A 70426-nucleotide genomic window follows, 5' to 3' on the forward strand; every position below is an offset into this window, starting at 1 on the left:
TGAAGGCTGCCTTTAAGACGTTATACTCAGTGCTCACTGACATGTTGGGGCTTGTGCCGGAGATACTGGTCCTACAGGGTGGAGGACTGGTTACAGGTCCATCAGGAGTTTCCACACATTATGCTGGACACCTATGAGGGCAGAAAACCGTCCTGCAACAGCAAAAACAAAAAGCTCTAGAGGGCAGCAGAGAAGGAGGAAAAAGAGCCCTCCCCAGATAGTTTCAGCTCAGATCTACACTCAGTGGCCACTTTCTTAGGTCCACCTTACTAGTACCGGGTTGGACCCCTTTTACCTTCAGAACCACCTTAATCCTTGGTGGCAAAGATCCAATAAGGAAACATTCCTCAGACTTTGGTCCATGTTGACATGACAGCATCATAGTTGCTGCACATTTGTCTGCTGAACATCCATGATGCTGATCTCCCGTTCCACCACATCCCAAAGGTTCTCTATTGGGTTCTGGTGACTGTGGAGCCGTTTGAGTCCAGAGAACTCATGTTCATGTTCTAGAAACCAGTCTGAGATGATAAGGAATCATCTTATCCTGCTGGAAGTAGCATCAGAAGATGCTCCACTGTGGTCAGAAAGGGATGGACATGGTCAGCAGCAATACTCAGGTAGGCTGTGGGGTTGTGTTGGAAAATATAATCTGTCGCTTTGAGATTACTTTCCTTGTTGCATGTTCAATAAAGTCGAGAAGGAGAAAACCACGGGATTCGGCCGGATTAAGTTTAACACATTTATTTCCCTAACAATATTTCTAAAAACAGAGTAAAACAAAATATAACATATCCGGATTCCCAAAGTTTCAGAGCTTGCACAGCGCCAAATTACAAACGTCTTAACGTGTCAGCCTGTTGGGAACAAAGGAAAGTTCCTCCGTCCAGCTGTTTTAACATCTCGGTTTCAGCCCCCTCATCGTAATACAGCATGGCGTCCAGACTCCTTCTCTGGACGCTCGGATTGGCTGGCAGGGAGCCTGCCTACCTCCGTTAGTCCATATTTGGAATTACAGCATTTGGTCCTGGCTTCCTGCTTCAAACGTCCAGGGGGGTTATTTCAAAGACGGACCACTGTCCGACCACCAACGGTGTCCCCATGGGGGTCCAGCACAGCCGCCGGATCCTTCTCCGCAGGCAGTCAGTCCCAACCGTTTGTCCTTCTCATGCGAGTTGGCACCTCCAGGATTTCCCATGATTAGAATTGAATCCTGGAGATAATTTAATTCTGGTCCATGTCAGATCTACAGTTAAGGCTTCCAGATGGTCTTAGAAGATCAAAGACTGTTTTCTCCTGGAGGGGGATGAGTCTGCAGCTGTAGCATCAAAACCTCTTTACATATGCAATTATCAGGAAGTCCCTTTCAATTGAAATGACTGAAACACATACACAAAGTAAACCTGAAAGAAAACCTTCAAAGAAATAAAGATAAGATAAAAACCTAGGAGAAATAAGAACCACAAAAAATAAATTCCTTCAGTTGGAACCATGCTCAACTGGTACTAAGATAAAATCCCCCACACCATGACACCATCATGTCGTTGATGTTAAATTCTGCCCCTTCTATACGACTGTGGCAGCAGAAATGGAGACTCATCAGACCAGACAAAGTTTGTCCATCTTCTAGGGTCCAGTTTTGGTGAGTCTGTGTGAATTGTAAACCCTAGAGATGGTTGTGGGTGAAAATCCCAGCCCGTCTGGAACCAACAACCACGTTCAAAGTCACTTCAATCACCTTTCTTCCTCATTCTGATGCTGGTTTGACCTGCAGCAGATCCATGGACCATGTCAACATAAATGTCATGTGATTGGCTGGTAAGAAATTTGCATTAAAGAGCAGTTGGACAGGTGTGCCTAATAAAGTGGCCAGTGAGCGTAGAACACACTAAACTATCTAATGTCCACATAATCAGCTAACACACGGTTGTACAAAATAATACATATTATAATATAGATTTCTGCAAATGTTTACACCCAAATGTTATTGTCTTTATCATCAAGTATAATGTGAGCACATGAATGCACAGAAATGTCTTAGGTGAGTTCAAACTACAACAAATGTAACTTTCAACCAGTCCCAGTATGTGTTTTAAATGTGGGACGTCTTGACTTAAAGTAGAATTCCTACAGTTTATGCTCTCATTTCAAAACTTTCAGTGCTAAAAGAAATGCATCATCAAGCTTTCAGCTACATTAACTGAGTATTATATTTTATTTTATTCTATGTTCATATGTTTGCTGTTATGTGTGTACATGCATGTGCTGGTACTACAACTGAGTTTCCCCACAGGAATTTATAAAGTAGATCTTGTTCTTTTTTTCTTTCTCTTTTTTTTAACTTGTTCTGTCCAACAACTGAGCAAACAGGTGAGCGCTGAAGGCCTTTTGTGTTGGACAGGTTTTACTATTGCAAAAAGAGGTTATGAATCTTCGGATAGCCAGGGTGTACATTTGTATGAACCCCTTTCTGGTTTTCTTTTGTTTGCTTATTATTTTTTATTTATTTGTTTCTCATTCAAAGAGTTTTCTTTATTTTCATGACTATGAAAATTGTAGATTCACACCGAAGGCATCAAAACTATGAATTAACACATGTGGAATTATATACATAACCAAAAAATGTGAAACAACTGAAAATATGTCATATTGTAGATTCTTCATAGTAGCCACCTTTTGCTTTGATTCCTGCTTTGCACACTCTTGGTATTCTCTGGATGAGCTTCCAGAGGTGGTCACCTGAAATGTTTTTCACTTCACAGGTGTGTCCTGTCAGAGAAGGTGTGTCCAAACTCTTGGTCTGTACTGTATATGCACATTCTTTTTATTAAAGGGGAGGGAGAGGGGGAAAGTGTGTTTGTGTATGTGTGTGTGTGGGGGGGTAGAAGAAAAAGAAATATAGAGGGAGGGGGAGAAAGGGAGGGGATACAAGTGCCGAGTTGCTAATTTGAATAGTTTCTTATTTTAAGCTGTGAAACATTTATGCTAGATGTGCATAAACGGCAAATATTACATCCAAACGTGAAATTCTGACACTAAGATGAGCGGAAGACATCTGTCCATTAATTCACTGTTAGGAGGAGGGATGAATCACACAGGGAGCAGTGTGCCAGTGTGCACGTGAGGGTGGAGCTACATGCACGCTGCCAAAGTGAACCATGTGATTATAAAAGGAAACCAGATCCTCCCCAGCCAGACCAGGAGAGAGGGGGAGACCTCCAGACCAGGAGAGAGGGGGAGACCTCCAGACCAGGAGAGAGGGGGAGACCTCCAGACCAGGAGAGAGGGGGAGACCTCCAGACCGGGAGAGAGGGGGAGACCTCCAGACCGGGAGAGAGGGGGAGACCTCCAGACCAGGAGAGAGGGGGAGACCTCCAGACCAGGAGAGAGGGGGAGACCTCCAGACCGGGAGAGAGGGGGAGACCTCCAGACCAGGAGAGAGGGGGAGACCTCCAGACCAGGAGAGAGGGGGAGACCTCCAGACCAGGAGAGAGGGGGAGACCTCCAGACCAGGAGCGCCCCCAGCGACAGGATCCACGCAGCCTGATCGGGGGGGGGGTCTCAAAGACTCATTTTCCAAAGTGAAGTATAAGACCAAACAGCAACACTGAACTGAGCTGCAAACGCTGCTGGACTGAATCCTGCTTGGATTTTTCACTGATCCGGATGTGGAGCTATTCACAGGAGTGGGTTAAGTGCTGCTTCCTGACTGTGCCATGACAGCTGAGGCTACAGAAAAACAAAGTACTCCAGTATCAGACACTGTTTCTGGCACTTTTAGTTACTCAGTTACTACATCTGAAGTTATATTGATTTACATTGTGGCTTGGGTTCTGAATTCAATTGCTGTCATTTTGTAAGCATGAAAAAGGCAAAAACACAACGAAGGCTTTAGTTTTTTGTTCCTTTTTTTTCTTTGTCTTTTTTATTCAAAATATATTGAATAGCATCTAAGACAACACTCGTTTTTATCCTTTTCTCTTAAGATTCTCATTTTCTAAATGACCATTTAAATGTCAACACTTGCCTTCTTCAGTCTTGTCATGCTTTTCCCTCGTCTTACTCTGTAAATTCTAGTTGACGTCTCTTCACATTTCTTCAGTCAGATACAACCTTCAAAAACGACATTCTTAGCTTTAACATGAAAAAGAAGAAAATAGAAGCAAACTTGGAAGCATGTCAGAGCATCTCAGCTAAAAGAACTGGTTCGACCGTCGTTGTTTGACATTTCAGAGGATTGAACCGGGTCCAAAAAAATCTAATAAGGTGGAATGAGGAGCTTCCAAGACTCATTCCAGCCGGAGAGTGACTTGAAGGACACCTGCTTTTTCAGAGTGTCAGGCTGGACCAGGAACCTCCAGGATTCAACCCAATCTTTAAAGAACGTGTCCTCCGTTACGGCCCCTGGCTTCTTGGCCGAAGCAAGTCCCTTCTTGGGACGTGGCTGAGTTTTGCCCAACAAGTGGCATCCTGCCCATTTCCTGTCTGACTGTTTCTGCTTTTCAAAGTCAGAATACAGACTCTTCTTTGTTTTGATCTTTTTTTGGAAAATCACTTTCGGGTCCGTGGACTCTCTAGACTTACTTTTCAAACCCTTGCGGTGTGCGTTCTGCAGGAAACTGTGGGAGTTTGCCCAGCTGTGAACATTGGCAGTGCTGCTGCTTGAGTTGGATTTGGTGTCGGTGAGATTCTTCTTTTCTCTTAACCACATGACTGAGTAGTGGGCAGGATTAGAACAGGAGTCCAGCCAGGGCCTTTCCAGGCTTGGCATAGGGTTGGCAACCCTGAACGAATGTCCCCACCTAGATCCATCCAACAGATCTCGTTGCTGCTGACCACCACTACTGGATCCATTAAAACTTGGTTGACTATTGAGAAGTGGCCTCGCGCTCCATGAGGAGCTCCAATCTGTCTCAGGGTAACGTTGCCTAAACATCTTGTCATCAAAAGAGTGGCTCATTTTAACTTGGGCATTCTCTGAGGACATCAGGTTCTTCAGGGGCTGGATTTCCCCGGATCCATTCACCCACTTGTCTTTGGACTCCTGTTCAGCCATGTGTTGGGTATGGAAGATGGAGCACTTCCAGGCCTCCCTCCACTGTGTCAGTGATGGTTTGTCGTGATGGTACTGACTTTCTGACACCCTCCAGGCGTCCTGCCAGTCACACGTGGAAACCGGACGTCTTTCATGGTCACATGACCTCTCTAGATTGTTGGAAGAAACATGTTGTGTCCCTTTGGGGACTTTTTCCTTGGTTTGTCCAGCTTCCGATCGATACTGATGTCTGGAAAACTTCCAAGATTCTTTCCAAATCTGTTCCGTTGCTGGTCCATTCTTTGGGAAATCCTCAGGTGCAAACTCATTTGGGGGCCTCTGCATATTTCTACGGATTGGTGGAGCAGTGGACCATCCCTCCTGCCACAGGTCTGGCTGTTGATTCAGCTGCTGACAAGTATACTTCCATGATGATTTCCACTCAGAGGCATTAGGCTTTGTGGCCCCTTGCTTCTCAGACTCTGTAAGAGGCTTCAGAGGATCTGATCTCAGCCTTCTCCTCTCCTCTCTCATTCTATGTTTTATTGTTTTCCAACAGTCTTTCCAGTCTGAGGAAGGCAGAGTCTTTTGGAGCTGAGCCAGAAGAAGCAGTTTGGACTTTATCGTTTCCCTTTTTGTCTGATATATCACTTCATGTTGTAGTTGCTGTGGTTCAATGTTTTCCACTGAACTAAGCCCCATTTGGTTCTTCTCCACAATTAGTTTAGCAGAAACAGCGTCTTTCTCTGGTTGCACGGCCTTCAGGATTTTATCTATGTCTTCACAAGGTTTGGAGTTGTTTTTTATCACTTGCCAGGAGTTGTTCCACTGACTCTGCCCTTGAAATTCATTATGAAGAAGCGTCAGATCTTTGTAGTGATGTCTGGAAGTCCCATGGTTAGTTGTTAGCGCATGGGGCTCTCTCTGCTCACCATGATTATGTAAATCATCAGCATTAGCATTGCCAGATGGTCTGAAGACTGGCTGAGCTATTCTCCATGATTTGGTCCACTCTGGACTGTGAGGTGCTTTGAAACTGTTGCCTTCATGGTGGTTGACAAGCCTCCAACTTTCTTTCCATTCTGAGCTTATTTCTTTATCATTGTCCTGCCTGCCTGACTGTCTCAATGAATTCTCGCTTTGAGGAGTTGCATGATCCCGCTGATCTTCAGCTTTGATGGACTGCCATGAATCAATCCACTCTGATGAAGACAGAGCTTCATTCTGATGTTGGGTTTCTATCAACATGGTGAAGAATCCTTGTTTGGGGGAAGTCTTGTCATTTTTTGAAGATTCCCTCTTAATTTTGTCTGATAGATTCCAAGAACTTTGCCAGTCTTCTATGGGAAGACTCACATCTACATACTTTGAATCTGTATTTTTGTGGTCGGATTTTCTCCACATATGGAAGCCTTGTGGGTCAGCCAATTTTGGTTCATCTGACCAAGGCTTGTCTGCTTCAGAACAGGGCTGATGGGTAACAAACATCCATGACTGGCCCCAGTCTAACTCGGCAGTGGAACCACTTTCTGCTGATGACAAGGACTTGTTGTATTTCCATGCTTTCCCCCAGACCAGAGTAGAAGGCTGCGTATGGTCGATGCTCATGAGTAACTGTAACTTTGAGAAATTCTTGCTTTGCCCCTTCTTGTCCTTGTAACCTGGGGTTGAAGTGGAGGAGCCTCTGCCCTGCATCCCTGTTCTCCCAAGCATCCCTGAACCTGCAGCCCGGGGAGCAACACGAGGAGCCATGGACTGCTTGCTCTTCCACACATCCCCATCTGCCTGATCTTCAGATGGCTTAGCTTTCCTCTCAGCTCTTTTGTATCCTGTCTTTTTGGCTGTCATGCGATTAGCCCAGTCCTGGTTAATACTGTTGGAACAGAAAAAACGTGTTCATTTGACTTGAGAGCAAAATGCATGTTAATTCACATGTGTTCAGAACTATGATTGACACTGACTCCATAATTCCTTAGGAACTCCTTTCCTTCATCTGTTTTCAAAGGGTTCTCTTTCTTTTTTATTGGTGATCTAGACTAAACACGGTTTAAACATTTGAAAAACCTATCAAAGCATTCTCTATTTACTTTTGGTCAAATACATGAGATTCGTGACTATTCTTCTTCTTCAGATTTCCTCTCAGTGTTTAATGTGGGTAATAAAAACAGTTTGTCTGACTGTGTTTCACTACAGCTCCCCCTGAATCTGCTCAGCTGCTCATGCTGCCAAAGAGGTCAGGACATGAAATCCATTCTTTGCACATGTACTTCCAGTTTGAAATCTGGTGCTAGGCTTAACTTCTGACCTTTTAATGTACTGACAGATCCTATTTCAGGCACTGTACACCTTAATCTCTCCCTCATGGGTTTTGAATTTAACTCGGAAGACGTGTGGCTAGAAATATTCCAATTCAGCAGTAGAAATACCTGTAGCTAAATAAAATTAGCAGCCCAAGAGTGGCTGTCAGTCCTCTTTAGTTTCTGTTCATAGCTGGTAAAGTAACTGTATATCTGAAGACTTGTAACCATGAAGCAGAGGGTTAAACTGTTCTTGATCTTATGGTCTTCAGTGTCAAATGTGTTGATACACAATCATTTTTTGTTTAGAAAAATCCACATTCGCATTCATAGCAAGCATCCTGAAGTAGATTGTTCTACATTACACAGTGAATTGATCAGAAGAGCAAAGGTAGCAACAAGTTCAACAGTGATCAAACCAAGAACACAACAGTTTTAAAGAACTTGTTCAATTAAAATTCTGTTGACTTTGTTTTTTTTTTTTTTCGCTTTAAGCAAATGAGAATCGAAACCACTAAAAATGTTGAAAAAAATAATCATACTGGATTAGATTTATCTGCTTTTCCAGACACTCAAGGCGCTTCCAATGTGTCCATTATTCACTCATACTTGGCGATGGTAGCGGCGTGGTTGCCAGTTCGCGCCTACAGTCGCTCTGACCATCACTGGGACATTCATACGCATTTAGGCGTCAGTGGAGACACACTGGAGGCAGGGAGGCTGAAGTGTCTTGCCCAAGGACACAACGACAGTCGACTGGGTGGAGCGGAGATTGAACTGCCAACCCTTCGTTCACTGGACGGCCCGCTCATCCACCTGAGCCACTGCCGCCCTCAAAGTCCCAGCCCTGTCAGCTGTCACACACCTGGGTGTGACATGCTATCCTCCGTGTTTGATCCATCCCCTGGGGAAGCGGTGAGGGCGGAAAGTGTTCAACTTCATACACAGGTGTTTATTCGTGTCTTGAAATTCTTTTTGGGGAAATGAAGCAGCTCCACTTTAGTGAATTCATCTGGTTTGATATTTAAACTCCTAGTTTTTGAAAATCTATTTTACAAATGAAACTTCTTAGCGAAATGTTTTACGTTTGTCTTCAATTTTCATCACAACTCAGTCACTAAAACAATCAACTGGCATGTTACACTTGTGGAGAAAACATTATTAGCCTTTTTTCTTTTACAAGTACTGATTGGATTAAACGAGGCTCTGATTTGGACTCTTTAATATTGCATTTGATGTAGCCTGTCATTGCAGAGACAGATTTAATATCATGTTTGACCTCCCATGAAATTCAATCAGAAGATTAATTCAAGAATCTATCAAAGATCTCATAAACAGCCTTGTTTTACAGCGGTCCTCTTCTTTAAACGGGTTCTGCAGACAGGCAGCATTCAGGAAGACGTGAACGGCGTTGGTTCTTACGTGGCCAAAGCACTTTTGTTCAGTCGTTCCTGCTCCAAATCCAACTTCTGATTGTAGTCCCGCAGCCTGATCTCCCAGACGTTCTTCATGATGGAGGCCTCACAGCCGACCGCCTCGGGGTTCTTCTCACTGCTCATCTTTGAACGTCCTGCAGGCAGACAAAAACAGGTTTGAGGAGTTAACATCTGTTAGCAGACAATCAGGGTCATGCTCAGAATCCTGCAGACAGAGCCACGTACCTCGGTGATAATCTGAGGGATCTGCAGGAGCGCTCTGCTGACAGCTCTGCTAATATAGACTGTCATCCGGAGGGTCGTAAAACCCCGTTAGGGGGTTGATGGGACGTCCAACCTAAAAATACACTAACATACACACGGGATGTGGCTCCTCTCTTTCAAAATGACCATCAACTGTTGAAGCCGAAGAATGAAAGTGTGTTTTGATTGGATGATTACTGTCTTTGTGGTTAGCCTCACAGGTAAAAAAAAATCCTGTCTGTGCATTTGTGAGCTGTCATTGATCATCCTTCCATCACTGAAGGGTTGATTGGAGACTTTAACTCATCCCACATTGTCCCCCCAACTCCCTGCAGAGTCAGTACAACCCAGCGAGAACAAGGATTTTGATCCAATCATGGCAGCACAATAAAACAAAGCGATCAACTCAAAGAGAGGAGAATAATGTATTCATGACATGCTTGGATTTTGACATTTTTTCAATCTTATGGTCGTATTTTTCTTATTAGTACCAGTTTGGCTTCTGGCTTAGAACAAAAAACATTTGTTTTCCATCTATATTGGTGTTTGTAGCTTTGAAAAGAATTTTCTTACATACTTGCAAATATTCAAGTATAAAGTAAAAATGTGTAAAAACATATTTTCTATGTTTCTACTTTACTATAATGATATAATAATATCTGTCATATGTTGTTTGATAGTGCTGAACCTCAGTACTCCTTAGCAGACTCACCACCAGACTAACAAGTCCGTACCTGAACCAACTAGGAAATGTTTCGTGTTAAAATGTTGGACTGAAAATAACTTATTGTTACATTTAACTCCAGCAGGAGGAGAAAAAAACAGCAAAGAAGAGGCTTAAGTCATCCACCGCTCCACCTTTAAAGTTAGAGGAAGTTCTGAGGTTTCTTCAAAACAGTTGAACTCTGTAAATGTGTCCTTCATCTCACTTGAATAAAAACAAGTGCCATAAAAACTATCCATAAAAAAACCCTCTTTCCACGAAGGACCTCTGGCTCATCTCCTCCTTCACCAAGGGGGGGCAAGAGATCTATTTTCAGCAAAGCAATGGAAATTAAAACCCCACAACACCTTTGAAGGCATACAGACTTGTTCAATTCTCAGTTAGGCAGGAAAACCTTTTTGTTAAACATTTTTCTTTACAAGTGGGAGGGGCTTGTTTTAATGTCTGACTGCCAATCACGCACAGACTCTTGTTTGTCTTCATAAAGTCTATTGTGCAGCTGCAAAACCCCTAAATTGTCTATATTAATACGATGTTGAGATTTTAAGATTTAATTTTACATAAAACTGGGAAACTTTGACAAAATAAAGTTGAAATCAAGTCCCACTACACCTAGGTGTGCAAAATTTGTTCTCCACATTTGACCCCTCCCCTGGGGGAGCAGTGAGCTGCAGACATGGCCACACTTGGGAACCATTTGGTGGATTAACCCCCCAATCCAACCCCTTAATGCTGAGGGTGAAGCAGGGAGGCATCAGTCCCATTTTTAAAGTCTTAGATATGACTCAGCCTGGATTTGAACACGTGACCTTCCAGTCATGTGTTCATTTTTTTCAAGGCCACTGAGCTGTAAATAATACAGTTACAGACTCATTTGGCCAATAAAAGACTGTCAGTGTTGGACATCCTGCTGTTGGTGAATCAAATCAAATACATTTCAAATAACTTACTTTAGTAAACATGAAGGTGTTTGCATTTGACAAATGCAAACACCTTGCATGCTGAGCATCGGTGAGACACATCAGATGATTGTAGGATACATGTCATCAGTTTACCTGTGAACTGCAGACACTCACAGCAATGAAGCAGTTCTGCTACTTCCTCAGAGTTTCATAATTTGCAGAGGGATGTCAGAACCCCAAACTGAGGCTTCTTCAGTCAGAGACATGACCTCCATGACCTCTTTCCCACTAAAATGGAGAAGAGGCAGCAGCTTCTACACATCATCATGGATCTTGCACATAAGGTTTGATTGTGTGGCCGTTGCTCTTTTCTCTGTGCAACTCAACCACAGCACCCAAAAGATCTGAGTCACTACAAGCCATTGCCTCACCAATCGTGACACACACAACACACCCAAACAGCAGCACTTCCAAACTCGGAACCGTCTGCATTCATCCTGCAGCCTCACAAGGTTTTCTGCAGCCGTTCACACTGAACTCCAGTGGGGAAAAGTGCATCCATGAGGGGAAATGCCATTGATCCGACTGAGAGCTGAGGAAGTTCACTTCCCTTAAATCTAGGCTGAAAGACAAAAGACATCTAAAAAAATGTCCGATGACTGACGCAGACTGCAGTATTTAAACAAACACGATTTCCACAAAGGATTGGAAAATAAGAAATGAGAGAATTTCTCTCGAAGAAAGACTTCTCACAAAGTCACGCAGAGATGATAATGTGATCTGGTAATAAAACGTCTTACTGTTCCTTCAGAGTTTACATTCGCGTGTTTTGCTTGTGTGATGGAAAAAGAGTGATTTTTATTCAGATTAAGCAGAAATGGTAAACATGTGTCACATGTTTATGAAAAGTGGATATAGTTCTTCAACTGGAACCAAATCATGCTGGAAGAAACTGATGCTGCTTGGTCAAAGCCTTTCACACTTTGGTGGAATGTGAATGTTTTTCAGCTTGTTTGCCAGTCTGCCCTTGAAAACAGATGTTAACGATGCACTCCAAGGAAAACTGTGTTTCTGGTGTTTTCAACTGCTTTTTTCTTATGATGGAAGACATAAAGAAATTTCAGCTTAAATTTGTACTATTTCTTTATTTAAATTGTGGGAGTCAGGAGCAGAGAAAAAAATGCCGTTGGAAGAGGCTTGTAGCCGTGACGAAGTACCACCAATGGGAGGTTACAGGCTCCATGCTCCGCCCCTTTCTAGTGCATCTACGAATAGATCCATGTCCATCTTAGTTTTCCTGGTCTGAGCTGGTTTCTGGATCTTAACTGGACGGCTGGGGGCTATTCCAGAAAGCAGGTTATGCTAGTTATCACAGTAAGTTTGAGGCTAAGGAAGTGGATAACCTCAGCTTTCGGTTCCAGAAACAGAGGTATGTTTCAGGGTAGGTCAGGTTGCCATAGCAACTCATGCTCTGAACATAACCTGGTCTGGAGCAGGTTTAGTTGAAGGTTAGTTAGTTTACAGAGAGGTGAAGCAGCAAGGCGTGTCCATTTGAAGATGATTTAGTGGATGAAGAAGCTCAGATAATACATTTTCCACCATGAGAGGGTGATAAGACCACATATGGATGTTGGAAAGATAAACTTTATACTTTGATCTAACTTAATTATTTGCTTCAGTTAAGATAAATCTTTTTTTTAGTTAAGTTAGCTTAAAAATAACACGTAGTTATCAGACATTTATTTTACTTTCATTCAAATTAATTCAATGAAGTAGGTGTAACTTTGGTGCTGCTGTTAGATCGGCACCGCAAGGAATTGTGGGATACCATTCCCTTTGCCTGTCTGGATTTGGGTTTAAGTGTGGGTTTTTGACCAAATGTGTTTAGCCGTTTTACTGTGTTTTGTCAAGTTATTTGTCCTGTCATGTTTAATTCTTTCTGCACCATGAGTGAGAGGGAGGAAGAGGATGAAGAGTTTATATAGCACCACTAGTCCAATGTTTGTAATGTCTGAGAAATGGTAAATGAAATTAAATCAAATGATGGGAATTCATTTTGTTGATGAATGAGTACCGGTATATCTGCAGGCTCAAACTTAGACATAAGAGAGTTCAAGAAGTACAATAATATATATATATAAAAGAGATAGAAACTTTTGGGTTTACTTTGTCTGTTCTTTTTCTCCAAGCAGAAACTCTTTCTTTTGCTGATGATGCAGCCGTGTTACTTTTTTGATCTTCATACGCCGTCATTAAAATCTTAGACTCCGTCTCACTAAAGTATAGCACTCTCTTTTTTTCTCCACGCGTTTCCATGGTGACTCCGGAGATCGGCGATCCATTGAGAATGTCTTTATGTACCTGCTGTGCACGTGCATTAACCCAGGGTTACCAAGTGGAGCATAATTAGGCCAACTCATATCCGGTCTTTTGGAACCAACATACTCAGAGTAAGCAAGTTCAGGCGGATTTCAGCCAGAGTTCAGGGTTAAAGTCAGGCTAGTTTAAACATGCTTCCTGGAATACCCCCCTGGATAGATCGGATATTGCTGCTGTTTTTGTTGCACCACTAATGTGATGATGGAGGTGTGAGGGGCTGTAAGCTGGAGGGAGAGAGTGTAAATAAAGGGAAGATATGGGGCAAGATAACTGCCAAAAAGAAACATATGCTGGTAGACTGAGTTGAACACACTTTGAATAAAAAAAAAGAAAAACATTTGTCGTAAGGGGCTGTAAGCTTTCTGGAAAGAGTGTAAATGAAAGCATCATAGGAAAAAACTGGAGGCTTACTTCCTCATCAACAGTCCCGCCCACATCTCAGAGGTGAATTTCTAATGAACTCCTGCCGCTCTGCAGGAACCATGTCCTAGAAAACAACACAGGGTTTTTGATTTGGATTAAAAACTGCATCATCATGATTTAAAGAACACTGGGAATGCTTTGAGAGAAGATCCAAAGAGGATTGGAGTGAGTCTTTCAGTGATTGTTTCTCATCTCTTCATTTAGAGCCTGGACTGTGTGAAAAGTTCGGTGCTCCTCATCTGAAACCTCTTTACAAGTCAGGGTTTGATGTCTGGACCACTGACTATATATAAGAACTGGAATGAGTAAGTGTGACGTCACCCATAGAAGATAGCTAACTTCTGGCCCCAGTAAAAATGAAGTAAATTCAGTGACCGTGGTTGTGTCCAAATTCCTTCCCTACATAGCGCGTTTGCCATGCTGTAGAGCTGTCCAAATCTACAATTCCAAAATCCAGGGCCACAGAAGTTTCCCAGAAGTCTCTGCGAAAAATCAGTGTGCATCGATGCTCACTAGGTTGGCGAATATAGACCACAATGCATTGCGTCAGAACATTTTTTGCCAATACACTGTCTTTTTTCATAAACCATCAAAGTTTTTGTCTTCAGAAGACAGTGGATTCATGAATAATCACTGCAAAACGCTCGTATCAATTAGATTTTAACTTTGTGAAATTGATGACGTCATATCCGGCGTTTAAAAAGAAAGTAGTGAGCCCGGTGCTTTTAAAATCCAGGGCTCTACATAGTTTTTTAGTAGTTAGGGTGGGAATTTAGACATGGCCTAAGTGTGTGTTTTGGGGTGCTTAAAACTCCATCTTGAATTGGAGAGTATAGCAGGAAGTGGATCTCTCAGAACCATTTACTTCCCTTTTTACGTCTGCTATCCTGCTTTCTTCGTCCACCTGTCCGTCACTCCCTGTGCAGGTGGAGGCGTGAAGGTCACAAGCTCCACCCTCCTGGGATTTCCTGACATCCTCAGAATGGAAACATCTGCTCCCTGCTGTTAGTTTTGGCAGTCCAGTGTTCTGCTTGACGTCACAGCAAGTTGAACCTCTGAGCTTTTGCCTTTTTACGGAGGGTCAAGTTTATAATTCAGGTAAAGGAGAAGGAGAAAAACGTTGAAAACTGAAATGGAGCCAAATCTCACTCCAACCTTTCTGAACACACTTGGAGAGGAGCCATAAATCTGTCTGAACTTGGCTCATCAGCACAAACGTTCAGTTCTTTTTTCTGTGTTGGATTTCATTAATAAAGTTTGGATTTGTTTGAATTCTTTTGCAGGTTGGCACTTAAGTCACAGTGTGGTATCAACCCATGATTGTCCAATCGTCGTTTGTATGAAATGTGAAGACATGTTGTCAGTTCACATGCAGTGTTTGAATGAGAGACCTGCTGTAGGATCACAGGAATCCATTCTCAGGGATCTATTGCTTCCCAAACTCTTTCTGGGAACATGAATCAGACACGGCCTGGACGTTCAGCTTGAGGAACCAAAAACCCTCAAAGGGTTTGAACTGTGTGTGCAAATATCAGTTTTACTGAGCTGGGACTGATTTACAACTCAGACATTTAAGCGAGGAACAAGAGCGCAGTTTGAGGTGCTGCTGACAAAAATAGAATTGTACAAGCTGTCCCCCCCACACCCCCACACACTAGCTGTCGACGTCTAAATCAGGATTTTTCTAAAAAAAAAAAACATCAAAATGCTTTTGCAGAATAAGTTAAAGAACAAAATTAGGATTGAGCTCAGCAAAATAAACTTTAGGTTACCACCACCACCACCGATCACTGAGATTTCTGCCTGGACGATAGAAATGTTCTACCTCTCAGACATGGACCTGGACCTGGTCTTTCCAACGAGACCTTCCCGTGGCACAGCCTCACCCAACAGCTAAACTTTACAGAGAATATCTCCCCCGTTTGAGGAGAGTTTTCTCTGCCACATCCGATGGATCCGAAGATTTGCCCCTTGGCTGCTTTTACAGTGGGGAGTTTGTCATTTGTCAGGTATTGAATAAGCTGGACCCACAAGCAGACAGGGAATAGGTCAGAAAAAGTGCAGCTTATTGAATGTAGACGTGTGGATGGCTGATCCGGTGAAGAGGCAACTGGCAGATGGGCAGTAGATTCAGAGAGGTTTGTTGATGTGGCGATGAATCCAGAAGGATTTGATTGAAGAGTTGATTTGGTTTGTCAAGAGGTGACTTGGCTTCAGCAGCGATCGGTGAATTCTTCCATAGAGAAGCAGATGAGCCGACAAAGGCTGGAGGGCGTGATGGACTGACAAAGGCTGTCTGGTTAGATGCAGAACAGGTGCGTGAGACCCGATCCTCAGGCAGGTGTGCGAGGGCCACCCCGACACCTGACAGTCTTTATTTGATGACTGCAGTTGATTTCTTCCTGTCTGAACTCCCCGGTCCAGATCTGGATTTGCTGGCTGCACTGTGGAAACAAACAGCGATCTTTGCACCACACAGCCAAAGACCACAAGCTGGACCCTTGACCACTGCCATCCCACAGAGTGGACTTCAGCTCTGTACACACAACATCTGCATTTCCTGTTTTGAGATCTGCAGCTCTTCATGGGAAAAAATGAAGAAAAAACATTTCTTATTGTCCAAAAAATCTGTCTATGCCTCAACTTTTAATGGCCCTTAGCTTCACAAGTAAACATCTTGACTACTTTTTGCTTTGTACATAAATGTGAGTCATTTAAAAAGAAAATAAAAAGAAGTCATTTTCTTTACAAAGTACCAATTCACCTGGCTCAAGCTGCCACTCAAACATCACAACAAGCTAAGTAAATTACAGTTTATACAACCCAAATCACTCTAGATTGTGGTTTTCAATAAAACACTCTTTTTTTTTTTTTTAGATCAGGCATGTCCAAAGTCCGACCCGTGAGCCAGATACCTACTCAAATGCTGAGTTGGACCAGAATAGTTCTAGGTTCAGAGGAGCAGTTGAAAAGACTAAATTAAAAAAATAACCACAGACCACAATTATGATTTTTTAACTTTTAACTTATTTATAAATGGATGGGAATTAACAAAAACACTTTCAAATAATTCCAGAACATGAACATTTAAACCTGATAACCCAAATAAAATTTGTGTAGAAAGAAAATTGGTTAACCCCGGGGTTGGTCAAATTTTACCTTGCAAGGTTTTCAGAAAATTACTCTTTAGTTCAATTTTAAACCCAATATACCAGGTTGGTTCACAAAAAATAATGCAATAATTGGTTCACAAAAAAATAATGCAATAAAAATATATAAAATTCTCTTAATCAAAACAATATCTAAAAAAAAAGAAATACTAGTCTGTTCCGTCCTTGGGCAGTTCGTTCAGATCCAGGTGATTGGGCACCTGTGGAATTAAGGTAGTCACTCTCCTACCACGATTGAATGCAGTGTTCAATTTCTCCTTTGAGGCAATCAGAGTTCCAGGGCTCTTTTAAGGTTGCTTCTGTTCAGACTCCAGTTGGGTGGCTCGCCATCACCATACTTCCGTCATTTGCTGCGGTGTGTGGGAACTGGGCACTCGCGACGGTGGTGAATTCACAACATGAAAAAACCTGACCTGTCATAAGTGCAATACAAAATAAAATGTATATAAATAAATATAAACATAAAATTCAGTCACAGCACTTAAATGTAGGTCACGCCAACACTTCACATTGTGAAATGCGGCTAGTTCACACGAGGGTTAGCTTGCTAACGGCACCTCGTGGCTCATTAACACAGTTCAGTTTCTCAAGATAAAAAGAAAACTCAAAATAATGTCATTTTGACTACAATCATCTTACAAATAAAAAACGGTACCAAAATAAGTCACAATTTTATAATGAAGAAAATGAAAAGAAAATAATCGATTATATAATAATCATTTGACTCACCAAGTCCTTTGTAAATGTCCAACTACAGCGCCATCTACAGGATAAAAAAAAAAACATCTCAATAGTTCTACTAACCTGGGTTACAAACGTCCAAATTTCCTTTTTTTTTTTTTTCTTTTAACTTGTCCTGTCCAACAGCTAGGCAGACAGATGAGAGCTGAGGGCCTCTTGTGTTGGACATATTTTACTTTAACAAGAGGAGTTATTAATCTTCAGACAAACCAAAGGTATGACTGAATAAACCCCTTTTGTAATTGAGGCCAAACTTTATTAATTTCAATCATGTTTGAAAATCTTTGGTGTTGGACCGGACGGAAAAGGAAAGAAGGGAAGAAGAGAGAGGAATGTTAGAGAGGGGGGGTGATAGTGAGAGGGGGGGGTAAGACCATGAAGCAGCATAGAGCAGACAGGTTTACTGGTTGTTTATCATTACGGTAAGGTTCAAATGTAGTACAAAAAGGGCGGGGCCTGTCCACACACACACTCAAATGTTATCAACACACCTGCTAGCTGCAAAAATGTCCACATGTCAACATGTACACAAAACAGATAGTGTTCACAAACGCATACCTATGCCTTTAAACCAACTAGTATGAAATATTTCATTCATCCAATCATGCAAACTATTAGTGCAAAGGTGAGCTAACACCTGTGTTCAGGTGAGTGTTTATGTTCTTCTAAAATGGATGGTGGAATGTGAAAAGAAGGAGGAGCGCCCAGCCAGCCCCACACCCAGACCCCCGCCGCAGCAGCAGCGGCAGCCGGAATCCCCCCAACGCCACACGGGAACCGGCAGGGAACAACTGCCCCCCGGGCGACCAAGACCGCCACCCAGGCCAGGGCCAGCAGGACTGCCGCGAGGCCCCCAGAGCCAGAGAGCAGGGAGGCACGGAGGGAAAGAGAGCGCCGCCCCAGCCCAACCAGGAAAGCAGCCCCCCCGCCGCGCCGGAAGAGCCCAACGCAGGGCCCCACCGGAGAAGGACGCCCACAGCCCCAGACGAGCACCCCACCACCACCCAGGAGTTCCGGGCATCCCCCCGCCCCGACCCCAGGTACGAGCCAGGACCCCCCAAGGGAGACCCGCTCTGCACTCCAGGCAGCCACCCACCCGGCCCACGGTTGGTCCAGGGAGGAGCAAGGCAGGGGCCCGCCGCCCCCGCCCAGGAAGTCAAACAAACGTCCAAATTTCCACCGGCCTTCAAGCTCCATTCATCCATTTTCTTAACATGCCATTCCTTTTCAGGGTCGTGGGGTTGCTGGAGCCTGTCCTTGCTACTGTTGGATCCACCTTGGACAGGTCGCCAGTTCGTGTCAGAGCACACGCCCGCAGGCTCATTTCATAAAATCAATGCAATGCGGCGCCTAGCATTTTCTAAATTAAAACGTGTTGATTGTGGTTGGCTGAATCACAATTGAAGCCGTTGTAAACCTGTGGCAACACAGTCGGCTGACCCTTCTGTGACGCTTTCTAGCTCATTTCTAAATTGTAGATGGAGAAAGAAAAGTTGACAGTGAAGCCCACCTCTTCCAGGACAAGTGGAAATTGGCATATTTATTCAGTGAAATACGAAACAGCTGTCTGCCTGAAATGCCAAGAAAATGTGGCTGTTTTCATGAAGTTCAGTATCAAGAGGAACGTCCACACAAGACAAGCTAACCTGGGCTGAACACGGCAAAAATGACACTCATTTTGATACAAATGTATTTAAAGTCATGTTTTCTATGAGAAGGAAATAAATGTTTGCCATTGCAATAAAGTACTCATTAAGTAGTTCATTTGCATTTGATGTTATTGAAATAGTTCCAAGTATATCAGGCTGAAGGGTTGGCCCTCAAACTTTTTCACCTCACCAACAGAAAGTTGATTTAGATGGATATCTGAGGATCTTCTTCTTACACTTTTGGTGTAACCCATCAGGGGTTGCCACAGTGAAACAACCCCTCTTTTGAGGGTTAACTTGGCAATGTTTTATGCCGGATGCCCTTCTTTATCTGGACTTGGGACCGGCACAGAAGCAGAGAAGGGAATATGGAGCAGCCCAGATTTGAACCCTGGTTTCACAGACAGAAGGTGCTGCAAACCAGCACGAGCTAAACCAGCTCCAGATGGATATCTGAGGATACTGTTGTTAAAAATCAATCACCCTGATGCTCTGTGAAGATACGAAAGGTTTGAACCACCGACTCAAAACTGGTGAGTGTGGATCAAAGCCGGTTTCAGACTCCTGAAGGCTCCTGAAGGTGAATCAGTGAATTGATAGTCTTTTTCCTTGTTTGGCCACATCTCACTGATAGTCTTGGTACCATTTTGTACCTAACTTTGATAGCATGTGTAGAAAACATGAAGACATGCAGAACCGTCACTTTAGCTCTAAAAAAATATAAAATCATTGTAAAAAAAACAAGTTGTTAAAAAAAGAAATTATTCTAGATTTTTTTAAAACTCAGTTAGAAATCTGTATTTTTAATTCTCATAGATTCTATGAGAATCTTTTTATAATCCAAAGATTTTAAAAAGTACAAATGTTGATTTTGAGTGAACAGACTGACACGACATCCTTCCCTCCTACACTCAAAGATTGTGTATTCAGACAGAATGCTCACTAAACTCTGCATTATTATTAGCACGATTTTGCAAATAATATATTGTTCAACACTTGAAACACAATTAAATCAAGACAAATTAATTAGAGTAGAAATAATTAGAGCTGAAACAATAAAATGCTTGTTCCATGCTGGTGAATCCCAACAGTTAATTCTCAGGTTTTGTTGTTCGTTAACTTTCTCTAAACCAAATAATCTCAAATGTTGATTCTGTTTTTATCATTTTAGACAGAACAGAACAAAGATAAGTACTCAATAGATAAGCCAATATTTATAGACTGGATGGTGGGGTAGTGGTTAGCACTCTTGTCTTACAGTGAAAAGGTTCAAATCCCAGCTGGACCTTTCTGCATAGCGTGTTCTTCTTGTCCATGTGTGGGTTTTCTCCTGGGACTCCTCCCACAGACCCAAATCTAGACAGTTTTTGGGTCAACTGGTAGCTGTAAATTGCCCCTATAGGTGTGAGTGTGTCTGGCCCTGCAATGGACCACCAAACTCTTCAGGGTGTACCCTGCCTTTGCCCAGGAGTAGCTGGGATAGGCTCCAGCAACCCTGTGACCCAGAAAGAGATTGGAAATAGATGAATGGATGCAAATTTGCAATAAGAAAATGACCAAGAAAAGCAATTAAACCTTACTTCAAACCATTATTGGTATTTTAGTCACAGAAAAAAGTATCAGAGTAAGATATTAGTTTAACAGCCATCGTTAGACCCAGGCTGCCATGTTGAGTACCTCCATGGTATTTTGTTGTTAAAAATATTTAACAGTTCAACCTTTTCTTTTGAGCTTCTATGCTTGATGTGAAACATCTCAAATAAAGAGATTTATTGTGAAAAGAACAAACACATATTTTGGGGTATTGAGGCAAATTGAAGCACAACTGCAAGTATTGCCCAGCTTGAACAATTTGGGTTTGCTCCTCAATGAGGAACTGACCTGAAAGAACAGAACTTGCAGCCCCTGTGAGAAAGCTCACCTGCACTCCTCTTAGTATTTTGAAATGTGGCCCTGGTTGTGGTTGTCTATGAAAAAGGTCAAGTGTTTCCTGTAGGTCTTCAGCAGGTTTACACTGTAGCTGCTATTTTGGTCCTTTCTTCCCAAGAGCTGTGATGTTTTGGGGTAACAAGGACCTTCAACTTCCTTAACAGAGTTTCTGTTGGATTGAGGTCCAAAGACTGACTTGACCACCTCAGAACCTTCAAATTCTTTTTGCGTAACCACTCCCTTGTTGCTCAGGCAATGTGTCATGGAATCATTGTCCCGCTGGATTCAAAGATTCAAGATTCAAAGGGTTTATTATCATATGCACAGTAAAGAAACGGGTTTCCCTGCACAATGAAATTCTTTCTTTGCTGTCTGCTCCGAATGCCCAAAGTATAGAGGAAACAAAACAATTCACTCACATCATACACACAGAAACACAAGATGTCGAGTGGCAGTTGTAAAAGTGCAAATGTGCAAAAGTGACAATGACAGTAGCAGCAATTAGGATAAGCAAAGGTGCAGTTTGTTTTTTCCAGACTCCAGTCAGCTGTTAAGGAGTCTGATGGCAGAGGGAAAGAAAGAGTTTTTGAGTCTGGTGGTCCTGCACTTCACACTCCTGTACCTCCGTCCTGAGGGGAGGAGAGTGAACAGTCCTCGTTGCGGGTGGGTGGGGTCCTTGATGATGGAGGCAGCTCTCCTGCAGACCCTGCGTTTGTAGATGCTCTGCAGCGAGGGAAGAGGAGTCCTGGTGATCTTGGACGCAGTCTTCACCGCTCTCTGCAGGCGTTTGCGGTCCGCAGCGGTAGAGCTGCCGTACCACACTGTGATGCAGCTGGTCAGGATGGACTCAACCATGCAGCTGTAGAAGTTGCTGAGGATCTTCGGGGACATGCCGAACCTCCTCAGCCTCCTCAGAAAGTACAGCCGCTGATGAGCTTTCTTCACCAGCTGTGATGTGTTTAGTGTCCAGGTGACGTCCTGGCTGAGGTGGACCCCCAGATATCTGAAGCTGCTCACCCTCTCCACTTCCAGACCTCGGATAAGAAGCGGCTGATGAGGGTTCCTCCTCTCCTTCCTCATGTCCACTATCATCTCCTTTGTCTTGTCGGTGTTGAGGGTTAGGTTGTTGTCCCCACACCATGTTACCAGACTGGCCCCTCCCTACTGTAGGCTGCTTCGTCCCCGCCAGTGATGCGTCCTATCACAGCGGTGTCGTCGGCGAACTTCAGGATGATGTTGTCCTTGTGAGAGGCCCCACAGTCGTGGGTGAACAGGGTGTAGAGGATGGGGCTGAGAACACAGCCCTGGGGTGTGCCAATGTTAGAGATGATGCTGGCTGAAGTCCTGTTCACTATTCTGACAGACTGAGGCCTGCCAGTCAGAAAGTCCAGGAGCCAGTCACAGATGATGGGATGTATTCCAAGGGAGAACAGTTTGTGGGTGAGCTTGTGGGGAACAACTGTGTTGAATGCAGAACTGTAGTCAATAAAGAGCATCCTGATGTAGGAGTCTTTATTCTCCAGGTGTGAGAGGGAGGTGTGCAGTGCTGCAGCGATGGCGTCTGAGGTGGACCTGTTGGGCCGGTATGCGTACTGCAGGGGGGGGTCTAGTGTGTCTGGAATGCTGCTCTGGATGTGGGTCAGCATCACCCTCTCAAAGCACTTCATAATGATCGGAGTGAGTGCCACTGGCCTGTAGTCATTCAGGCAGGTGGGAGGGCTCTTCTTGGGGAGGGGAACAATGGTTGTGGTCTTGAAGCAGGAGGGGACCACTCTTTGGCTGAGGGACAGGTTGAATATGGAGGTGAGAATGTCTGTCAGCTCGTTAGCACATGCTCTGAGAGCTCGTCCAGGAATGTTGTCCGGACCGGTTGCCTTGCGGGTGTTGATCCTCCTCAGGGCTTTGTTTACCTGGGCTGATGAGACGACTGGTGGGGGTGAGGGGGGTGTAATGGTCCAAGAGTATAACGGTCCCTCCGTGTGGGGGGTGGACGTCTCAAAGCGCGTGTAGAATGCATTGAGCTCGTCGGGCAGGCTGTCTGCAGCACTGATGGTGCTGGTGCTGCTTCTGTAGTCCGTGATGTGCTGTAGGCCCCTCCACATGCGGCCAGAGTCAGCAGTAGAATAGAAGCCATCCAGCTTCTCTCTGTACTGCCTCTTTGCTGCTGTGATGGCCTTTCTCAGGCCGTACTTCGCAGCTTTGTACTCGGACTCATTGCCAGATGTAAATGCAGTGGAGCGAGCACGCAGCATGTGGAGGATCCTCTGCCTTCTATGCTCGATGCTGAGGAGACATTTTTGACAAGATTTGTGTCCAAAGCCTCACTAACCATGGCCCCAGTCATTCCTTTCTTAACCCTTGTGCTATCTTAGATGACCCCCCTTACATTGACGTGTTCCCCCTACCATGACAAAGGTGGATAGAGGTGGAAAGATTTCATGTAATCCATGGACACCAGTGAAGATCACAAATCATTGAAGAAAAAAGGTTCAGAGCACTGTCTAGTGGGTCTAGATGACCCGACTCCCAATGTTAAAGTTCCCTAGGATAGCACAAGGGTTACACAAAGATTAGTTGTCCTGTCCCCTCTGCAGAAAAACAACCCCAAAGATTAGATTAGATTAGATTAGATTTGTTTATTTATCCCACGAATGGGAAATTTCCTTGTCACAGTAGCATGGAGTTTGGCGCAAGTATGTACAGACAGTAATGACAAGTTAGACAGACACACATTTGAAAAAATATATACAAAAGTAAGAGTGTTCTGATAAATAAACAGGGAAAGAGATGTGCAGGTATATACAGGTCATCTGTATATACAGTTTTGTACAGTGAATAAAAAACAAAAACTATAAAACTATTTACTTAGGCTGGTGTTGAACAGCCTGATAGAGCTGGGATGAAGGACCTGCGATAGCGTTCCTTCTTGCATGGTGGGTGCAGCAGTCTGCCACTGAAGGAGCTGCTGAGGTCTGAAACAGTCTGGTGCAGTGGGTGAGAGGGGTTGTCCATGATTGATGTCAGCTTGGCTAACATCCTCCTCTCACCCACCTCCTCGATGGAGTCCAGGGAGCAGTCCAGGACAGAGCCGGCCCGTCTGACCAGCTTGTTCAGTCTCTTCCTGTCTCTCTCCGAGCTTCCGCTGCTCCAGCAGACCACTGCATAAAAGATGGCTGAAGCCACCACAGAGTCATAAAAAGTTCTTAGCAGTGTCCTGCACACCCCAAAGGACCTCAGTCGTCTGAGCAGGTGGAGACGACTTTGGCCCTTCTTGTACAGGGCATTTGTGTCGTGTGTCCAGACCAGTTTATTGTTTAGGTGAACACCCAGGTACTTGTAGTCCTCCACTACCTCGATGTCCAAGCCCTGGATGTTCACCGGTGCAGTCAGCTGTGGTTTCCTGCTGAAGTCGATCACCACCTCCTTCGTCTTGCTGGCGTTGATGTGCAGGTGCTTCAGAGCATACCAGTCCACGAAGTTGGTGATGACCTCCAGGTACTCCAGATCGTTTCCCTGAGATATCCACCCGACAATGGCTGTATCATCAGAGAACTTCTGGAGGTGGCAGCTGTCAGTGTTGTGTGTGAAGTCCGATGTATACAGGGTGAAGAGGAAAGGAGAGAGCACAGTACCCTGTGGTACCCCAGTGCTGCAGACTACCACATCAGACACACAGTCATGAAGCCTCACATACTGCGGCCTGTTGGAGAGGTAGTCGATGGTCCATGCAGCCAGGCTACTGTTGACTCCAGCTCCCTCCAGCTTCCCCCTGAGCAGTGATGGTTTGGATGGTGATGATGTTTCCACCCCCGTGGTTAACAGAGGGAATTGCGTTCATGGGATCCGGCATTCTTGGCAGTGTGGCCATGAAGTCCCACCAGGCTCTGAGGCCTACAGCCAGATCTTTGGGAAATGGTTCATTCATTTCCTGAGACCTCAAATGAACACTGGGGACCTCTGCTGGTCTGAATGTAGAACCAATGTGTGTTGGAATAAAGGCAAAGCTCTATTGTATTTACAAAATAAAAGCATGTTATAACAGCATGGACTCTGCTGCGCTGGGACAAGGTGCTGACATTTATATGTTATTTATCTAACAGTCGCTATTGAACTTAACAAATACAGAAACAACTGCTCTAAAACATCATACATGATCCTTTTAATTTTCATTTACTTATAAAAGTTATGTTGAGGAAATAAATACAAAAGACAGAAAAGGTACAAAGGAGATGACTGTTACTCCCAAGTAAACAAATAACCGCACATTTCACACGCTCTGTGTATTTTATAGTATTGATGGAATATTTTTGACACAATTATTTTGTGACCCTAATGAAGTTTGGAAATGTTTTCCTTAACTTTGCCTTAAAGACTGCTGTATTAATTTTCACATTCTTTGTTTTTGTTTTTCTTTAGAACACAGGTGACATACAGCAAAAAACAAAGAACAAGAAACTGTACATCAATTGTTCAAAGTAAATGCTGGGGGGGGGGGGTACAAACACAAAATAAAGTTATATTAAATTATAAAGCTGAGCAAAATGACACATTTTCATTGCTTTTTTGTTTGTACTGAGGGAAATGGAGTGTGAGTCAAATCTAATTTGGGCTGATAAATCAACATAATTAGGAGCTTTGTTTATAAATTTAGCTTTGTGAATATAACACTTGGTTCATAGAATCAGGAGATTTATTAAATAAAATTGAGACAAAAATGTATTATCATAATTAACGAAACCAAATAAGATGGTTTACCATGTTAAAGTAAAATCTGTATAAATTTTAGTTTTTATCAGGTTCATCATATTTGTTCAATGTACTTACAAGTCCAAAAAATATGCATCAAAACAGAAAGAACCGTTTTTAGTAATATCCTTTTTTAGCCTTTGCAAATGCTGATTTGTTGGATAAAACCTATAAATGATCTTGAATGAAATCTCTTTCACTTTGTTGTTTATAAGATGTTTGTTTGGCAGAAGACAAACTTTTTCCCAACAAATTTGACCATGAAGAGACATTCAGAAAGTTCTGGCAGGAGATTCCTGCTGAGATAGTCTTCGGACGGCTTTGTTATTTATTTTTATTTTTTTCTCAAAGTTCAGAAGCAGAGTAATTGTCACGTTCCAGAACAAACGATCTTTGTGTTTCGTCATCCTCCCGCGGCCCGCGCGCCTCGATGATGTCAGCAGCATGCCACAGTGATTGGCCGCTGCGCGCGCAGCCTAGCTCGGCACCGCAGTCGTCGCAGGCGGAGATGAATGCGGAGAGGAGCAGCGGCGGAGGCGGCGTGGGTCCGGGGGCGGCGGGCTCCCGGTGGCGCCTCGGGGCGCTCCTCCTCCTCGCCGTGTCCTCCCTGCCGGTGGCCACGGCGCTGGTGGAGGGTCTGTACTGCGGCACTGAGGTGTGCTATGACGTGCTCGGCGTCACCCGGGAGGCCTCCAAAGCGGAGATCGCCCGGGCTTACCGACAGCTGGCCCGCCGGTACCACCCGGACCGGTACAAGCCGGAGGAGTCCGGGCCGGAGGAGTCCCCTCATAAAAAGTTCCTGCTCATCGCGACGGCCTACGAGACGCTGAAGGTCTGTTCCTGCTGCCGCCAAAGCCGCGCGCGCGCTCAGTGTTGGTCAACTTTTGAGGCGGTAAAAGTTAAAGGCATGTTCGGAAGGAGCAGCGGGGTCTGGCCCCACTGAGTCTGCGCGGACTCGTGTCTGCCCTCCACTGAGTCTGCGCGGACTCGGGGTCTGTCCCGTCAGCTCCACGTTTGTCACTCCGGGGTCACACTTGAATTCGTGAAACTCCCGCGGTTTGTTTGAAACCACAGAAACTAAGTTGAGAGTTAAAGATTACTTTAAATCTCCTGGCGTCATATCTAGATTAACCCCGATAACGGTTGTCAGAGGAGAAGCTGCTTCCTTATCTTTACTTTCCTCCCGCTTCAGTGCAGTTATCTTTGCTCTAACTTAACGCGGTTCGCACAAAGCTGTGATTAAAGCTGACTCTGAAGCGGCACCGTGTGGCTCCACTGAAGGCAGCAGCTGGAAACGTAAACAGCTGTAGTTCAAACCAAAGTCAGGCCGAACCTGGTCCTGCTACTGATTCAGGCCGTCTTTTTTAAGGTCAGCCTTTAACAGACGGGCACATCTTTGGGCACCACAGAAGGAAGCTGGACAGAATTACACAGACATGTTCACAATAATGTAGGACGCCCTCTTCCACATGGAAGGGTCAGATAGAGGACGTGACCCTTGAATGAGAGTAAAAACAGCCGTTCATCAAAGACCACTGCCTAAAGTCCTGCAGAAACAGAGTTTTCTAAGGGAAATGTGACTCTGGGAGCAGAAATGAATAAATAAAAGTGAGCAGCGTAGTGAGGCCTCGCCGCCCTCACTGGCTGAGCGTCTGCTGTACGCCCGCCACTGTCCCCCTTCTGCCCCGCCGCCTTGGCAAGAGCTGCAGTGAAAAATTCAAGGGGGGAAAAAAACGTTTTTTAGAATGGCTGCTTTTCTGTTGGCTTTATCTCCATAGCAACCATTTTACGTTTTGGTTACCTGGGGATGACGAGCAGGCCGATATAATTTTTGAAAGATTTGGTAAAAGTAAACTTTTGGATTTCCATGGCAACAGAGGTTTTTTTTGTCAACGACTCCCACATTCTGAAGACGTTCATTGTGTATGTTGTATCATTTTGTTCAGCCCGAGCCAAACATTCATGTATTACATTTTCACAATATTCCAGTCAAAAGATATGTGAGAAAGAAAGGAACGCTACTTTTGCGAGCTTGCCGTGCTAACCCCGTTCAAAATCGACTTCTAATTCCAACATTTGTTTCCCAAGTAGCTTCCCAGTGAGTTAGGTGAAAATCTCTAGGAGGAGCTAACATTTCTAGGGGGGTCTAAAGGTTTTTTTTTGTTTGTATTTTAAATCTTCTTATTCAAGATGGCGACCTCTATCCAAAGTCAGAGGTCAAAAAACCTTTGGTTGAGGTTGTAGTTGAACCTGGTGGTGTGAAATGTTGTGATGATGGCTCAAACTAAAGTTCTTCCACTGTGATGTCGTCTTTTCTTTTTTTTCTTTTTTTGAGGTGAGAGCGGGTTTGTCGACCACCAATGTTAGCTTGGCGTTGTGAGCGGCTGTAAGCTAGCAGGAGAGAGTTTAAATAAAGGTTGTTGCTCACCTGTCGGCCTATTCTTTCAGGGATCGCCACAGCGAATTAGCTTTCAGTGACTCACAGGTGGTTCTGCCGACACTCGTACGCCGCATGCTCTAAACGACACAACCCTGTAACGTTATCTCTGCTGGACGTTGATGCCGTTCTGTAACAAAGTCAGGGTCACGTTGTTTTCCCTTTCCCTTATCTCCGTCTCCTCTGATTTAGGCTGAATGTCTGGTATCACTTCTTTGTCCTGTTTCAGTAGTTGTGACCACAAAGACAGAAGGTCAGGCTGGTTCAGACGTGCAGGTCATGGCGCCTCCTTGAGGGACCGTTTAAACAGAGGAACATTGTGTGTGTGTGTGTTTCTGCAGGATGAGGACTCCAGGCGGGACTACGATTATATGCTGGACCATCCTGAGGAGTACTACCAGCACTACTATGCCTACTACCGCAGACGCCTCACCCCCAAAGTGGACGTCAGGGTTGTGATTCTGGTCACAATCTGTGCCATCTCCATCTTCCAGGTACAACAGGAACCAGAACTCAACAGTTCCTCAGCGGCTGCCTGGCGCTGGGACGCATGGCTGTCAACCCGTCCTGCGTCTGTCGGCGCTCACAGAGTAACCTGCGTCTCTGTCTGCAGTATTACAGCTGGCACAGCAGCTACAATGAGGCCATCAACTACTTGATGACGGTCCCCAAGTACCGCATCCAGGCCACAGAGATCGCTAAGCAACAGGGCCTCTTCAACCGCCCCAAAGAGAAAGGCAAGAACCGCCGCTCCAAAGAGGAGATCCGGGAGCAGGAGGAGGAGGTGATCCGCGACATCATCAAAAACAAAATAGACATCAAAGGAGGCTACCAGAAGCCCAACCTGACGGACATCCTGCTGTGTCAGATTGTCCTGTTCCCCTACTACCTGACCAGCTACGTGGTCTGGTACGTCTCCTGGGTGTACCGCTTCACCATCTGCAGAGAGGAGTACGGAGAGCAGGAGAAGCTGTACATCATCAGGTGGGTTGTGGCGTGCAGACCGTCACGCCTGCGAGCCCGAATGCTGCTGCAGGTTTCTGAAGCTCCGCCCTGTTGTCTCTCAGGAGGAACATGAAGATGTCTCAGTCTCAGTTTGACAGTTTGGAGGAAAGCAGCAGACAGACGTTCCTGGAGAAACGGCTGTGGATCAAGGAGAGGTTCCAGGTGGGTCTGCTTACACCGCACCTGTTGTGCTGACCCGCACAAAGACCCCCACACACACGTGTGTGTGTGTGTGTGCGCGCGTGTGTGTGTGTGTGTGGGGGGGTGTTCAGCTGACAGGTTGTGTCTGGTAAGCAAAATATCAGATGAGCCTTCGGTTGCTCGGTTCGCAGTCTTCACTAAATGAGTTACTTTAAAAAGCACAGCACACATCAGCTCTTTCAAAAGCTTTTTTAACCAAAGCAATCATTGTGTCGGTGTAAAAACACTTTCATTAGCATTACGCCCTGACCACTCCCCCTCCTCCAGCTCCGTCCTGGGGCGTCAGCTCACAGCTCTGAGTGTCGGATCCTCACATAAAGAGCCCAGAGTAGAGAATGTAGGGCTGCATTCACAGAAAACGCCACTCAGAATCGCTGCTTGATGCTTGTCCACAAGTGTGTTCATAAACGAAAGGCTTCAGACGCATGTGGGAGGAGCCACCATGTGGGAGGAGCTACTGTCAAAGGTTTTTAGCCTCTTCGCTCCTTGGAACCAGGACTGTAGATCTCATTTACAGATCCTCATGACGTTTAGAGGTCAGGTTTCATTTTAAAGAGTTCTATACCGGCTGCCGTCCGCGCGTGTGTCTGGCCCCCCACCCAAGAGATCTGACCCCCCGTCCGCACGATCCAGAGAGACCCCCACTCAGGATAGACTGCTGGAAGGGTGAAAGATCGGCCGATTTATATACCTGTCACACAGTCCACCAATCGTTGCTGAACCGTGTGATCATGGCGCTCTTTAAATGCAATATGAGCGCCGCATACGTGATATAGAAGTTCTACATCAGTGGTTCATGTCTGTTAGACATACGTTAACGGTCGTGGAAAGACACAAATATGTGTATGCATCTGACAAAAATCACGCAAATTTGCAAAAGAGTTACGTAATAATTGTGTAAAATACGTGTAAACAGGGTAATTCTCAACCAACAGCTCCAAACTGAACATACGCAAACCGACGACGGTCGTCTGCAAACATCAACGATTGTAAGAAACACGTATGAATGATAAATATCACACATGGATCACAAAAGACAGAAATTACGTACTTGTAAAATGCATAAAATGTACGTAGTGGATGTCTGACACACTAAAGGGAAAATGGAGGTGTGGTCTTTTGATTGACAGCTAACTGAAACGTGGTTTTGATTGGCCGAGCCTGGTGGGTCATGTGACTGCACATTCCTAGTGTTTTCTTCCTTTGCATTCTTTGCTCTGGTTTGCAGAAACCATTTTTCCCATGAACTTCCTTCCTGATGTGTTTCAGGCGTACAAAAGAGATCAAGAAGAGGAGATGAAGGTGAAGATGGCCACCGATCCGAGGATGAAGAGATACCGGCGCTGGATGAAGAACGAGGGACCTGGCAGGCTGACGTTCATGGATGATTGACGTTTGTCGGTCTGTCTGTGCTTCAGCGTGAACCTCGTGATGAAGATCCACGTTTATATAGAGAGAGATATTTTCATAAGGACCAGACCTCAGAATTTCTAAATGCCGTTTTTTTTACTTTCCTTTTCCTTTCCAGTCTGTAACCTGAACCCTCTGTTTCCGCTGCCGATAAATGCCGGAGTTTTCATGCCTCTGTTCTTCTTGAATGTTCAGAGTCGGAGGCTGAAGTGTTTGGATGAGGCGGCAGTGGAGACAGCAGGAGTGTCTAGTTCATATGGACCTGTGTTTGAGCAGCAGTGGAGACACAAATCCATGGGAACTTGTTTGAGTTTCTCATTGCAAAGCGCCGCTGAAGAGGCGGAGTCTTCTCTGCAACACGAGGAGGAGTCACTCCTGATGTGGTTTAAACTCAAATCCAGCAGGTTTGTTCCTTCCTCCGTGTTCATTTGAAGATAAGCGTCCTGTTTCTGAAGGGAGCCTCGGTCAGAACGTCTCGTCTGATAAATGAAAGCCAAAGTCGCAGCTGACGTTCTCTGGAAGCTGCACAACCTCAGGACAAAGTTCAGGGAGGGGGCGCCGCTTTTTAAGATCCTGGTTTTACTTCCTGGTATTTATTGTTTCCTTTTCCTGGTTTGGGTTAGCAGCCATGCTGTCATTAAAGATGGTGCAGCCTTCTGCGTCGGCACAGTCCGGCCTTTTTCTGGCTTTTTCTTCTGAAAGGCAGTTGAGCATCAGTGGATGCAAAGAAAGGCCAAAGGTCGCCCTGAGAGGCTTTTCTGTTTCCAGTGTCTGCAGAACCCGGCAGTGGAATCCTCTCTATTTTAGATGGTCATTTGAGACCAGGGGAACGTGGAGCAAAAGGTGAAACTGGATCAGAACCGCATCCATATTGCTTTGATCCACCCAGAGACTGCAGCTCAAATGTGAGGCCTTCATCACACCTGAATGAGCACACCGGCTTTTTGTTCCTTGATGGGTAAAGATCATCATGACGGTGAACGTATAGGAAATGTGTGCTTACAGCTGGAAATGCTGGAACAGCATTTGCTGCTTCATGAGGTTTCATTTCTTATCTAATCAATGTTTGCATAAATTATATATATTTTTTAAAGCTGTGTGTATTTACCCCATGCTACAATGAAACGAGACGGACTAATCTCTGCTGCACAAACGCGTTTTCTGCCGCTTGCTACAAAGGAGCAGCAGCATATTTCAGTGCAGCTGTGGATCCAGATGATCAAGACGCTTTCATGATGTCACTGAAAGACAGGAACAAAGCCTGAAGCTCTGTGAACCACATGAAGCTTGTCCTTTTTCTGGGTTCTTGTTGACATGGTTTTCTTCAGACAAAAATCAAGTAAATTCAGTTTTATCCCTTGTGCTATCTTAGATGACCCCCCCCCCCCCCTTCCATAGACGTGTTCTCCCTACCATGACAAAGGTGGATAAAGGTGGAAAGATTTCATGTAATCCATGGACACCAGTGAAGATCACAAATCATTGAACAAAAAAGGTTCAGAGCACTGTCTAGTGGGTCTAGATGACCCAACTACCAATGGTAAAGTGCCTAGGATAGAACAAGGGTTAAACAAATCCATCCATCTTCTGAACCCGTTTTGTCCCTTTCGGGGTCGTGGGGCTGCCGTAGCCTATCCCAGCCCACAAGTGGGGATAGTTTCCCCAGTCTGTCCCAGCTTTAAAAACTTACTCTGAAATTCAAGGATTTCATTTTTTCCTCATCGATAAGGCTGTTAATTAGGCCAAGAACTTGGTCTCCATTTTCCATCTGGGAGGTCTTATTAAATGTAACTTAAGAAAACGTGTTGAAACCCGGTAAGACATATTTAGAGAAAGGGGTCCATGTTGACTTCATGTCAAACTCCAGATGAGCCAGAAAATGAGAGAAAAAGCAAAGTTCCCCAAACAAAAGACCATCCATCAGTTTGGAAAGAGTTTGGGCTTCTCGAGGCTAACTAAAGTGTAATATTTGGGATGCATGTTTCGATCCCGCTGGAGTCAGAGTCGACTCCCCTGTTGGAGGTGGGAACGGGAAGCCACGCGGTCCAAAGGTCTTCTCTGCACGTGTGCAGTCATCAGCTGCTGCCACTGACTGATTAAACTGAGGTTAGAAAACTGCCGAACGGAACTGCAGATAGATGTTCCTGACTCACTGTGCGACAGGAACAGAGGAAGTGATGCAAGACCGTCTCTTTCTATGTGATCGTTCCATCCAAACGGGCTGCTCTGCTGCTTCCTCTGACTCAAAGATGAATCACGTAGTTTCTTCGTAGTTTCTTACTTTGGGTTAAGCAGCTGGCAGATTGCTGTTACTTTAAAGTGAGGTAAAGGAGCATTTCTATGTTTCAATGGATCTACATTGAAGAGTTTGTGACTGGTCAGTTTGATTTACTTTGTGTGAAGCATCAAAAAGTAATAAATGAGCACAAAGTTAGTCAAACTAACAGATTTCCTCATTTCCCTGAACCTCCTGTTGAGGGTTAATGTCAATGTGTTGGCCAGCATGTGTGCACCATGTGTGCACGTCTCATGGACCCACTCAGCCTGAAGCATCTTCGTGTCCTCCGTTGGACAGTGAACAATCAAAGCGGTCTTGATTCTAAGTGGGAAATGGCGGATTCTAGTCCAGCTCTTTTCTAACGTCCTTGAAGGCCCAAAGCGTCACAATCCCGTTCACACACACCGATGGCGGCTCCGCTGCCGAACACGGGCGCCAACCTAAGGTGGTGGTTGCGGTGTCTTGTCCAGGGGCACTTAGACACACAGGGCAAGCAACAAAATTGCAATTTTCTGATCAGGGGTTGACCGCCCTACCACTGCACCACAGCCCCCCTCCATCCTCCAGCAGATCTGTCTTTATGAGCATCCCCAGTCCAGAGGTCAAAGTCAAAGTGTGGCTGCTTAGAAGAAGTGCCGTCCACGTGCAAACTGGATGTTGAGCATTTCTGGTAAGCACAGGTCAGAGGTCACGTCCACTATTTTGGATCCAGCCGGGTAATAAATGGACTTTGTTCAGGTTGGAAGAAGCAGATGATCGATCGTCTCCATTGACTCAAACTTTGCACTTGTAACTCTAACAGCTGGCACAGTGGAGAAGTTGAGGGGTTTTAGGGGGTCTGGACGTGTTCAAGGTACTTGGAACAGCTCGATTAGGAGAACCACAAGAAATATGAAAGCAGTTAGAAAATGGTTCTGGACAAATTCTGAGGACTTGGCCAGAAGAAGCACCATCGTGCCATTGTTTATGAGAGAGGAGGGGCTTCGGGTAAATTCTACACCTTTTCGTAGCAGGTAATGTTTTGACCCTTAGGGTCAGGAAACTCAGTCTAAGAGGTTTTCTTCCTGCTTGGGCCTGAAGGTAGACCCCATCTCTGTCTCCAGATGCTCCCTTTTAACCTGACCGGTGCAGACCGCTCTGAGTCCGTCCTCATCCTGCAGCTCTGTCACAGGTTACAGTAGCCTGTCTGTACGGCGTTTGAGTCTCAGCTGATCCGTCTTCACAGACAGAGCTGGAGGATCTGGTCATTAAAGACACTTTCATTCCAGTCTTCTGATAGCCTCAACAACTCATGAGGTCCAACGAAGCTTACAGGGAACAACATATTCCAGGTTCTGCCAGAACTGAGGACAAACAACAAGACGGGAACCTTTAGAACAGTCTCCAGACGTGAACCTTGTTGATCTGGAAAGAACCAAACGCCAATGAGAACTTCAGCGGTAGACGTGCAGAGAACCTTCGGGAGAATCTTCCACGTCTGTGTTCAGATGGAGGAAACTCTGATGAAGGGAAAAACTGGGAATACTTTTCTACAAAAACGTACATCAATGCGTTCCGTGCAACAAAAACCGTTTGACACATTTGCTGAACTATCCTTGGTTGACGGAGGTAAAAAAAAAAAGACGAGACGCAGCAAAATGTGTAGTTTTCCATTAACAATAAAAATTATTAACATACATTTTTAAACATACAAAAACAAACAATACAAGGCAGAAGGATGATGAAAGGCCAGAGTTGTGACAGTAACCACAATAATGTGTGATCACTTTGATAGCAAAATGACTTCAATGATCCCGGCTATGAGTGAAGCCTTAGTAGTAACACATTATTTTTTTCTAATAGAAAGAATTCCTGTTGAAATGACCACAATTGTACTCTGTTAACCAAAAAGATACACAACTTTGGAGAACCTCAGGGTCCCCCTTTTTTTTTAAGAACAATATCAACAAGAATCTGCCTCAGCAACTAACTACATCACAGGACGTACACACGCTGAAGGTTTGGATACACAACTCTTGCTGTGTGCAGACCAAGGCGCCGGGTCCGTGACGTGACTTTTGTTTGGAGGAATTCTAACCCAATTCAACCAGAACCTGTCAGCCGGAGTAGGAGTTTGGGTTTTTAGAGGAAAAGGGAAAATCCACCAGGAACCATAGCTGGACACAGAACAGGAGTTTGTGAAACCTTCAGTCTAGAATAAGTCCAGATAAAAACGAAAAACACATTTGTGAGAAAGGCGATTTGAACCGTTGCTGGCTGTTAATCTCTTATACACTTATATTAAACACAACCAAGTCCTCTCTTACTGCATACATGCTGTGGAACAGAAAGAATCATCTGCAAATACCGGACACTGTGTTTCCAAGCAGAAACGGAGTTTACCTCTCAAGGAGACCCGCGCTTTTGGTTCGAGCGTAAACACAAAGAGGGAAACCTTCGCTGCAGGGATAAGAAATGGAACCGAATCCTGTCCTGCAGCGCCGGCCGTCTCCATGAAGCCTTTGAGAGTCAAGAGTCCCGACTGCCCCAGTGTCCATCATCCACAGTCCGACGTGCTCCCAGATCTTTGCCGTCCGCCTCTCGTTCCTTTAAAAATCCAGAGCGGGTGTGTGCGGCTCCACACCACATCACAGCTTTGTTCTCGGGTTTGAAACTGAAATCCGCTTCAGTCAAGTCCGTCTTTCTCTCCCCCTGTTACTTCACCAACGACTTACAAAAGACAGCACGAGCAAATTCAAAGGCTTTAGTGAAATAACATAAAAAACCAGTCCCGCCATCGTCAACATCTAACAGTTTCACCACAGAAAGGAGTTTGGCAACAACAAAAACTCTGGAGTCACAGCTTTTAACCGGAGGAGTCGGAGGACTTCCGCCAACGCCGTGGAACCGTCTGTGGGTTTGGTCAGCACCAACGTTTCATCCGTCCCACCGGCACGGGGCCTGCATGCAGCTCTGAGCACGTCTGCGGACTCCACGCGCAATCCCAGAGTCCAACCCGTGCTGAACAGCTTAGTTCTTCATCATGATGAAGAAACCTATGTTTAAGCCAAAAAGATGACGCACTGTTTGTTTTGAACCTGCTCTCTAATGGCAGAGACGTGGAATTATTCTAGATTTGTTCAAAGAAATGATGGTTTTTTTACACCCAGCTGACATTTTCATGGGCTTACTAATACTGTCGTCACAGAAGTGTGTGTTTTTTTTTTACCAGTTTCTCAGCCTGTGCTGTGGATCGGTTCCTGTCAGTGGTAGAAAAGGGCGTCGGGACGGCTCCTTCATGACTGAAACCACCAACCATCCTTCATGTTCTTCCTACCCAACAATACCACTTTGTCTAAAAGCGCCTTCCTTCTGTCGTCACGCTCTCCGTCTGCATGTCGTCCCTGCAGAGCTGCTCGCATGAGGAGGTTCGAGACAAAATGGCAAAACGTGAAGAGAACTGCAGAAATGGGACAGAGGAACCACACTTCCTCTGCTCAGGTGTAGTGTTTGGAACGGACATGCCGACTCTGTAGTTTAATTTAACAACGCTTTAAGATCCTCTATTTCTGTTAGAACATCGGATTCTAAATCCTCCTAAATAAAAGTTTTGTTTTCAAATTCAGCCTTTTGCTTTACGTGGAAACGTTTACAACTTGCTGCAATCAATTTAGCCGAATTTAGCATTTGTTCTCGGTGAATTGAAGCTCATTACTTGGATTCTTAGGAACGGCCAATCACGTTTCCATCGTCTTGGTTAAAAGCGTTCCGATGGGCTGCATTTAGCGTCTGGCGAGTGGGAGGGCATCGGGACGTCTGCAGAGTCTTTAGGAAGTTTTGACCAGGTCGTACACGTAAATGAGGAAGTCGTCGTCGAACTTGATGAAGTAGACGGACGGCTTGGCCTCCACCTGGTGGATGACCATGCCTGTTCTTTTGCCGCCGTCCTCTTTGGCATACTCCACCTGCTTACCCACCAGGCTGTCCACCACCTCGCCGGGCTCCCGCTCAGCCGAAACACTGTCATCTGCAAAGAGCAGCGGACACCGGGTTGGAGGACGGACAGAGGAACCAGGCCAGCTGACGGCGGGCGGACACTCACTGGAGTCGGGCATAATCCGGAGATCTCCTTCTTTGTAGTCGTCCAGCAGCTGGTACATGTACAGGACGGGGTCTTTCTCATACGTTATGTAGAACCAGGTGGTCATGATGGGAGCGCGGGCCAGCACCATCCCCCTCCACTCCTCCTTGGGACCCTCCTCCGTCTCAAACATGTGCTCCACCGCTTTACCGATCATGGCGTCTGCCAGGTTCACGTCCGTCAGGCGAGATTTAGCTGCAAGCAGAAGATTTCAGCTGATCACAGCAGGTCACCAGACAAAAGACGGCGAGATGACCAGCGATTCACAGGTCAGACGTACCCAATCTGTCGGGGAGCACTTCCAGGCCCTGAACCCTCTCGTCTTTATGAAGCTCCAGACCATAAACACAGTCAAACCCATCGTACTTGATCAGGTAGAGGGACGGGTTTACTGGCACCTGGGGGACACAGACCCACATGTGAGGACACGTTTCCAGAGCTCGCCCACCGGCAGAAGCTCCAACCTCTGGTTACCTGGTCAAGGACAGTTCCTTTCCACACCACATGTCCTGCTCCTTCCTTCCAGATGTGCTGGATCCTGCAGCCGACGATGTCGCGCCGAGGCTGAGACAGAACTTTGGTGGCCGGGCCTAGACTGCTCTTATGCTTTCTTCATACAGAAACGACTGTCAGCCAGGCGTTTCTTTTCAAAACCATGAATATCGGTGAGTGTGTCTACTCACTTGTGTGGATTCTTTTTCTTCATCATATTTGCAGAAACCCCTGCATGCCCTAAGGACAAAAGCAAAGTACGCTGCGTTTAGTGAGCCAGGAGGCAAAGACGTCCTGACAGGCTGGGTTAACACAGGTCCACTCTGTCACATTCAAGAAATGAATGAAGGAACAGGAAACCCAGAAATCTACCCGTCTGCTACAGGAAGACACTGCAGCAGAAGAAACCAGCATACGTTCAAAATCCCCTTTGACCTCTGAAGGCGTCTCTGCTCTGACTCTATTCCTGTAGGGTTTTTATTCATCGATTTCTATTCCTGCCATCCAATCAGATCGATGTGTGTGAAGCAAGTCCTTAATGGAATAAAACCGACCAATCACAGCAACAACACACACGTGATGTCATCAACACGGATCAGTCCATCATTCCAGTCCAATGTGTGGACAGACTGTGAATAAAGTCATGTGACCATCCAGTGTCTAGAATGTTCTAAGAATGTTCCCTTTGGATTCTTTGGATGTGGAAAAACAACAGTGGAGAACTTTAGGAAACTAACATGTGAATGGATTTGACATTCATTCTAGTTTACTGGTTGATTTGGACACAGATTTCATTTCCATTCATTTATCATTTCACACTGAAACGGAGCATTTCTGTGAAGAAGCTTCAACATTTAAGTCAAAATAGTACAAATAGTTAACTATTACCTAGTAAAGATGGGTGATAAGTTTGGTGAATGTAGCTTAAGTATCTTCAGATCAATTGAACATTTTTGATCAGATGTGATTCAAATCTCTATTGAATTGTTAAAAAATCATCATGACTTTCTTTCAAAATTGTTGTAGCAAAGAGAATTCATGACTCGCTCGTATCAATGGAACCATTTTTTCTTTTGATGGTTATTGAGAGATTTCTTTTTTAAATCACTTTTCCCTGGAGTTTGCACTTTGTAGACGGTCCCTTAGCAGCACGGTTCTTAATAAGAAACTCAATCTTGTTTCTTTTAAAATGCCTTCGTAGGTCGTTTTTGGGTTAATAGAAACCAATAGAAATAGTTGCTGTCAGTTGAAAACAATTCAAAAAGAGATTGTGAGAATCTGTGTTTGTCTCTCTAACCTCAAACTGCTGCTTTACGGCAGTGAAATGTGGAGATCCGTTCATCATATGCAGACTTCTAGTAGAGTATTTATCAGGAATAATAAGCGTATAATATGAAGCGCCGATCATAATACTAAGCATAAATAAATATCTGATCCCTGATTGAAGCCTGAAGCTTCGCCATCAGGTCCAGACGTCCCCTTAGGCGCAGGAAACATTCAGAGGAACATCTTGGTTTGAACTGCAGGCGTGTGGTTGACCTGTATCAGCTGAGTCTCTGTGTCCCGGAGTGCTCTTCATTCATCTGGAGGCGGGGGGGCAGCCAGGCCGCCCGGCCACTCACCTGCAGCTCACACCTGTCTGCAGCTGAAAGAGCAGCACAAACCCAGCGTGAGTCCCACAGATCACTCCTGCAGGTCTTCAGCCAATCCTGGGCGCTTCAGGCTGATTTACCGGCGAGCGTGCAAAGAAAATCTACAGAGAAACATGCGTTTGGGCTAAGAACAGGAAATGAGCGTCCACCTTTCTACAGATTCAGAAAAAACAAGGCTCCTCAGCATTGCTCTGTACCTTTGCCCGGCCGCGGGCCGCTTTCATGTCAGACTTTACTTTCACGGACCGATCTGAACGAGGCTGAAGTTTACCTTCAAGATTTTAAAGCTTCTGGTTTTGGAAAAAACTATTTTTCAAGTTAAAATGCTCCTAAAAGAAGTTTAGTTTAAAAAGAATCGAGGATTTGTAGGTTTTGTGAATAATTCCATAAAAGCCTCTTTGCAGTTTTTTCCCATAGAATCCCATTATTACACTGAAAACTCAACTCAGATCATCGTTCAGGGAAAAACGATTTTTCATATTTTGCTTTTACATAAAGTTAAGTTAAAGTCCAACCATCTTCATTTGTTCCTAAATATCATTTTTACAAGTTTCAACTTGATTCGATTGAATCTGTTTGCTGCTTTAAACTCAGACTTTGTGATGAAGGTGAAGACGTCAGAGTGGATGCTAACAACCGGACGCCAACGTCACCTGCGTCTGACTTTAATGGCGTGACGGATAACCCTTGTTCTATCCTAGGCACTTTACCATTGGATTTGGGTCATCTAGACCCACTAGACAGTGCTCTGAACCTTTTTTCTTCAATGATTTGTGATCTTCACTGGTGTCCATGGATTACATGAAATCTTTCCACCTTTATCCACCTTTGTCATGGTAGGGGGGACACCTCAATGGAAGGGGGGGGGGTCATCTAAGATAGCACAAGGGTTAAATGAGGCAAAGTAAAGCGACACCACCGTCATAAAACTGGTATTTTCTAATTATAATAATAAACATGAATCCATCATGTCTGCATCTTCATGTGTGAAACATTCAAGAGTCGGTCATCAAGCAAAGCGGCTCCTGGTCTGCATAAATCTGTATGTGGAGGAAAACTCCTGTTTTTGTCTGGAAACAGCAGCTTTGTGTTTCATTAAAGTCAAAGAGTCTTATTCAGTTCTTCTGACTCTTTTCTCCCCAAAGAAACTTTCCAAATATGTTGTTTTGTTAGTTTTTTTCCCCCCCATTTGCTTTTTAGCTTTAGGCTGCAAACTCAGCGGTCCGAGCAGCTGCTTAACGTCACGTGACGCGTTAAGACAGAAGGATGAGGGGAACACAATCCAGTGGTTTACCAAAATAAAAGATCCTTCAGCATCAGAAAATAAACTAAACTGAGATCATTGAAGTCAGTGGATGTATGTTTTCTGTCTGCAGCCCGGTACCCTGCTGTACACCTCCAGGCCCTCAGGCCAACATCCTGCTTTTGTCTGGGTGTTGTTGCTCCACCCACTTCAGGTTACCTGAATGAGTCCAGCCAATCTTCTGATTGACAGGTCTGTGTTCCTGGAGGTGTGGCTTCCTTTGTGATGTCACCGTTTGGTTTCAATATAAAACTGTTTCAGCTCTTCCTGACTCACAGCATTAGCAGGTTCATGAAAACAACACTTCTGACCTGTTCTGGCTCTGCTGAGGCACACCAGCGGCTTTGTCGGACCAGAACCTCCGTCAGAACCAGAACCAGGACGAGCCTGTGAAAGAAACACACAGCATGACCGCAACGTTAAACACGACGGACTTAAACGGACTCTTTGCTACTTTTAACAGCAGGGGACGACACAACAGCTCCCTGAAACCAGGTCAGAATTAGATTCTGACCCGCTCAGAGCCAAACCCCGCCTTCATTCAAAAGTAGCTGGGATAGGCTCCAGCAACCCACGGACCCTGACAGGGATTCAGTGGGTTTATATGGATGGATGGATGGATGGATTCATGGACGGATGGATTCATGGATGGGTGGACGAAAGGACGGACGGGTAGATGGACAAATGGATGGACGTCAGCTTTTGGTTTGGGTCATGGGTCAGATGACCTTCATCTGAGGCTAAGGGGTCACTTCCTCTGCAAACTGAAGCCACGGAGGAGACGGACGCCGACATCACAAAGTGACACGTCTGAACCCTCCTGATGGTGACGGAGCGACAGAGCAGCAGAAGTTCCACTTCTGGAGACGTTCCTGAACACAACACTTCAACTGTTGATAAATGAGCGTGTGGGCGGAGCCTGTGCTGTATGGCTGTTGTATAACTTTGAACTGCTTAAGGCTTTAAAAGTCAAAGAGTGGATTTATTTGCTCAAATCCCACAGATGTCTATAGAGAAATAAGCAAAATAAAATTCTATTGGTCAGAAGATCCGTTCTGGATCTGATACCGTTATCAAACATCTTCTTGATAATCGATTATTTCTACTGTAGTTATAAACGGACCAATCAGATCCTCTACCGTCTGCACGCCAGGTAAACAAAAGCACAGGCCATGCGACACACACACACACACACACACACACACACACACCAGGTCACCTCTGTGCATCTACCTTTGTGTGGCGTTTACCTTTATACTATTTCTTTTTTATGTTGAGGAAACACATTTTCCTCTCGTCAGGGGGGTTCAGGTTTTTGTTAGCAGTGTTGTGCTGCTGTACTAAAGAAAACAAACTACATTTGTGTTCAGACAATGAAACACTTCCTGATGCTGTGAAACGCCACAAATAGAAAAGTAAGGATTCGGATGAGAATTCAATAAAAGAGTAACTTAAGAAAAGGTTTTCAGAAAAAAAAGCTAAAAACAGACCATAACGTCGTTTTCACCTGATGTTTTAATGATGTGACTTCTTCTGTTTGCACGAAACATATTCTTATTGCATAAAGAATAGCGTCTCTGTGTACCATAACGTCACACGCCGGTAGATTTATTTAATTCTGTCCAGTGACGCAAAAATGAAGATTCGGGCACTGGGTGAGAGTGGTTGCCATGGAAACGTTGACTTGAACCAATCACTGCTTACTGGTGACGCCCGACTCCAACATGGCGGCGTCCATATCTCAAAAAGATGGCGCCTGAACTGACTTTATTTGGTTGGAGCTGGAAAACCATTTTCTGTGATGACATCACTCTGACTCCGCCCAGTTATCATACACAGTCGATGCTCAACACCTTCTGTCCAGAGAGGCCAGCCTTCAGCGTTTGAAGGTTAGAAAACACATTTTTCTCCTGATGCAAACACACACACCTGCCACACCTGCCACACCTGCCACACCCACTTCATTCACTTCACCTGCTACACCTGCTACACCCATCAAACTCAGCTAATCAACTTGATTGATCAGCAGCAACAGAATGCCTCATCCAGTCCTGGCGTTGAAGGATTCAAGGCTTTTTCAATGAGTGAAACTAAACATCCACATCATTACAGTCGGAGCTTAGCTGGAGAACAGAGACCTCCCACTTTCTCCCCTAAAACATCTGGATTGACATCAACAGCTGTGTTTCCATCACACATCTGCCCAAAACTTTATGGGAATTCTAGAAATGTTGAAAAAACACAATTCTGCAATGACATCGTTTCTATTGAATCCTAATAAACACAAACCGACTAGCGCGATTAGTCATTCAGGAACACGGCAACGGATGTCATCAACACTTTGATTGACAGCAGATCCTTTCACATTTCTGTCACGGCGCTAGCGCTCATCATTATCTATCCAAGCAGACGTCTGCGTCTCCTTCAGGCCATGGGGCGGCGAGCTCCTTACATGTGGGAGGGGCTACGGATGAAGCCGTTTTGGGAAATGGTGGTTGGTGATTTTCCAGAGGAGCTGCTGATCCAACAATTCCTCATGACACGCTCTACTTTGGATGATCTGTGTGACGCTGTGGGACCTCTGGTGGCGCCGCTGTGCAGCGTCCAAGACCGCCACTTCCTACCAAGAAGCTCATCGCCACCCGGTTGTTGGTCACATGACTCATTTAGTTAGAAATAAGTGTTTCCATTGCAGTTTTACGTCATATGTTAATTTTGATACGGCTCAAAAACCACTTCCTCCAAGCGCAAACACTTTATTCTAAAGGCTCGTTTATCACAAACCCAATCTGTGCAACTTCATAGTGGATGGAAACGCAGCTCGTGTGAATCAAGGCCCAACAGCAGAACCTAGCATTTGTGCTGCAGAGGTCACAGAGGTCACAGTGAAGGTCAAGCTTTACATAAAGAGGAAGACTTTTTTTTCTGTGGCTCATTTCTAAAAACCAAACATCTGTTCCACTCTAGGACTGTATGTTTGTTGGTACAGTCCAAAATTACTACAATTGTTGTTTGTGTCTAAACAAAAGCCAACATGTTCCCAAAGCTCTAATTAAAACATGTTTATTTGAAACTAAAAGTTATTCAGACCCCAATCAAGTTAACCAACTCTTCTTTTTAAAATGTATTCTTTTTATGTCATAGTTACTTCACGTTTATCTAGAGATGAAACAAGAATCCAGACTCTCATCAGATCCCACTTTGACCACGACAGCAGCTTGTTTTCCGTCAAACAGACGCCAAGCCTCAGAGGAATCACAACGGAGGAAAGCGCCGTTCTAGAGACCTTCTACCAAAAACTCCCTCAGTCAGCGTCATGCATGTGCAGGAGAACACGCACACACGCCGCTGGCCTTACACAGCAAAGGTGGCGGCGGCAGCAGCGGCAGCATCCATCAGTGCTGAACCACACGGCTCTGCTGCAGATCCTGTCTTCAGAGGAGAAAGCAGCTCTTTCCTCAGCTTCCAGAAGCACAGGAACGGAAACGCGACAAAAATCTTCTTTTGGATTCATTTTAATCAGAGACGGCGTTACGAGAATAAACAACCTGCAGCATCATCCCTGCATCCCTTCCGTCCACCTTCCAGTGCTTTTCCTCTCTTCTGCTGAAGGCCAGATGCCGTTTTTTGGGGTTTTAAACATTTTCTCACGCTGGAGGACACAGACTTTGAACCTAAAACTACGTTTCCGGGAATCAAATCGCTGTCAGGAGATTAAAAAAAAACACACATTGTTTCTGTGATGGAGAAAAGATGCTGGGCGGGCCGCAAACAGAAAGCTCTCAGCAACGGGGAGGGGAACTCCTTCCGCTCTGCAGAAGCTTTGTCCTAAAAAAACAAAACCACACCGCCTTTCAGATTTTGGCTAAAAACGGCTCAATTAATGAAAAATGTGACCCAAACCCCTGGGGGAGCGGTTAGCCGCACTCAGGGATCATTTGGTGGATTATTCCCCCAACCCAGGGAGGCATCGAGTCCCATTTTTTGAAGTCTTTGGTACGACTCAGCCTGGATTTGAACTCATGAACCTTCCAGTCACAGAGCGGACGCTCTACCACGAGGCCACTGAGCTGGTAAAAGAGCACCGGGAACCCTTCAGCAACGGCCGATCAGAGGGGAACTTGATCCACGTGGAATCAGAGAAGCTCATTAACAGATGATCTCCACCTGCTCTCAGTCCAACGGAGGCGTCCGCTGAACGCCTGGTTCACCTACGGTCAGATCCGTAGACAAAACACCTGAAATTCCCAACAGTTCTGCTGTCAAGGTCAGCAGATGATCGTCCTAGAAACAGAAGTGTCTGATTCTGCGTCTGTGGGACACGTCCCGGTCCCATGGATCAGTGACCTTCCCATGTCGTGGGACACGTCCCGGTCCCATGGATCAGTGACCCTCCCACTCTTTAGCCCACGGGTGACTTTCAAACCGGTGGGGGGGTGTCAGACGTTTTTTCCTACACACATCAACACAGTTCAGCGGTCCAGGCGAGGAGCGTCTGTCCCCTGTTCTCCTCACACGGCTGATCATGGATGCTGCGCTCACCTGGACTGACCTACCTGCAGCGTCTGATGACGTCAACTGCTACTAAGGCATCACAGGAGGGGCAGCAGCTGTCAAGGACCCGAGGGGTTCGAATCCCCTCTAAAGTAGTTGCTTCTCTGCAGCATTTAAAGGACACAATGCAGCCGTGAGAGGCTGTGCGGCAGCGGACCGGACCGGAAACCCGCCGGGACCGAACGGATGCGCTGTTCTGACCACCACCCGAGCGCGTTCGGAACGACACCCAACAATCATCCCGCCCGCGGACACGAACAGGCGGGTTCTGCAGGGCCAGCGTCAGCCATGTTGCTGGCTCTGCCCCCCTTTTGAGGCTGTTATTTGCAGACTGGGGGGCAGAGGGGCGGAGACGGGCCCGAGAGCCGCGAACAACGGGGGGACTGTCTGACAGCCGTTCCGCGGAAACGCCAGGAACGTCCCGGACGCGGGGACAGCCGCGGACGGGGCTCGGTCTGCGGCTGGCTGCCTCCCCCCGCCCCTCCCCCTCGGCGGGAGAACGCAGCCAACAAAACGAACGCTCAGTGCCTGTTTTAGGTTGTTTACCTGCATGCTGGCCATCTACCTCGCAGGCAGGTGCGCACTCCGCTCTGTCTTACCGTTTTTAATGAAACAGTTAGTTTTTTTTTTAAGGAATGGAGGTCGAAGCAGACAACGAAGGGGGGGTTCTCGCCTCCTGCTGTCTGTCCACAGAGCCCGTTTCTACTTCACAGGAACCAGAGAGACTTCACGGCCATCTCACCGCCAAACGCTAAGCTGGAAGCGAGCACACGTCACACATCCGGTCAAGCCTTTCACAATAAACGGTCACAGTGGCTGGCTACTCAGACGAAGCAGCCCGAAGTCCACGAACCAAACACGAATGTGTGTCTGTAAGAATGAAACTATCCTCACTGCAGTGGAAATCATATGAAAAACCGGTGTAAAGTCAGTGTAGAACCTAGTCTCGCCATTTTCAACATCTTATGTCCTAACATTATTAAAATGCAACGAGAATCAAATTTCTGAAAATTGAGCTTAGCATAAATTTAACTTAACTGATTTTGAAAATAAATGAATGAGAAACAGTCTGTGATTGACAGCATTAGCTGGGATGGACTACGGGGACCGCCGGGACCCTGAGCGGGAGTAGGAGGTGGATAAAAAGGCTGAGAGGATAAAAACAGGACATTTATTTTTAAAGTCTCGCCACACTTCCGGCATTTTTCCCGAAAACCTGACGCTCCTCTCAGCAGCTCCCCGCCCCTGCCTCCGCTTGCCAAATACTGCAACCGAGGGGAAATACACGAGCGCTGACTGGCGCATTACGCTCTTTTCTTTGCCTAATAGTGATCCGTCCTTCTATTGAATGCGACAGCGGAGGAAAACAGAGATGGAGACACAAAAAGAGGACCGTTCAGTGTTTCATCTGGATCATGATATGAATGCTGGCATTTCAGATGTGTCACCATGTCCTTTCCACTTCTGCCAGGACCCCCCCCCCCCCCAAAAAAAAAAATCTATTGTTTCAATGTGTTCACGTGCTTTATTTTTTTTCTATTGTCTTTCATTAAAGGAAAAAGAACATAACAGGTCTCTCTTACTGTTTTATGTGGGGTTAAGTGTGTTGCTCAACAGCACAGAGGCAGGGAGCTGAACCCCCAATCAACTGATGAATCTACCAACTTTGTTCGCTGGATCCATCAGAAATCCATTTTCCCTGTTTCATTCTAGAGGGGAACTTTATTAATGTTCTCACAGTCCCTGAAGGTGAGACCCCTCCTCATTTGGGGGTTTGGTGCATTTTTTACACAGATGAAGCAAACATGGACCATTGAGTGGCAACACGGCGAGGGAAGGAAACATGCTTGTTGGTGTTTTCTCTTGGGATGTTTCCCTTCCAGAAGTCCACCTAAAACATTTGACACTAGTCCAGGGGGGTATTCCAGAAAGCAGGTTCTGCTAGTTACCACGGTAAGTTTGAGGCTAAGGAAGTGGATAACCTCAACTTTCAGTTCCAGAAATGGAGGTATGTTTCAGGGTATGTCAAGTTGCCATAGCAACTCATGCTCTGAACATAACCTGGTCTGGAGCAGGTTTAGTTGAAGGTTAGTTTGTTTTCAGAGAGGTGAAGCAGCATGGCGTGTCCATTTGAAGATGATTTAGTGGATGAAGAAGCTCAGATAATACTTTTTCCACCATGAGAGGGTGATAAGACCACATATGGATGTTGGAAATATAAACTTTTTTACTTTGATCTAACTTAATTATTTGCTTCAGTTAAGATGAATCATTTTTTTTAATTAGTTCAGCTTAACATTGTACTATCCCAGGCACGTTCACGTTGGGAGCTGGGTCATCTAAACCCATTAGACAGTGTGTTGAACATTTTTCTTCAATGATTTGTGATCTTCACTGGTGTCCATGGATTACATGAAATCTTTCCACCTTTATAATGGTAGGGAGAACACGTCAATGGTCATTTTGACCCCATAGGATAGCACAAGGGTTAAAAATAACACGTAGTTATCAGACAGTTATTTTACTTTCATTCAAATCAATTCAATTAAGTAGGTGTAACTTTGGTGCTGCTGTTAGATCGGCACCACAAGGAATTATGGGATACCATTCCCTTTGCCTGTCTGGATTTGGGTTTATGTGTGGGTTTTTGACCAAATGTGTTTAGTAGTTTAGCTGTTTTACTGTGTATTGTCTAGTTATTTTATCCTGTTATGTTTAATTTTTTCTGCACCATGAGTGAGAGGGAGGAAGAGGATGATGAGGTTATTTAGCACCACTAGTCCAACAAAATGGTGTTAGAGCTGAAGTGACAGTCAGTCATGATAATTAAAAGCGTGATATATATCGTAAATCCACGCTGAATCATTAATTTTAATTTTATAAAAATGAAAATATATGCAGGCTCAAACTTAGAGATATGAGAGTTTAAGAAGAATAAATTAAGATGGAAAAACATGTAATTGAATTGGAGTGAAATGACATTTAGTTAGATAAATATGTAAATTTGAGTTGTATAAACAACTATTGAGTTGGACAGACATAAGAAATTAGGTTGAATAAATTTAACCCAATTACTTGTTACCATTTGAATCAATGAATTAAATTTTTTATAAGTTGTATATATATATATATATATATATATATATATATATATATATATATATATATATATATATATACATATATATATACACACACACCACAATGAAAATAGAAATAAGATCAGAAACTTGTGCGTTTACTTTGTCTGTTCTTCAAGAAGAAACTGTTTTGCTGATGATGCAGCCGTGTTACTTTTTTTGATGGGCGTATAATCTGCTTTCTGGTGGGGCCGGTTTAGCTTGTGCTGGTTTGTGGGACCTTCCGTCTGTGAAACCTAGGTTCAAATCCAGGCTGCTACCTATTCCCTTCTCTGCTGCTGTGCCGGTCCCAAGCCCAGTTGGATTGAGAGGGTCAGGAACATACTGCATAATTGCCAAGTTAACCATGCGACTCATCCTCATGGGAGGGTTGTTTGTGGCAACCCCTGATGGGAGAAGCCAAAAGTGAAAGAAGTATAATCTGCTTTTTGCGGGGTATTCCAGGAAGCATGTTTAAACTCCTCTGACTTTAAGCCTGAACTCTGGCTGAAAACCACCTGAACTTGCTTACTCTGGGTATGCCGGTTCCTAAAGACCGGATATGAGTTAGCGTAATTACGCTCGACTTGGTAACCCTGGCTTGATGCGGGTGCACAGCAAGTACATAAAGAGATTCTCAATAGATCACCGATTTCTGGAGTCACCATGGAAACGTGTGGAGAAAAAAAGTGAGCGCTATACTTCACTGAGACGGAGTCTGAGATTTTAATGACGGCGTATGAAGATTATATCTCTCCAGTCTTTGTATGCAGTCTATAACCTTTTTCTTGTAGCCGCTGGTTGGGTCTCTTCTCAGTGCTTCATATGTGGTGGTATCGCTGAGTAGGTTGTTAACTTTGGCTTTATAGTCCACCGCATTCAGGATCACAGTACATCTCCCCTTATCCGCTGGTAAAATGTTGATACTGTGGTCCTTCTCCAGAGCTGTCAAGGCCTTTCTTTCATCTGAGGATAGATTGGAAGGTGGTGGTTTGGCACTGGAGAGTGCAGCCGCAATTTTGAGTCGTAATTCTTCAGCTTGAGATCCAGTCAAATTGTGGCCAATTTGTACATGGAAGAAGTCGAGAGAAGAGCCCTGGACTATTTCCCAGGTACTACTCCAAGCCACTGGTTCAGATATGTGGACAACACTTGGGTCAAGATCAAAATCCAGAAAGTGGGGACTTTCACAGATCATATCAACGCAGTCGACAAGAACATCAAGTTCACCAGGGAAGACACAAAGGACAACACCCTAGCCTTTCTAGACTGTGCTGTGATCATTGGAGAGGACAGACAGCTCCAGGTTGAAGTGTACAGGAAGCCTACTCACACAGATCAGTACCTGTTATTTGACTCAAAACACCCCTTACAGCACAAACTAGGCGTTATCAGGACACTACAACACAGAGCCCAGGAGGTGCCCACAAGCTCTGACAGAAAGAAGAAAGAAGAGCAACATATCCGCCAAGCCCTCCGAACCTGTGGATATCCCAACTGGGCTTTCACCAGATCCCAACATACAAGAAGACAAGACAAGAAGAAACAAGAGCCGAAACGGAACAGTATTTCAATTCCGTATATCTCAGGCCTGTCTGAAAAACTAAAAAGGACTTTCAAACAACATAACATCCCAGTTCATCTCAAACCAGTTAATACTCTCAGACAAAAACTGGTTCATCCAAAGAACAAAATTCCCAGCTACAAACAGAGTAATGTTGCGTACTCTATCCACTGCAAAGAGAACTGCAAGGAACAGTATATAGGAGAAACCAAACAACCTCTAAACAAGCGGCTTTACCAACATCGCAGAGCCAACCCAAGTGGACCTGAGTCTGCAGTGCATCTTCACCTGAAGGCCACAAACTACACGTTCGAGGACAGTGAAGTCCGAATTCTAGCCAGAGAGAAAGGATGGTTTGAGCGAGGAGTGAAAGAAGCCATCTTTGTCAAGAAGGATAAAACCTTCTCTTAATGAGAATGGTGGTCTCGGGTTTATTCTTCCAGCTATCTACGGCAGTGTTTTGAAACCTAAACAAACCAAACCAGTTTCACCTGAGTCGTTAACAACTGAAAGAGATGACCAGTTTGGGGAGGGAGTCACTGGCTCCCCAACCCCTAGCTGAGGATAAAGGACTCTTAACGACCCGAAACCATGTAGGCTAAGTTGACATTACCATGCAGTTTCAGGTCTGACTCCTCTCCCATGAGCGCATATGTACCAGCTCTTCGTCCAGCTTATTCAGAATTGACAAAGCCTCTTGGGTAAGAGGTGAAACGTCTTCTAACTTTAAAACCAAGTCCAGATGACATCCCCTAAACCTACTACAATAGAACCAACCTGGATGAATGAGAGTCTTCATAGACAAACTAACCTTCAACTAAACCTGCTCCAGACCAGGTTATGTTCAGAGCATGAGTTGCTATGGCAACTTGACATACCCTGAAACATACCTCCATTTCTGGAACCGAAAACTGAGGTTATCCACTTCCTTAGCCTCAAACTTACCGTGGGAGCTAGCATAACCTGCTTTCTGGAATACCCCCCAGCACCAGATGAAGGCATGTATACTGACTGACTGACGACACACAGGTGAAAACAATCAGGGGGGATTGGGACCAGGGAACCTATGACATGCAGGAAGAAACCTTCAAAATAAAACTGAAAGCTGAACTAAGGCATACAGAACCCCAATCACCACAGTAACAAAACAGGAAGCAAAAACCTAAGGCAAAAAAAAAAAAAATCACAACAAATTCAAAATAAACAATAAACAAACAAACAAACAAAATCCACTGTCATGATTTGAACTTGTTGTCTTGTTTTTGGTCCTTGTTCTGTCTTGTTTCTGTTTCCTGTTTTATTTTGAAAGTCTCCTGTCTTGTCTGTTTTCTTGAGTTTTACTTCCTTTGGTCCCCATCAGCCCTGATCGTGTCCACCTGTGTCTTGTCTGTATATAAGTCTTGTCTCTGCCTTCCTCCTGGGTTGGTCCATTATTCCTGTTCCGGTGTTCATGTCATGTCATGCCATGTTCCTCGTTCCTTGTTCCTTGTTCCTTGTCTCATGCCACGTCACAGTGAGTTTTTGTTTTTTGGTTTTGTCATCCTGCTCGGCAGCGCCCTTTGTTTGTAATTAAACCCCTTGCCCTTGAACCGTGTGCCTCCGCCTCTGCATTCTGGGTCCTACCGGCTCTCGAGCCACCTCACCGTGACATCCACCTTCCAAACTTATAAACCATATTCTGATTTGTCAAATAACATGTAGATATCCAATCAACTCACTATTTCAACTGCAGCTAAACATTTAAATCAAGTTCAGATTGTTTTATTAGTCAATGATCAAATAAGCAATCAGAGGTTTTAGAAATATTCACACCAGTAAAAAAGGTTTAGCCTGCAGTGATGATTTTGTATGTTTATTTCACTCTTTTAAGTCAGCTCCAACCATAAAGGATTCTGGTTTTCTCATTAACAAAATTATTTTTCCAGTTTTGTTTAGCCTTCAGCGACATTCTACCGCTGTTGGTGTTTGTGCTAAAAACTGAACTAAAGGTACAATAAATCTGACACGTGTAAACCTTTAGCTACATTTAAATCCAAAAAGTGTTGAAATGCACCCACCCATGGAAATAAAGGGAATTTTCTTCATCACCATTTTGAAGTCATGTTTGTCCTTGATGACTGGGGGTTTGGGGTCGTCGGGGGCAACGGATGCTGCGGTTCAGAGACGTCTTTTTCAGAGAAGCTCCTGAATGATTCAGGGAACATCAATGCTGTCACCAAATAAGAGTCTGTGGCTTTAAAAGTCGGATCACTAAAGCAGCTTGAAAGCTTCGCCACACAAGAATGAAAATGCATTTTAAAAATAAAAAAAAGAAACAGAGCTGACAAAATGTCTAACTTCAATTTTGAAAACAGGGAAAACCCAGAAATCCTTTGAACAGTGAACTCTTCGGTTGATCGGTTTGTAATCAGATCATTCACATTCCTCTGAACTGCTGCATGATGGACAGAAGGTGTTCGCTGCGCTTCTGGATGTTGATGTTCTCCTCCCTCAGCCTCTCCTGCTCCTGCTGCACCTCCTCCTGAGGAAAACACAGACCCATCAGCTCCCTTTGATTATGGACGCTCTGCATCCTGAGCAGCACAGGCTGTACACGCCGCTGGTCCGCTCCCACATTTTTCCTCAAATCCATAAAACATTTTCAAGTTTTACCCAAATAGCCACAAAAGAGCCAATTCTTAACCTCATTTTCTGATGCTGCTTAATCACATTTTATTTTAGAGGCCCACTCCAATGTAAATGGTGTTTTGGATGCTTTGACGTGTTTTTGTAGCATTTTTCTGATGATGGAGGACATTTCTAAAGAATATTAAGATTAAAACTGCGTTTCTGGGTTTTTCTTTATGCAGTGTTGTGAATAAGGAGCAGACGAGAAAATGCTGTCTGAAAAAGATCATATATGTGACATAAAAAATACGTCGCCTGCCACGACTCAGTCCAAATGGTTTTATCCATTTATGTCATTTTGAAATGATTTTCATTTTGCTTTGCTTCCAGCCAGCAAGAAAAACTCTATAAATCCAAAAATACACACAATGGTTTAGGTCGGTTTGATTAACAACTCTCCTCAGGCACATCGATCTGGTTGGATCAATGGAATACAAATTGATGTATTGATTATTCGTTTCATCCCTAATTCTCATACATAAATGGAAGGTATTAACACCACTGTGCAGATGGCCTCCACATTTTCATGTTGCTTAGCTTCCAGTCACCAAGTACACTCTATAAATGCAAAAATACATACATGGAAGCAGTAAAACATGCATATAAAAGCCTCAGGTTAGCAGTCTAATAATGTGAGCCTCAGCAACAACAATGTCACTGCAACCAAACCTGCTTTTTTTTTTCCCAGCAGACCATTGCAGAACAGTGAACACAAATTCTGACTAGAAAATCGGATCAGAGACATGACTGATGCAGTCGATTATATAACTGTGCCCGTTGGCTTTCTTAGGTTATTGTGTGAACACAGATATTACTGTTAGTGCTAGAAACTTGTTGGTGTTTTTTATATTTTTAGTGTCTTTTGTTTGCTTACACTTACCCTGAGTCTGCAGAGCTCCCTCCTCTCTCTGTCATTTTCTTCAGCTCTTGCTCGAAGCCATGCTTCATTTTGGGATCGATGCCTTTCCACCATCTCCTGCAGCTCCTGATGCCAAAACAAACACACAAATATTGAACCTGACAGAGTCTAACGTCTTAAAAAGATATCTGGTATGTTTATATATGAGCTATATATTGGTTAGATGGATGGATGGATGGATGGATGGTTGTCTGGATGGATGGTTGGATGGATGTTGGATGGTTGGTTGGATGGTTGGATGCATGAGTGGTTGGTTGGATGGAAGGCTAGATGTTGGATGGATGGATGGATGGATGTTGAATGGTTGGATGGATGGATGGATGGTTGGATGGATGGATGGATGGATGGATGGATGGTTGGATGGATGGATGGTTGGATGGAAGGATGGTTGGATGGATGGATGTTGGATGGTTGGATGCATGAATGGTTGGTTGGATGGATGGATGGATGGATGGTTGGATGGAAGGATGGTTGGATGTATGGATGTTGGATGGTTGGTTGGATGGGTCGGATGCATGAGTGGATGGATGGACGGCTGGATGTTGGATGGTTGGTTGGATGATTGGATGCATGAGTGGATGGATGGATGGATGTTGGATGGTTGGTTGGATGGATGGTTGGATGGATGGATGGCTAGATGTTGGATGGTTGGTTGGATGGATGGATGGCTAGATGTTGGATGGTTGGTTGGATGATTGGATGCATGAGTGGATGGATGGATGGATGGATGTTGGATGGTTGGTTGGATGGATGGTTGGATGGATGGACGGCTAGATGTTGGATGGTTGGATGGATGGATGGATGGCTAGATGTTGGATGGTTGGTTGGATGGTTGGATGGATGGATGGATGGATGGATGGATGGATGGATGGTTGGATGGATGGATGGTTGGATGGATGGATGGTTGGATTGATGTTGGATGGTTGGTTGGTTGGATGGTTGGATGCATGAGTGGTTGGTTGGATGGAAGGATAGTTGGATGGATGGATGGATGGATGGATGGATGTTGGATGGTTGGTTGGATGGTTGGATGGATGGATGGATGGCTAGATGTTGGATGGTTGGTTGGATGGTTGGATGGATGGCTAGATGTTGGATTGTTGGTTGGATGGTTGGATGGATGGATGGCTAGATGTTGGATGGATGGTTGGATGCATGAGTGGATGGATGGATGGATGTTGGATGGTTGGTTGGATGGATGGATGGCTAGATGTTGGATTGTTGGTTGGATGGTTGGATGGATGGATGGCTAGATGTTGGATGGATGGTTGGATGCATGAGTGGATGGATGGTTGGATGGATGTTGGATGGTTGTTTGGACGGATGGTTGGATGGATGGATGGCTAGATGTTGAGGGTTGGGTGGATGGATGGATAGTTGGATGGATGGATGGTTGGATGGAAGGATGGTTGGATGTTGGATGGTTGGTTGGATGGTTGGATGCATGAGTGGTTGGTTGGATGGAAGGATAGTTGGATGGATGGATGGCTAAATGTTGGATGGATGGATGGATGGATAGTTGGATGGATGGATGGTTGGATGGAAGGATGGTTGGATGGATGGATGTTGGATGGTTGGTTGGATGGTTGGATGCATGAGTGGTTGGTTGGATGGAAGGATAGTTGGATGGATGGATGGATGTTGGATGGTTGGTTGGATGGATGGTTGGATGGATGGATGGCTAGATGTTGGATGGTTGGGTGGATGGATGGATGGATGGATGGATGTATGGCTAGATGTTGGACGGTTGGTTGGATGGATGGATGGCTAGATGTTGGATTGTTGGTTGGATGGTTGGATGGATGGATGGCTAGATGTTGGATGGATGGTTGGATGCATGAGTGGATGGATGGTTGGATGGATGTTGGATGGTTGTTTGGACGGATGGCTGGATGGATGGATGGCTAGATGTTGGATGGTTGGATGGATGGATGGATAGTTGGATGGATGGATGGATGGAAGGATGGTTGGATGGATGGATGTTGGATGGTTGGTTGGATGGTTGGATGCATGAGTGGTTGGTTGGATGGAAGGATAGTTGGATGGATGGATGGCTAAATGTTGGATGGATGGATGGATGGATAGTTGGATGGATGGATGGTTGGATGGAAGGATGGTTGGATGGATGGATGTTGGATGGTTGGTTGGATGGTTGGATGCATGAGTGGTTGGTTGGATGGAAGGATAGTTGGATGGATGGATGGATGTTGGATGGTTGGTTGGATGGATGGTTGGATGGATGGATGGCTAGATGTTGGACGGTTGGTTGGATGGTTGGATGGATGGATGTTGGATGGTTGGTTGGGTGGCTGGATGGATGGCTAGATGTTGGATGGTTGTATGGACAGTCATGTGACTGTTGACCTGCTGATGTTGTTGCCTGCGAACGTCGTGAGCTTTCTTCTCGTCTCTCAGAGCAGCAGCAGCTGTGGACAGCTCCGATCTCTCTCTAGGAAAACATATTCATTCAGCTGTGAAACATAACTGGAAATCAAATTAAAGTTCTCATTGTGACTTTTCTAATTGGTCCTTTGATGAGGTCAAATTGGACGAAATAAAGAGGCAACTGTGACGGGAAGACTGACCTTTCTAGTTTCTGGAACTCCTGGTCTAACAGGGCGAAGGCCGTCTGAATCATCTTCCCAGCCTGATCTCGAGCTGCACTGAAGTCTCTGTGGAGACTCACCTGCAGTAAGAAAAATGCACCTGTGTTTGCTGGCAACACCCGTTTTGATCTCTCTTCAACAGAGATAACATTTCAGCAGCTTGAAGCTGAAGAGCTAGTTAGAAACCATACAGAGTTGATTAGCATGAGTGCTACCTGTGCACTGACTGCAGGGCTCCTGGACTGCACGGCTGGACTCACTGCCCCACCAAGCTCATAGCGGACGTTAGGAACTTTAGTGGGAGTGAAGCTGACAAAATGAAACCAGAGTTTGAAAACTGAGAGATGAGACTGAAACCGAGCGAGCCAACGAGCGGCAGACAGACTCAGAATGAAACAAACACGTGTGCTCAGAAGCTGCTGACCTGTAACTGATGCCCTGGAGACCAAACTCCGACAGAATCTCCTTCATCACTGGAGAGAAAACCAACATCTCACACAACTGCTGTTCCCAAACCTCTGTGGTTGTTTCATGAATCCGTCAATCATTTTCACAAGAGTTATCCACTTCCTCCACAAATTAAAAGTGCTGCAGGTTTTTCTAGAGCATCATATACCAGTAGTGTAAAACAAAACACCATCTGGGGTTTTTTTTGCTGAAGCACTTATGGCTGAAAGAAACATTTGAACATTTTCTGGTTTGCTGTGTGTGAGTGTAAAGCTACAGGAAAATACAGTTTCAACAGCAGATATTCTTCACAATCACAATTGGACAGTACAGTGTCTCTACTGCCAGGCTGAGATCTGAGCAAGAAGAACTCACTGCAGGGCCAGCATGAACGTCTCCAGCTGCTTAATTCACTAAATCGACAGAAGAACAGGGGGGGCGAGTGAGAGAGTACAGCTGCCCACATATGCTGTCAAATCTTTCTTTTTAACTGGTTTAAGACGATATCACAAAGCTGCTGTGTACAGTTTGCGCGTATTGCATGGTGAAAACTGGTCATATGTGCATATATGTGGAAAAAGTGAGAAAAGTTGTGGTCTTTACGTGAAATTTTCCCAGATTTATCACGAATAAACCAGGTTAAAACCACGGAAGAAGTACAAACAAACCACACAACATGATATGAGCGCCGTATACGTGATATAAAAGTTATACACCGGTGGTTCATGCGTGAAAAATCCGTTTGACATACATGGAACGGTGGTGCGTATTCGTCTCAGAAAAATCACACACAATTGTGTAAGATTTGCGTGATGATTGCATATAAATGATGTAAATTACGCGTAAACTGCATAAATCACAACCAGCCAAACATTTAGAACAGCTCAAGACTGACCCTTCTACCAAAACCCTTGATGGACATCTGCAGACATCGATGAATGACGACCGCATGAAACACGTATGAATGACGTAGATCACGCATGGATCACAAAAGACCAACATTTCATGCGTGGAAAATGCGCAAAATGTACGTAGTGGTTGTGTGACACAGCCTTTACATCCTGGTGCTCTGACCTGTTCAATTAAAAGATTCTAGGACCAAACTTTGACCTTTAACCTTTACCTTAGCTCCTGCTGTGGTACGTATATAAGGCGGCAGTGGCTCAGGCGGTTGAGCAGGTCGTCCAATGATCAAAGGGTCAGCGGTTTGATCCCCACTCCCCCCAGTCAACCGTCGTTGTGTCCCTGGGCAAGTCCACCCCACCCTCCAGCATTGCCCCACCGGTGTGTGAATGAATGCTTATGAATGTCCTGGGGCCTCATTTATAAAGCTTTGCGTAGGATTTGCGTCAGAAATGGCGTACGGATGAAACATAGGACGTGCGTACGCAAAGAAATATTCGGATTTATAAAACCGTGCGCACGCACATCCTACGCATCTTTCCCTTAATAAATCACAACCGATTCTAAATGCAGCGCAGCTTTTTGCGGCTTCATGACACGCCCATAGTTGCCCATAAATAGTCCGTGAAATGCCCACAAATGAATATTCATTGATTGCGGAACCATGGCAAACACAGAGAGGAAATCAAAAAAACGTAACTTCACTCAATGTGAAGTAGAAGTTATCGTTGGCGAGGTGGAAAAGAGGAGAAAAGTGTTGTTTGGAGGGCACAGTGTGGGCATTACTAATGCCATAAAGGCACTTGAGTGGCAAACGGTGGCAGACGCCGTAAATGCTGTAGCCTCACAACCATTCGAGGTTGTGAGGCTACAGCGCTCCATCGGGGGTGGCGGGGGGGGGGACACTGGAGCGCCAGATGCATGCGCCGGGGGGACCGGAGCGCCAGATGCACCGGGTGACACGCGTGGTTCCTCCGAGTGCTCCTCTGTAACGCCGGGCCCAAAAGCCCGCAGAGGTCCAACAGGACGGCTGGAGGAAGTCAGAACCGGCTCATAACCCACTCGTCTTCATTTGCCAGCACGTCTTCTTGCTGTCTAAAGATGCGTTCACTCCGAATTCTTCCATTTGCCACATCTTCTAAGAGCGTAAGATCAGCCATTGTGCGTCATTACGCATTGTGATGGGGCATTTTATTTCCCTCCATTTAATTACATCTGACAAGCTACAGATGTCGGTAATAATCCACGTGGAAATGGGAAATTGATCAGCAAATGTAATTTCTTGTTGCTTTCTGAATGGTTGAGACATACGCCATACATTGTTTTATCAAAAATAAAACAAACTAAAGGCATATGCATGAATAATTCCATAGCTTATGAAGAAATGTTTTAATATGAAAACAACTTTCCCCAGTGGATAATTAGTACGTCCGTCCGTCCGTCCGTCCGTCCGTCCGTCCGTCCGTCCGCACGCCCGCACCTATATTTGCTCCGCCAGACGGACACATTGACGAGAATATCAGTTTTGTACATTATTTCGTTCTGTTAACTATATTATTTATGAGGATGAATTGCACAACATGCCAATATTGCAGAACATATTTCACTTTTCTTTTTCCAAATAAGTGTTCATTTGAATTTCTGTTGTAATTTTCGTTTGATTGTTTTGTTTGTTTGACTGCTGATCGATCAAACGGGTGTTGGTGTAGCTGTTAAGTGTAAGACTTGCTTTGTGAAGTCTTCATGTTATTTCTGAGAGGCAGTATTGTCATTTTCACTTTCACGTGTTTCTTCCATCTGCCGACGGCGTCGCCGTTTCTCATTTCACCCGTTTTTGTGCGTACGCCTGGGTCAGAGCTTGCGTGGAGGACCGCACATTTTCCCGTCAAGTTTGCTTTTTATAAATCTCAACTATTGCGTAGAGAGTGGCGTACGCCTTCTTTTGTGCGTACGCAACCTTTATAAATGAGGCCCCTGGTGATGGTCAGAGGGGCTGTAGGCGCATACCGGGAGCCACGCCTCTGTCTGTCTGCCCCAGGGCAGTTGAGGCTGCATCAGCAGTTACCATCACCAAGTATGAATGAATGAATGACTGAATGATGGACACATTGGAAGAAGTTTGAGCATCTGGAAAAGCAGATAAATCTAATCCATTATTATTATTAAGCTGGAACCTAATTATAACCAAAACCTCTGCTAACCAAAACGACTCTGACTGTTTACTTCTGGTGACGTCATAAGACCAACGAAGGCACTTCATTGTCATTATATACTAAAAGTATACTGGTTAAGAAATATTTGTTCAAGCCACATGTGTGTGTATGTGATGGTGCCAACAAGTGGATCTGGGGGGTATTCCAGGAAGCATGTTTAAACTCCCCTGACTTTAACCCTGAACTCTGGCTGAAATCCGCCTGAACTTGCTTACTCTGGGTATGTCGGTTCCAAAAGACTGGAAATGAGTTAGCGTAATTACGCTCCACTTGGTAACCCTGGGTTAATGCACGTGCACAGCAGGTACATAAAGACATTCTCAATGGATCGCCGATTTCCGGAGTCACCATGAAAACGCGTGGAGAAAAAAAGTGAGCGCTATACTTCAGTGAGACGGAGTCTGAGATTTTAATGATGGCTATGAAGATTATACGACCATCAAAAAAGTAATATGGCTGCATCATCAGCAAAAGAAAGAGTTTCTACTTGTAGTAGAAGAACAGACAAAGTAAAGGCACAAGTTTCTGATCTTATTTCCATTTTCCTTGTGAAACATATATATATATATATATATATATATATATATATATATATATATATATATATATATATATATATATAACTTATCCAATTTTGCCGCCTTAAATGAATTACTTCTATTGGTAACAAATAATTGAGTTAAATTTATTCAACCTAATTTCTTACGTCTATAAAACTTAATTAGTGTTTATTCAACTCAAATTTACATATTTATTTAACTAAATGTCATTTACTCCAATTCAATTATTATTTTTTCCATCTTAATGAATTTTAATTCTTGAAATCTCAAATGTCTACGTTTGAGCCGGCAGATAAACTCATTTTTATAACAATAAAAAGAAAAAAAACATACATGTCTAAAGAGTACATCCATTTAAGAATTTTCCACATTGTGTTTGTCTCATTTGGCTGTATGGGTGCTATATAAACTCATCATCCTCTTCCTCCCTCTCACTCATGGTGCAGAGACTTAATGATAGTAGGACAAAATGAATCGTCAAAACACACTAAAACAGCTAAACAACTAAACACATTTGGTGAAAAACCCACACTTAAACCCAAATCCAGACAGGCAAAGGGAATGGTATCCCACAATCCCTTGCGGTGCCGATCTAACAGCAGCACCAAAGTTACACCTACTTAATTGAATTAATTTGAATGAAAGTAAAATAAATGTCTGAAAACTATGTGTTATTTTTAAACTGACTTAACAAAAAATTGATTTTTTAATGATCTTAACTGAAGCAAATAATTAAGTTAGATCAAAGTATAAAGTTGACTTTTCCAACATCCATATGTGGTCTTATCACCCTCTCACGGTGGAAAAAGTATTATCTGAGCTTCTTCATCCACTAAATCATCTTCAAATGGACACGCCATGCTGCTTCACCTCTCTGAAAACAAACTAACCTTCAACTAAACCTGCTCCAGACCAGGTTATGTTCAGAGCATGAGTTGCTATGGCAACTTGACATACCCTGAAACATACCTTCATTTCTGGAACTGAAAGCTGAGGTTATCAACTTCCTTAGCCTCAAACTTACTATGGTAACTAGCATAACCTGCTTCCTGGAATACCCCCCTGAGCAAGTCCTTCCACAGGGGTAAACATCATTTCTCCTTCCACTTGTGAGCTAAATTTGGTCCATTCCAGGATAGATTAAATGCAAAGAACACATTTCCTTTGTCACATCATTGAAAAATATAAAGGAGTTTAATGTTTACACAGAAATGACCTAAAGGAGTCCGGTCACGATGTCCGGTTTCTGCTACTCCCCTCTGTGGCCTAGTAATCCGCTGGATTACTCACACCTGTTCTGCTGCCGGCTTAAACACCTGCTTCTTCATCACTTCCTGCTGAGACGTCATCAGCAGTCTTCCTCGGTCGGCCCTGTTCCTACGCATGTCTGACCCCCACTGGTTTGAAGACCCACCCTTCTGCACGGAACAGCCCAAGAGTTTAAACTGCCATTCATGATCCCATATTTGTCCTTGAAGGTCTATCCCCATGTTTGTTTTGGTTCCACCGCTCATTTGGCTCAATCCTGATGTTCACAGGGTTTATAACAAAGCTGTCAAACTCTAAGAGCCTCTGTGCCACAGTGAATGTTAAAAAGCAAAATGTGTCTTTTTGAGTCCTTGGCAGCATGAAGTGTGTCCTGTTTTGTCCAGAACTTTCTCTACTCTTCCTGCTGAGCTGCACAGTACCTGGTTGTCTTTCAGAGGGGTTGATCAACTTCATCACCTTTAGATCATTAAAATCCTGCTCTTCGTTTTTCCCCCCAAACACATACAGCTGTGAAACAGAGACAGACATCATCAGAGGCCCACTCTGTCGGGCCGAGCTGTCTGAGCGAAACCTGGAGCCGTCCTCTGACATGGCTGTGGAGGATGAAGGCAGAGTGTCCGTGTCGACGGGCCGGAGGAATCCCGAAGTACAGAGGAACCTTCCACTTCATCTTTGCTGAGGACAGAACCAGAAACCCCTTTAAGCTCTTCTGTTGCTCCTCTGAGAATCAGCTGTTCTTCCCTCACCAATACTGAGTTTATGGATTTCATTGGTTGATGTGACCGTGCCGTCCTCCTTTGTGCTTTTCCCTCCAAAAAGGTAAATGTCCTAAAAGGAGTAAAACTGGTCACATGTTTTGTTTTTCTTCGGTAGTGTTTGCTGTTTGTATGACTGTCGACACAAAATATTATAGACTTTTGAACCATCTGAAAAAAAAGAAAATTTTCTACTAGACAGAAACAAAAGTTCTGTTTTTTTCTTCTGTTGGACAAACAAATGGCAGCATTTTATAGCGTCGACTTATTTTGGAATACACACACACGTGCACACACGCACACACACACACACACATACAAACACACACTTTTCTAAAAGCAACATTTCAGATCTGGATTAAAAGCCTAAATCTGTTCGTTAATTCTATTTTTGTGTCGCAAATGTTCAAATATGCAGTCATTTATGTAAAATCTGAGGGAAAAAATGCAACTAAAAATGTTTTTAACCAAATTTCCCAAATCAACGCCTGGACAGCTGTTCATGACCCCAACTGGCATCAGGATGGAAGAGGGTCTGCTGATAAACAAGCCGTGTGTGCGTGTGTTTGTGCATGTGTGTGCATGCATGTGGGTGTGTGTGCGTGTGTGCATGTGTTTGTGCACGTGTGTGCATGCATGTGGGTGTGTGTGTGTGTGTGCGTGTGTGTGCATGCATGTGTGTGTGTGTGTGTGTGTGTGTGTGTGTGTGTGTGTGTGTGTGTGTGTGTGTGTGTGTGTGTGTGTGTTGTGTGCACACATGTGTACCTTGTCATGATGTGCAGTTAGGGTTTGACCGCTGCAGGCTGCAGGAGCTTCTCCTTTCACGTCCCGTTTTTCCCACATCAGGTTTTCTAAAACAAATGGAATCATGAAAGAAGGTTCAAACTGTTAAGATGATGTTAAAATACTACATTTTGCATCTTTATCTCATATTTTATTGCAAATTGTTACATCCTAGTTGTTCATGATTTTTTTCCGTCTCTTAGATTTCTGTGGTTTCATTTCTGATAAACGTTGTTAATGTGATAAAGCTCCAGAATTTATAAAGGTGATCAACTTTTCCAATGAACAGTTAACCAGATGCATTGATTAAACATGGCTGCTGTGTAATGATTTAATTAGAAAGAAAGCAAGGTAGGAAAAAGAAATATGTCCCGTGGTCTGAACCATGTTCCCTAGAGCAGTGTTTTTCAACCTTCTTTGAGCCACGGCACACTTTAACCCTGACAAAAATCCCGCGGCACACCAGCATCCAAAAAAAAAAAAAGCAGAAATTCACGGTCTGTATTGATCGACCTCCTCGTAAGTTCCAAATCCACCCTTTCCAAAATTCCTAATTTTAACATTTCCATCGATTCCTCTCCAGTTTTCCCCTCCCCTCAAGTAAAGAGTCTGGGTGTCATCCTTGATAGTACATTATCATTTCAATCCCACATCAATAGCATTACTCGGTCAGCCTACTATCATTTACGTAATATTAATCGTCTCCGCCCCTCCCTCACCATCCACTCTGCCTCCATTTTAGTTCATAGTCTGGTCACTTCTCGTCTCGACTATTGTAATGCTCTTCTCTATGGTCTTCCCAACAAAACTCTAAATAAGCTTCAATTGGTCCAGAATTCAGCTGCCCGCATCATCACCAGAACCCCCTCCTTCCATCACATCACTCCCGTTCTCCAGCAGTTGCACTGGCTTCCAGTAGCCTTTAGGATTAAGTTCAAGCTCCTTCTCTACACTTTCAAAGCCCTCCATAGCCTGGCTCCCTCCTATCTCTCTAATCTCCTCCATGTTAACACTCCCTCTCGCTCTCTTCGATCTTCTTCCTCCCTTCAGCTCTCTGTCCCTCCGGCCCGTATGGTCACCATGGGGAGCCGTGCCTTCAGTCGCTCTGCTCCCCAACTCTGGAACTCTCTCCCCCCAGACCTCCGTAACACTGACTCCTTTCTGATCTTCAAATCCAGACTCAAAACCTTTCTGTTCAAGCTTGCATTTCCGGAACACAGTTTCTCATTTTCTGTCAGCTGATTTTATTAATGAATCCACTTTATTTATTGTTTTTAACTTGTGATTTTATTGTGTTTTACCTCTAACTTTGTACAGTGACCTTGGGTGTTTTGAAAGGCGCTTTTAAATAAAATGTATTATTATTATTATTATGTGATTAAGCCTTCAAGAATGATTGGCGGAGACAGTTAAAGGGGCGGGACTTTTCCTTACACAGTTATAGCTGCAGCTAAATCGCGGTACCGTGATTCTTATCAAAATGTCTTTAAAAAAATAAATAAACACAAAGAAAAAGTAATTTTAAGATCTTTTATATTCCTAACTACTCAGTGTTTTATCAGGGCCTGTTTGGATGAACACAGAGCTCATTTCCTGGAGATGGAAAATGTTTTTAGATCAGTTAATGAGGGCAATTTCTCCACGGCGCACTTGACCATCTCCCACGACACACTAGTGTGCCGCGGCACACTGGTTGAAAAACACTGCCCTAGAGGATCAAAGCTGATCTGACAGAGAGCATCCACATGTCTCCATACCTGTAGAAAGAACGTACAGGTCTTTACAGAAGTCTCCCGCGACTCCACAACCTCCAAACATGAACACCTGATCACCAGCCAGGGCACAGCTCTGACCCCACCTGCAACCACACAGAAATACACCAGAATGGGATTTTAACTGGACTGTGAACTACTGCCGGGTTCCTGAAAAGACTTTCACTGCCTTTTCATGAACTACTTCAACTAGAATCTCACAGAGCAGGAGGCAGTGATCCGTGTGTTTTAACTGGAGTCCAGGTGAGAGACACTGAAACAGATGAGAAAACTGAACTCTGTCTTTGTTTTCTTTTACTGAGGTGTTTTTTCTTCTTCTAAATGCTGAGATAATGTTCGCGAGTGTCTCATTATTTAACCTGTGTTGAAGAGCATGAGGTCGTCCGCTGGATGGCCGTTCAAAACGCCTCCGTATGTGTAGATGTTGTCTCCAACAGCAACAGAGCTGTGCCTGAGGGTCCTGGGGGCCACGCCCCCAACTGCTAACCACTCCCAGGTGAGGGACACTGTGACACCAGAGCAGGGTCAAAAAAGCCTTGTGCCTGTGATGATGTCACATCCTCACCTATGTCGAAGCTGTAGACCCCCGGCAGACATTCAGCGGCGTCGGGACAGGAAGCTCCTCCAAACAGATACAGCCGTCCCTTAGCGACACTGAACCAACAAGACACACAGAAAACAAAAACCGTTTCACAAAAGCAGAATATTTCTTTTGGGCAGTGATCTAAGTCAGGTTGGGGTCTGGGACTGACCACAGAGTGTGTCCCTCTCTGGCAGACGGTACCTCACCAGCCTGTGGAATCTCCTCCCAGGTCGCATCGTCAGGATTCACTGCAGGCAGCAACAACAGCCAGACAAGGCAGTCAGTTTTGTGTAGTGTTTCTGTTGTCTGGGTTTGTCTGTTGCTTCTGTCACAGTCACACCAAGTTCAAGTTTTCAAGAATAAAGGACTAAAAACTGATGGAATATTTATTTCTTTTGTAAGTGACCGTGGTACAAAGCGGGATAACGGCCTTCGATGTGTTCAACCCGAATCTTCCACAGCGTGGACGCTCAGACGAGGAAAACAGAGAGGTTCATGGATCTATTTATCTGTAGGTGGATGACCAGAATGGGGCGGAGCTTGGAGCTTGTGGCCCCGCCCAGCATATTTTTTACATCACAAATGCAACCTTTTTTGAACTGCATTTTATCATCTCCTCCTGATTTACAGCAATTTGGATAAAGAAATACTCAGAAATGCACATTTGATTTCTTTATCCATGTCCTCCATCAAGGGAAAAATGTCACAAGAACATGTTAAAAGCACCAAAAACAGTATTTTTCTTTTTAATTGGAGTGGGTCTTTATGTTCATTGTTAATATCACTTTCTGCTCAAGTCTGAACTTCAGAGCTTTGTGGATCCTACCTGTTAGCATGTAGAAGTCATTGAAGTAAAGCGGCGTGTCCTGAAGGATGAAAGGCAGAGAAATGTTCAGAAACTCAGAGGCACGGAGTCATCAAAGCTAAAAACGGTCTGTCAAAACCTCTTGGTTGATGCTGCAGGCTCCCCCAAAAAGAAAGGCCACCTTTCCTGCCACAGCGAGCGCGTGGCCGTGCCTGCACAACCCAGACAGTGAAGAAACACAAGCTCACAAAGTTTGACTGAAATCTGCCCCAGACATCCAAAGAAGTAACACAGGTGAGCTTTGAAATTAGTCACACACAAAAAAACGCTTACATTTGGTCTGGGGGGGCAGTGACTTTGGACAGGTGGTGCAACCCCCCCCAATCCAATGCAATTAAACCAATTAGTGAGAAACCTTCTATGACATGATGATGCTCCCAAGTTGAAGTCAAACTCACAAACATGAGTCTGGACTTAGGAAACACAAAATGACGCATTGCTGCTGCTCTACATTTGCACCCAAAGGGGCGTCAGACTGTTGGTTTTGTTTCCAATGGATTTGAGGTCAGCAGGACTCCTGAAGCCGTCTCTCACTTCTTTCCCTTTCTGACTTGAGAAGTTTTGCAGATTTCTTTATTTCTTTTGCTCAAAGCATCACCTGAACTCCAGAGGACTTTAACCCAGAGGTGTATGCAGTCTCAGAAGAGCTGAAACCAGGCTGAGTAGGTAAACCTGCTTGGTCCTTCACTTAATTTTTTTTTGTTTAGCAATCCAGCAAAATACTTTTTCCATAGCAGATTAAGAAATATGATTCAAATAAAGTAATCTTGCCAGGGAACAGATTTGATGGACTGAATCAGTGCACACTGTTACCATGGCAACCCCATGAGCTAAAGACTGCATTTCTTTAACAACTCTTGTTCTGGGATGACACAGACTGACCTGTCAGGTCTCGTGGCATGGGAAGCTGTGGACCTTAAATTCTGCTTCTGGAGAGGAAAGCGGTTGGTGTTGTTAGGCACAACACTGTGATCAGATCTGAATGCTCAAAAACTGGGATATGGACCACATCTGCTGAGTAGTTATTGTCCCATCAAAAAAAGGGGAAACTCTGCTTTTACCTCCTCTCCAGGATGGACAGCAGTCACCGCTGCACCCAGTTCCAGGAGTGCTGAGGGTCAAGCAGGAAGGCACTGGAGTCTGATTTTGGCGGTTTTAATGTGACCTATCTGCATTTTGAACCCACAACCTTACAGTGCAGACACTCTACCATTAGACCACTGAGTTGGTTGAACCTCTGATCTCACTGCTACTGAGAACGAAGTGGACCTCTGTGTTTTATTATTCTGACTGGAGCGGTCTGTCGGTGCGAAGGACAGCTTCAAGTCTTATTTATGTGACACAAGTTTTTCTGTCCAAGTTGGACAGTGTTCTTCTTCAGAGGCTCCACTCAAACATGGTGTACCCCTAGGCTCTGTTTTAGCCCCTCTTTTATTCTGGCTTTACCTGCTGCCACTGGGTCCATTTTTGGGAAATATAATGTGTCGTTCTACGCTGATAACATCCAGATCTGTGTTCCGTTAAAATCTGCAGGAGCTGAGGGGAATTTTATGCTTTTATTGTAAAATTGATTTTGTTGTTTATCATCATATTGTTTAGTGATTTTATTTGATTTTAAGTGAAGCACTTTGGTTGCCTTTGCTTTTTTAAAGTGCTACACAAATAATAAATTGATTGATTGTTTGATTGATTGATTGATTGATTGATTGATTGATTGATTGATTGATTGATTGATTGATTGATTGATTGATTGACCGACCGACCGACCGACCGACCGACCGACTGACTGACTGACTGACTGGTTGGTTGGTTGGTTGATGATTGATTGATTGATTGATTGATTGATTGATTGATTGATTGATTGATTGATTGATTGATTGATTGATTGATTGATTGATTGATTGACCGACTGACTGACTGACTGACTGACTGACTGACTGACTGGTTGGTTGGTTGGTTGATGATTGATTGATTGATTGATTGATTGATTGATTGATTGATTGATTGATTGATTGATTGATTGATTGATTGATTGATTGATTGATTGATTGATTGATTGATTGATTGATTGATTGATTGATTGATCCACTGTGTTGGTTGAATAGTCACACTTTTTGTCTTGTGGATTAGAAATGACAAAGGCCTCTGTGAGGAGGTCATGAGGTGATGTACAAAGAGCATCATTATGAAATAAATGATCAGATTTTCATTTTGGTTTTAACCAAAGGGACTCACTTCAAGTACAGCAGGAGAATGGATAATTTCCAGGTTTATGCACGAGCAGTTTTCATGTATATAGACCAAGTTTAGCTTGAATTATTTTATAGTTTGCACTTAACTATCTTGAAAAGGTAGCATGATTTTAATGACACAATGTTGAATTTTTTTAGTAGCACCTCTGTTGATTTTTGGAAAAAATCTTAATACTGCTTAATCTGGATTTGATATACCAGATGATTAAGGGTTGAGATTAGAGGACTGGTTCGAGAAGCACAGCTGACCTGGGACTTGGAGGGTCTCCTCTCTGCTCTTTCTCAAACCAGTGGCCACTAGCTAAAGCCATTCCGCTTTTCTCTGCCACCGCCTGTCTGTCAAACACACAACACAAACACACAACACGAATGTTAAGGAGACATACACTCTAATAGTCTACTGTTTTCAGTTACATCATTGATACTATTCCATGACTCCAGTCTGCAACCTCAAAACATCCAGAGTAACAGTAAAAGAGGCTTGATTAAAGCCTCCAGATGTTGCGACCAATGCATGAGGGTGTTAGCAACAGCTGAAGTTTCAATGCTACATGCTGAGACAGCATTTGGAGAAGACATGCTGCTGCTGAATTAACAGCATTTCAGTCAGACAACTCTTGCAGTAAAGAAGATTTATTCCATATTTCTTTTAATTTGGCATAAGGCTCCGTTCAGATACATAAAACAAAGATCTCCATAGAAATCTTTGGGTAGTAAACTACCCCTAACGGAGCTCACAGGTGGAAGCCGGGGAGGAGGGTGAGGTGACGAACGCAGAGCTCACGGAAATGAAAGAAGAGGATTGGACCGCACATGGACTTCAGTAGGACGCTGAACAGATGAGTTAATTAGACTGAACCGCCCGCAGGGAGGAGTAACCAGGTAAGCGCGCTGCTCGAGTTGCCTGCCAGAAATACTCCCAGGGTTGTTCATGTCTTGGATTACACCGTCTGTTGTAATCTACCTCTTTTTCTTTTGCAGATCTTCTTCAAAGCTCCATCTGCTTGTATTTTCTGATAATCAGGTGGCGATTGTTGGAGTCCAGAGCATGCCAGGTCTGAGAGAAACACATGATGCCCCATAATATCCACAACAAGAAACTAACTAACTAACTAACTAACTAAAATGCCAGAAGGACAACAGTTCCAACCTGGAACTGGCCGTTTTAACTGTGCTTCTCTAAGAAGCTGCCACCATGTGCGTTTTGGTAAAATAATCAGGGAATGAGGAGGACACGTCCCACAAGAAAACACACTTTTTAAGAAATGATGCCAGTCCTTCATGCAAAGTCTGAATTTGTGGTTTAATCTTTCTAACTCCCTAGAGACAGATGAGAGCTAACTATCCATTCTTCCATTTTTTTTTTACCTGCTCATTACCAGTTCAGGTCACGAGTTGCTGGAGCCTACCCAGCCACTGCTGGGCAAAGGCGGGTGGCCCCGATCATCACAGGGCCACGGAAAATATCAATCATAGGAGCTGTTTGTAGAGGTGTGGTGAAGCAAGCATGAGGAAACCTACCTGTTGAGCTCTAATACTGTCAGAAGGTTTATGCTGATTTTCTAGCTTTCAGGTTAGTAACTGAAGCCTCTGGAAACAACACTCACCTCACGGTCCTGCAGCTCCCCTCTGCTTCTCAGTTTACTGGTAACCTACACTTCCTAATGCAGGTGCTGTTACCTAGCAACCTTCTTCAAACTCATCTCAGAGCAAAGCTGCAGTTTACCAGGAAGCGGTGCGAGGAAAATTAAGAAAGAAAACTTTTTCACTGTTTACAGATGGAACTGCACAGTCAGCACTGTCAGGTGATTGTCACAAACATTTTTTCAAAAGTCCAATTATGCATCACGGAGAATCATCTTTTTTCCATCTCATTGCTCTTTCAATGTATTTCTCTCTGCTGCTCTCTATTGTGGTGTGGCTGAATATGAAGATAAACTGCTGTAATCACTAAATAAAAAATGTCTGTGTGTGCATGAATGTGTGTGCATGTGTGTGTGTGTGTGCATGAATGTGCAGGTGT

General features: G+C 44.4%; 4 protein-coding genes and 1 long non-coding RNA gene across 11 annotated transcripts in view; 1 reads left to right on the plus strand and 4 right to left on the minus strand.

The window, feature by feature from the left end:
• The window catches only part of LOC144996488 (uncharacterized), a 2566-nt gene extending 2141 nt beyond the window's left edge, over positions 1-425 (minus strand). Inside the window, exons 1-2 of the long non-coding RNA XR_013659428.1 lie at positions 296-425; positions 42-152 (exon numbers count right to left, since the gene is read on the minus strand). This is a non-coding gene — a long non-coding RNA (uncharacterized LOC144996488). The remainder of the gene's footprint in view (positions 1-41; positions 153-295) is intronic.
• A 3470-nt stretch (positions 426-3895) lies between these two features.
• Positions 3896-9080, minus strand: LOC105355337 (uncharacterized). Its single transcript, XM_011482135.3, has 3 exons — positions 8994-9080; positions 8755-8902; positions 3896-6908 (listed from the first exon to the last, which is right to left on the minus strand). Exons 2-3 carry the CDS (start codon positions 8889-8891, stop codon positions 4259-4261), a joined length of 2787 nt encoding a protein of 928 aa, XP_011480437.1. The 5' UTR covers positions 8892-8902; positions 8994-9080; the 3' UTR covers positions 3896-4258.
• A 16983-nt stretch (positions 9081-26063) lies between these two features.
• Positions 26064-31396, plus strand: dnajc25 (DnaJ (Hsp40) homolog, subfamily C, member 25). Its single transcript, XM_011482146.4, has 5 exons — positions 26064-26506; positions 28453-28605; positions 28725-29095; positions 29179-29278; positions 30587-31396. Exons 1-5 carry the CDS (start codon positions 26105-26107, stop codon positions 30707-30709), a joined length of 1149 nt encoding a protein of 382 aa, XP_011480448.2. The 5' UTR covers positions 26064-26104; the 3' UTR covers positions 30710-31396.
• A 3244-nt stretch (positions 31397-34640) lies between these two features.
• spina (spindlin a) lies at positions 34641-46006 on the minus strand. 7 transcript variants are annotated; one of them, XM_020707932.3, is made up of 9 exons: positions 45726-45918; positions 40884-40959; positions 39350-39370; positions 39157-39262; positions 37809-37857; positions 37600-37735; positions 37406-37523; positions 37087-37320; positions 34641-37011 (listed from the first exon to the last, which is right to left on the minus strand). In XM_020707932.3, the coding sequence occupies exons 4-9, from the start codon at positions 39194-39196 to the stop codon at positions 36812-36814; spliced, it is 777 nt and encodes a 258-aa protein (XP_020563591.1). In that variant the 5' UTR covers positions 39197-39262; positions 39350-39370; positions 40884-40959; positions 45726-45918; the 3' UTR covers positions 34641-36811. The 7 variants fall into 7 exon arrangements, with proteins under 7 accessions (XP_020563591.1, XP_078811689.1, XP_004075200.1 ...); XM_078955563.1 differs by having other exon boundaries at positions 40732-40959; XM_004075152.5 differs by lacking the exon at positions 39350-39370 and having other exon boundaries at positions 45726-46006.
• Positions 46007-51645: 5639 nt separating this feature from the next.
• Positions 51646-70136, minus strand: LOC105358653 (kelch domain-containing protein 1). Its single transcript, XM_078955577.1, has 19 exons — positions 70011-70136; positions 68653-68739; positions 66231-66303; positions 66113-66152; positions 65456-65534; positions 65269-65357; positions 65063-65209; positions 64905-64956; positions 64689-64789; positions 62914-62999; positions 62140-62221; positions 61983-62068; positions 61813-61900; positions 56426-56474; positions 56217-56310; positions 55981-56081; positions 55760-55844; positions 53357-53461; positions 51646-52330 (listed from the first exon to the last, which is right to left on the minus strand). The coding sequence occupies exons 2-19, from the start codon at positions 68712-68714 to the stop codon at positions 52226-52228; spliced, it is 1524 nt and encodes a 507-aa protein (XP_078811703.1). The 5' UTR covers positions 68715-68739; positions 70011-70136; the 3' UTR covers positions 51646-52225.
• Positions 70137-70426: the final 290 nt, after the last annotated feature.

This window comes from Oryzias latipes, chromosome 12, assembly GCF_053564925.1.
Source record: "Oryzias latipes strain Hd-rR chromosome 12, Olatipes_Hd-rR_3.1".
In the NCBI taxonomy this organism is placed as follows: Eukaryota; Metazoa; Chordata; class Actinopteri; order Beloniformes; family Adrianichthyidae; genus Oryzias; species Oryzias latipes.

Coding starts and splice junctions, on each gene's coding strand:
- LOC105355337 (XM_011482135.3), bottom strand. CDS start 8,891: ATGAGCAGTGAGAAGAACCCCGAGGCGGTCGGCTGTGAGGCCTCCATC. Junction 6,909..8,754: donor AACAAAAGTGCTTTGGCCAC/GTAAGAACCAAC, acceptor CTGTTCCAACAG/TATTAACCAGGACTGGGCTA.
- dnajc25 (XM_011482146.4), top strand. CDS start 26,105: ATGATGTCAGCAGCATGCCACAGTGATTGGCCGCTGCGCGCGCAGCCT. Junction 26,507..28,452: donor CGGCCTACGAGACGCTGAAG/GTCTGTTCCTGC, acceptor GTGTTTCTGCAG/GATGAGGACTCCAGGCGGGA. Junction 29,096..29,178: donor GAGAAGCTGTACATCATCAG/GTGGGTTGTGGC, acceptor GTTGTCTCTCAG/GAGGAACATGAAGATGTCTC.
- spina (XM_004075152.5), bottom strand. CDS start 39,196: ATGAAGAGCACTCCGGGACACAGAGACTCAGCTGATACAG. Junction 37,858..39,156: donor CAGAGACTCAGCTGATACAG/GTCAACCACACG, acceptor TTTTGTCCTTAG/GGCATGCAGGGGTTTCTGCA. Junction 37,012..37,086: donor CCGGATTATGCCCGACTCCA/GTGAGTGTCCGC, acceptor TGCTCTTTGCAG/ATGACAGTGTTTCGGCTGAG.
- LOC105358653 (XM_078955577.1), bottom strand. CDS start 68,714: ATGGCTTTAGCTAGTGGCCACTGGTTTGAGAAAGAGCAGAGAGGAGAC. Junction 66,153..66,230: donor CCTGCAGCATCAACCAAGAG/GTTTTGACAGAC, acceptor TTCATCCTTCAG/GACACGCCGCTTTACTTCAA. Junction 62,069..62,139: donor AATCCATAAACTCAGTATTG/GTGAGGGAAGAA, acceptor TTCTGTCCTCAG/CAAAGATGAAGTGGAAGGTT.